This window comes from Silene latifolia, chromosome 11 (genome assembly GCF_048544455.1).
Source record: "Silene latifolia isolate original U9 population chromosome 11, ASM4854445v1, whole genome shotgun sequence".
In the NCBI taxonomy this organism is placed as follows: domain Eukaryota; kingdom Viridiplantae; phylum Streptophyta; class Magnoliopsida; order Caryophyllales; family Caryophyllaceae; genus Silene; species Silene latifolia.
Genome location: NC_133536.1, coordinates 190,559,384 through 190,631,472, shown reverse-complemented (window position 1 = coordinate 190,631,472; position 72,089 = coordinate 190,559,384). Strand labels below are relative to the sequence as shown.

The 72,089-nt window shown below is 42.7% G+C and overlaps 1 long non-coding RNA gene across 1 annotated transcript; it reads right to left on the bottom strand.

Moving 5' to 3' along the window:
- Positions 1 to 36,639: 36,639 nt before the first annotated feature.
- On the bottom strand, positions 36,640 to 39,296 carry LOC141615249 (uncharacterized). The gene is made up of 3 exons (XR_012529754.1): positions 39,210 to 39,296; positions 39,028 to 39,118; positions 36,640 to 36,844 (listed from the first exon to the last, which is right to left on the bottom strand). It is a non-coding gene; the product is annotated as an uncharacterized LOC141615249 (long non-coding RNA).
- Positions 39,297 to 72,089: the final 32,793 nt, after the last annotated feature.

The following is a 72,089-nucleotide window of genomic DNA, read 5'->3' as shown; positions in this document are numbered from 1 at the left end:
AGGTAATGGGAAGATGTTACCATCTCGGTTTCCCGAGGCGGTGAATCAGAGATATAATAAAGAATTATTTATTATACATGACAAATTTAGTGATTAGAAACTATTAACTAATGAATAAAATACAACTCATGACCACAATACTTATCTAACTAACTATACTCGTCTCGTGACTCATCAAGTTCGTCTCATCTCCCGCGTGCTATCCAAACAACCTGTACTTAACCTGCTTCCCATATGACCAAAGGATATCATATGGATCGACACAAACCACCTTAAAAGAGATATGTGACAATTACACAGACACACAAACGTCAGTTTTAATAAACAATTAAAAGGTGACACGACTCAAATGTGTGAACATGCAACATGACTACCAGCATGAATGACGTAACATCAAATGACTACCACCACGGTACCGGGACACGCCCAGGCATACCGACAACCACGCTGGTATCGGGACACGCCCAGACATACTGATAACCTCAAACAGGTACCGGGACACGCCCAGACGTACCGGGTCCGGAAGCCAACCAGATCCCCTATCAGACGTCGTGTCTCAATCACATAAGTCCTTCCATAACTCAAGCCATTAATGTGCACATCCCTCTTGGAGTGGGAAGCTCCAAGAGGCGACTTAAGCGTAAGACGGTCTCCCAACCGTCTTACGTCTCCACAACAACAACAAAAACATCAACAAATCCTCCAACATATATGATAATAACAAATACATGAACCACAACCAACATATCATAATCATTCTCTTAATGATGTGAGTATTACTAAACATGTTATAATGCAAATACCCTAATTATGTAAGACTAACTACAACATCAACATAAACAACATCACATTATTGAAACCGAGTAGGATTAACCTACCTTTTAGCATAATAAATAAGCTAGTCGAAATCACCAAGTATCCATCTCATAAAACCGTCTCATCTTACATAAATCATATAATAACTATCACAAATCACTCTATACTATAATACAACATAAAACCCCTTATTATTAGTCACTAACTACTCATATTACATATGCTAATTACTAATTAATTAACCCAAAAGAAAACCCCCAAAAGTTAGGGTTAAGACTAAAACAAGGATGAGTGGAAATCGACTTACAAGTGTGGATGTGAAGAACAAGGTGAGAGATTCCTTAAAGCAAGCTTGAATCCATGGTGGAAGAGGTTTATGGGGGTTTTAGAGAGAAGGGAGAGGATTTGGAGAGATAAAGAAGAAGATAGAAATGAAATAGGAGAAGAAAATCTTATCCTTATCCCGTGTTCTGATTCAGCATCACTCGATCGAGTGACGAGTCCACTCGGTCTAGTGTCACTCACTCGATCGAGTGCCGAGTCCACTCGGTCGAGTGAACCTCACTCGGTCGAGTGCGACGCAGCTCTCAGCAATGACCAGTTTTCCTAAACAGTCATATTTCAATCGTTTCTTGGTTATTTTGGGCGTGTGACCTACCGTTGGAATCGTAAGAGAACAAGCTATCACCTCCAAATTAGAATCACATTAATATCATGTCTAGATCTCAAGTTACGATAATTTTAATACGACTCTTCTATAGACGAACATTATAACAACTCCACTAAGTCTAGTATAGGTTATACTCGGTCCACTTTATTATCATAATTCACTACAGAGTGGTCTCTCGTCTAACATAAGGTCTTGTCACGCACCCCAAGGTTCTCTCGTCTAACATAAGCTCTATTGTCTCAATCCGTTCCCCTTCATGAGTATAGAGCCTACAAGAAGGATCCCACCTCAGATTCCTTTTTTCAAACTTACTTCCTACTATGAGGGACTTAGTATTGATCTTCAACACAAGAGCCTTCCAGGATTAAGGATCTAGAAGCCGCCATAGTTTAGTCCTTCAAAAACTTTTTCCTGTCGGGCTTAATCTTTTTCTTTGGCTTACTATCTCTTTTGATTTTACTTTGTTTTTGGGATTGTTGAGTTTACACTAGTGTTAAGCTATGCCTTCCTTTCCGTTTATTTCTTCCATTCCCGGTGCCAACTTTCTTGAATACTTTATATTTGTTTATGATAGTGAGAAGTTGTTGGATGATGAAGCTGAATTTTAGAATGTTCTTACCCAATTAGATTGTTCCCCTTTTTCAAAAACTCAATCTCTTAAAGATTTTAGTAATAACCTCTTTCGACAAAATCATTTTAATCAGGCGGGTGTTTGTTATGACAAAGCATGTCGTCTTTTGTGTTTAGCTCCAAAGATAAAATCAATCTTGATTTAAACTCAACCTTATCTCTCGCGTTTTTGTGTGCGTGTAAATTTAGTTGTGTGTGCCAATAAGCTCCAAGAATTTAAGGGGGCTTTGATCTTCTGCTCTATGGTCTTAAATTTCTCGCAACGCTAAAGCTCTCTTTCGTAAAGTTGTAGCCCTTGAAAAATTGAAAAGGTTTTCGGTGGAAAGTATTACCATGGAGGAGGCAAGTTTCATTGAACCTCATAATAAATATATTATTCATGAACTTGAGGAATGTTAGAAAGTCTCTTGTAATTGATCAAAATGGTAAGCGAGTTGTCGAAGACTCTTTGGATGCAACTGATGTTCGAGTAGGAAAAATGTTTGTTTATTATTCTCTCCAAAATCAAGGAGCTGGTTTGGTGGAGAATAAGGATGCGGTTGAATCGTTCTCAGGTCATATAGATTTGGGTAGCAGCAATGGTGTTAGTAGTGTAGCCTACTTCGACCCCGACATGAATGTCGACCCACCTCCTTGCTCCAATCAGAATCAAGGGGCTCAATTTCTTAAATTCAACAAGAAAGGCAGAGGTCATTCCCACTAAGGATTGATTCAAGCTCATATAAAACCTTCTTCAAGGTAAGGAAATTCATGTTCCCCAACATAAATGTTTAACCACAATGACAATTCACACAACCTTCCACGAAAGCAAACTCAGATAGGACTCCCCATGAAAAAATTTCAAAGGAAGCAGCAGTTCCCCATTTTAGTTCTTTGCATGAGGTGCGTAATCAGAATTCAGAGTGTGAATCATCGAAGAATATTGACTTGGTTGACGAAGAGGTTATTTGTCAAACTGATAAGAAGAAACGCCTAACGTTGTAATCTTCTACTGTTTGCAAGATTTCCGTGGATCAGTTCTGTTTTGATGCTGTTAGAGAGCAGACAAGAAGGAAATGTAGTCGCAGGATGGATCACTTAAAGGATCAGGGTCGAATGGCACGGGGTGCTGATAATTGGAAGGCCAAATACTTGGTTTCTGTCGAGCAATTTACATTTGTTTGCAATTTACATTTGTTTGCAGGTATACGAAACGCTTGCAGCGGCTAAGCGGATTAAAAGAAAGGACACCAATTTGATCCAATGCGAAGACCTTTATCATTCGCGATTCTAGAAACATCGGCTTTTATCCTTAGTTTGTTCATTTTCTAAGTTTACCGAGGTTCGTTGGTTATCAAGTAGTTTTGGGGTCTCTAGTACCCCATGTTTGTATTGTAGCTAGGTAATAGTATGTAATCGAATACTATGTAGCCTGATATTTTATTTATGAAAGTTCATCGTTGTTAAAAAAATAAAATAAAATATTGATAATAATAATTGTGTTGCATTAAACAGAGGTACAATAGGTATTTATAAAACCATAGACTAACCCTGAATCTAATAATATATCTAACTTATTCTATAAGATAATAATATATCATATTATATCTTTATTTCCTTCCTAATATTTTTACTTCTGACGAAAAGTCACTTATTGTGACTGTTCCGGGTGTAATTCCAGAGCAAGTATTGTTACCACCCGTGGCTTGTAGAATAATGTCTTGAGTTGAATCCTTCTTGCTTCTATCGTTCCTCTCGGCCTCCCCTACAACAATGAACGAACTGAGGGCTTGGCTTTGTGCCAAGCGTACTCACTCCGACGCTCAAGTCAGTAAACTTAAAGAATAAGTTGTGTTACTTGGCTAGGTATGTATTGTAGAGAGATAAGGAAGATATTACCAGATGAATAGTGTATTTAGGTTTTATTTGTGGATTCTCTCCTCAATGAAGATTGAGGAGTATTTATAGGCTTTCACCTTTTGTCACGTAGTGGCCAAGTGGCTAGCAGGTGGAAAGACTGATCTACCCCTCGGCCGAGGGACCTATGGAAGGCCGGCGGGCCATGTGACTCACCGCCGAGGGGTCTTGGATATGAGTACGCGGATATGTGTCCCGGCTGGCAGGTTGTCACGCCGAGACCCAGGCTTACAGGCCGATGGGCCGCATCGGCTAAGTTTGTCTAAGTCGTTGACTTGCTGTGGATATCTTTGACCTTTGTTCAATATGTTGACTTGGTCAGCGGTGCAGAATATGCCCCATCAATTTGCCCCCAGCGTAGTCTATGCCGTGGTATGGGCTCCGATGTACGTTTGAACGTATATTCTGCGCAAGTAATTTGTAATCAAAGTTCTGCATCGACTTCTTTTACCTCGGCCTGGTCTTCCCTAGGCCGTACCATATCCCCCCTCCACATGGATGCGTAAAGGGTATCCGATGTGGAAAAGAAGGTGATGCTGGCCGAGTCCAGGGTTGAGAGTGCCGGTTGTTTTGATTGCCCCCGGCCGGCGCTACCTAGCTTGGTTGATCGAGTGGCCGGCGGATAACAGATGCTTGGGAATTTGTTGAGGAAGGTGAATAGGCGGAAAAATATGAATGGGCGTGTTGAAGACGCTTGGTTACTGTTGCATTGATTGACGTCTAACTGTTGCAACGATTGACATCCCGTGGTTGCATGTCCGACACGTGTCTGCACGCTGATTGGATGACGCTTCATGGGCTGTTCGCTGATTGGTCCTTTTTTATGGGCTTTTCCCTATAAATAGGGCAGTTATTCCGCGATTTTGGCCATCCATTTCAGTTTCTCAAATTTTTCTCCAAAATCTTCGTCTTTCTTAAACTTTCAAGGTCTTTGATCCGGCGAGTGTTTTTCTTCGAGGTAAACCAACAAATTTTTCTTTTATCTCGCTAGTATTTTGTTGTGACTATGTCTTCTGCTGATGCTGGACCTAGTAAGCCTGCGTCGGAGGGTCCTAGGTCTCCTTCTTTTGAAGTTGATCCTCAAATTCTGGAGGAATGGGAGGATGATGATTCTTATGGTGATTTTGGTGATGATTTCGGTGATGATGCGGAAAGGTCTCGTCCTAGTGAGGGGAGACAGTACGTCATGGATCACGGCGATGCCTGTAAGGTTCGCCTTGACCGTGATTGGACCCATAAGCTGGCCAGTTGTTCTGGTGAGAAGTTTTTTGAGGGCCACTTTTTCTTTGGCAGGGGATACGAGATTGTCATCCCTGAGGAGGGTCAGGCCGTCTGTTGCCCTCCACCGGGCCATACCGGTGTATATATGCGACACTTGGAGTACGGGCTCCGGTTTCCGCTGAACGAGTACGTCATGGCTATCGTCAAAGCTATGAACGTCGCTGTGGCTCAACTGCACCCGTTGGCCATGAGGACGATTGTCGGCTTCGTGTGGCTTTGTCTCTTCAAGGGGGAGGCCCCGACGGTGAACTTATTCCGCCGGCTGCATTATCTCCAGCCGTCAATCTCTGGCCGCGTTGGTTGGTACAGTGTGCACATGGAGAAGGGTTATGTCTCTGTTGACAAACTTACTTCTTGCAAAGACTGGAGAGATCGGTGGGTGTACGTTAAGGTGCTTGGGATGACTATCCGCCGCCCGTCGCTTTCAAAGATCAAGTTAACTTGCGGTGTGAGACTAAGGCGGAACATGACAGATGGGTCTCCCGGAAAAAACTCAAGATGGATGCCAGCAGGGTCCCTCTTAAGGAGGATGAGAGGCTGGCGATGAGGCTCTTTGAGGCGGACAAGAGTGGGGTACCGAAAAGGTGGATTCCCCCAACGCAGATCATTCTTCAGGATGAGCCGCTCTGCCATGTCGGCCTCATACCGGCCTTAGCACAGGGTGAGTAGTGTCGGTATGAGGCCCATCACCGTTGTCAATGCTCCTGCTCTTCGAACTTCGATTTAATTCCTCTATTTAATTCTTGCTTTGTTCCCTTCGCAGACCACTTTGGACCGGATTTGTCTGAGGATATCCTCCGGAGAATGGGGCTGTTCAAAGACAAAACCGTTGCTAACTTGCATCCGAAGGCTCTGCCCCACGACCGCAGGACGTCGCCGACTGATCTTATGGACCAGCAGATGAAACGCTTGAATGTGGTGGAGGCCCAGGCGAAGGTTGTTAGTAAGATGCCGCGCCATACGCGAAAAACAAATCCTTCGGCATTGATTTCGTCGACATCGACTCCGCCTTCCAACCCCCTTGTTCAGAAGGAGACGGTGGAAATCGTTTATGTCTCCAATGGCGATGATTCTGGTGAGGAGGAGGGGTCTCCCCTTGTCCGTAAAAGAAAGCAGACAGCCTTTACCGCTGCCCGTTGCTTCTGCTGCTGACGAGGAAATACACCCTTCGGCCAAGAAGGCCAAGCACGGTATTGATCTATCCGGTTCGTCAGGCGCTGCCGATGACAGGCTTTTCGGCGTGTCTATGTATGCTGATACTGATGCTCCCCCCTTTTTTTTATTTTGCAGATCCACCGCTGTCGGCCACCGCTTTTGTTGAGCAGCAAACGGAGGAGAATCCCGCGCAGGCTGGTGATCGTAACGTCGCTACTGACTCTTCATCCCAGAAGGTTTCCCTTTCCCTTCCGCAAGCTGGTGATCATGACGTCGCCACTGGCTCTTCATCCCCGAAGGTTTCCCCCTCTCAGCTTGTGGCGGATGGCGCGAGGTTGATTAAGAGACTGGCGAGGTGGAACGAGCTGACCGGTGCTCGCATCATGGAGCAGGAGAAGGTCGCGGCTCAATCCGCTTTTGAGCTTAATGCCGCTAAGAAGGTGGCCACGAAGGCGAAGCTGGATCTTCTCAATGAGCAGCGGCTTCGGGGAGAGGTCGAGAAGGCGCTCTTGGCTGAGAGAAAGCTCAGGGAGGACGCTGAAAAGGAGGTCCTTGCTGAGAGAGCCAAGGCCGAGACTTCTGCGGTCGAGGTTGAAAAGCTGCTGGCGAAGTGTGACCTCGTTCAGAGGCATGCCGACCTCTATTTTCAGCAGAGGAATGAATTCAGGGATCGGTTTCAGATCCAGGGGAAGGTGATCCGGAGCAAGGAGGCCATCATCAGACAAAAGGAGGATGACATTGAGATGCTCCAAACAAAAATGCTCCCTGACATGTGCTCTGAATTCCGGGATCTGGCCGAAGCAGCTGCTAGGGAAGTAATTGAGGAGCTCTTCCCTCTTGAAGGTTCCTTTCCGTGGAGCAAATTCGACGAGCTGTTTGATGACAAGCTCGAAGCTAAGGAGAAGGCCGTGGAGGAGAGGGTCAAGGAGGCGGTGAAGGTGAAGATAGAGCAAGAGGCGGTCGAGGAGGCAGCAGCCCTTGCTGAGAGGGCGAAGACGGCTAATGAGGAGGCCAAGAGAATGAGGGAAGCTGAGGCTACCGAGGCGAAGGCTGAGGCTGCCAAGGAAGTCGCTGGGTTGCCCACCGAAGAAGACGCTGCCACCGCTGCTGGTGGCGAGCAGCGACAGACATAGGGAGATTGTGTCTACCATTTTGCCTTTCGTCTTTGTATTTTGCACAACTTTGGCAGGTTGTCCTTCGGCTGACCCTTATGGGGACGGCCGTCGTTTGTATTTTTTGTAATTTTGTTGAACATATTTAATAAGAGCTCGTTTCTTCTGCCTCCGACTTGGCCGAGGTTTTTACCTCATTTCCCTTTTCCTTGTGCTAATAGTTGAGCATCTCAATCTGTACTTAACGTTTTTACCTTATTCCCCCTTTTTTTGCCTCTGTTTCCGCCTTGGCTTGGCCGAGGCGGTCTTAGAGTGCGTTCCTCAAATGTGCAACGCTTCTAAGGCGTTTTGATCACTTTGCGAGTATCGGCTGCGCTAGTTGTGACCGTCGAGGTATTTTCCTGAGGGTGATTGTCATTCTTGCCGGTGTGACGGTGTCAGCCGGCGAGTGCTTCTTGTTACTGACTGCCGCTCTTGTCGGTGCGACAGTGTGAGCTGGCGTCTATTCTCTTGATAGCGTCTAAAGTGGCGTCTACCACTTGGGGTGACTGCGACGGCGCTGTATTTCTTCATAACGACAGCCGCTCTTGTCGGTATGACAGTGTGAGCCGGCGTCTGTTTCTTGATAGCGTGTTACGTGGCGTCTACCACTTGGAGTGATCGCCAAGCGTCTACTACTTGGGGTGATCGACGGGCGTACAGTATTTCTTCATAACGACAGCCGCTCTTGTCGGTATGACAAAGTGTGTGAGCGGGCATTTCTTGATAGCGTGTTACGTGGCGTCTACCACTTGGAGTGCTGCCGAAGCGTCTACTACTTGGGGTGACTGCGCGACGGTGTGTTGTATTTCTTCGTAACGGCCGCTCTTGTCGGTATGACAAAGGTGAGTGTGGCGGCGTCTGTTTCTTGATAGCGTGTTACGTGGCGTCTACCACTTGGAGGATGCCAAGCGTCTACTACTTGGGGTGGCTGCGGCGGCGCCTGTATTTTTCTTCATAACGACAGCCGCTCTTGTCGGTATGACGGTGTGAGCCGGCGTCATTTCTTGATAGCGTGTTACGTGGCGTCTACCACTTGGAGTGAGCGCCAAAGCGTCTACTACTTGGGGTGATCTGCGACGGCAACAGTATTTCTTCATAACGACGGCCGCTCTTGTCGGTATGACAAAGTGTGAGCGGCGTCATTTCTTGATAGCGTGTTACGTGGCGTCTACCACTTGGAGTGATCGCTGCCAAGCGTCTACTACTTGGGGTGACTGCGACGGCAATGTTGTATTTCTTCGTAACGACAGCCGCTCTTGTCGGTATGACAAAGTGTGAGCGGCGTCTGTTTCTTGATAGCGTGTTACGTGGCGTCTACCACTTGGAGTGACTGCCGAAGCGTCTACTACTTGGGGTGACTGCGACGGCGCTGTATTTCTTCATAACGACAGCCGCTCTTGTCGGTATGACAGTGTGAGCCGGCGTCTGTTTCTTGATAGCGTGTTACGTGGCGTCTACCACTTGGAGTGACTGCCGAAGCGTCTACTACTTGGGGTGACTGCGACGGCGCTGTATTTCTTCATAACGACAGCCGCTCTTGTCGGTATGACAGTGTGAGCGGCGTCTGTTTCTTGATAGCGTGTTACGTGGCGTGTACCACTTGGGAGGATCGCCAAGCGTCTACTACTTGGGGTGACTGCGACGGCAATGTTGTATTTCTTCATAACGACAGCCCGCTCTTGTCGGTATGACAGTGTGAGCCGGCGTCTGTTTCTTGATAACGTGTTACGTGGCATCTACCACTTGGAGGATTTGCCGAAGCGTCTACTACTTGGGGTGACTGCGGCGCCGTATTTCTTCATAACTACGGCCGCTCTTGTCGGTATGACAAAGTGTGAGCCGGCGTCTGTTTCTTGATAGCGTGTTACGTGGCGTCTACCACTTGGAGGATCGCCAAGCGTCTACTACTTGGGGTGACTGCGACGGCGCTGTATTTCTTCATAACGACAGCCGCTCTTGTCGGTATGACAGTGTGAGCCGGCGTCTGTTTCTTGATAGCGTGTTACGTGGCGTCTACCACTTGGAGGATCGCCAAGCGTCTACTACTTGGGGTGACTGCGACGGCGCTGTATTTCTTCATAACGACAGCCGCTCTTGTCGGTATGACAGTGTGAGCCGGCGTCTGTTTCTTGATAGATAACTGATGGAAAAATTTACACTTTGATGGGAGGCTTGGATGATTTTTTATTAGGTACAAACATGCGTCGGGGTGTCCACAGCTATTTTGGACACCTCCGCCGCTACATAGATTTTTACGAGATTACCAATGCCCTAACGGCTCATCGCAGGCACACCTTCCCAGTCAGCCACTAGTTGTCTCCATGAGGTCGCCTTCCTGCTGTAAGGACGGACTTTTTCCTTTTTCGGACTTCTTTGCCTCTTTGAGGGATTGCATGTTGCATCCTCGGGCAGCTATCTAGATGTTGATCACCTCATCCTTCTCGTCTTTGGAGACGAGCTTATGCGCTTCCCCCCGGTCCGAGACGTACATCAGTGTTAGGGCCCTGATGGACATCACTGCGTCGGCCTCGCTCAGGGTGACCCGGCCTATGAGAACGTTGTATGCGGACGAGCCGTCGATGACCACGAACTCAGCTAAGACGTTTTTAGCCGCCTTCTTTTCGCCGAACGTCACCGGTAGTCTGATTGATCCCAGTGGTACCAGGCCGGCTCCAGAGAAGCTGTATAGTGGGTTGGTGCAGGGGCTTAAGTCTTTTATTTTCAGGCCGAGGCCGAGGAAGCACTCCCTGAACATGATGTTCGTGTATGCGCCTGTGTCGATCAGGCACCTCTTGACCAGGTGGTTGGATATGTCCAAATTGACTACAAGTGGGTCGCTGTGAGGAGCGATGACTCCTTCATAATCCTTCCCTCCAATAGTCATGTCGGGGATGCTGGTAGAGGGGATCCCTGCGTTGGGCACAAAGTTGATGGCCTGATACAGCTCGTTCAGGTGTCGTTTGTGCCCGTGAGCGGACCCTCCGTTCTCGTTGCCCCCGATGACAACATGGATCACTCCTATCCGTTCGAAGACGGATTTCCTATCTGAACTGCCGGCGTCATTTTTTTGGCTTTTGGCAACGTACTTGCCGAGGCTCCCATTCCGGATCAGCTCTTCAATGGCATTCTTTAGATGCCGACAGTCGTTGGTTAGATGGCCGGTGTGGCCGTGGTATTCACAGTACTGGCTCGTGTCGCCGTCGCTTTTTGGCATGGGGGGTCTCTCCCACTTCTGGCCCTCGTTTTTGCTCAGGGAGAAGACCTCGGCGGCTGATACGACGAGAGGGGTTTTATCGCTATACCGCCTCTGGTGGTACGTTCCTGAATTCCACTCGGCGCCCGCCGAGTCCTGTTTCCGGGCGGATCTGTCCGACCGTGACCTATTATTCTCACGGCGTCTTTCATCCGGGTTGTCCTCCCGGAGGCTCTTCTTTTCTGAGTGCTCGGCCTCGCTGGGATCTACCCAGGTCTTGTGATAGTCCTCTACCTTGATGGCTTGGTCGGCCAACTTCCTGGCGGCGTTCAAGTCCAGGCCTCCGCTCTTGATGAGCTCATTTTTTAAGGCTCCCCTTGGGAGGCCTTTCATCAGCGCGAAGGCTGCCAGCTCAGGATTAATTTCTCGAATCTGCTGGACCTTTCCATCAAACCTCTTCACATAGCTCCGGAGAGACTCGCCTCCCTCCTGTCTGATAGTCAGGAGGTCAGATGTCTCCACGGCTCTCCTCTTGTTGCAGGAATACTGGGCTAGGAATGCGTCCTTTAGGTCGGCGTAATAGTACACCGAGCCGTCGGGAAGCCCCTTGTACCAGCTCTGAGCCTTCCCATGCAAAGTTGTTGGGAAAACTCGGCACCAGACCTCATCAGGCTGCTCCCATACCGACATGTAAGACTCGAAAGCCTCGGCGTGGTCGGCTGGATCACTATCTCCTTTATATGATATGGGTGGCAACTTGAGCTTAGTTGGCACCGGGACTTCTAGGACGTAGGCGCTGAGGGGCTGCCTGACCACGTGTCGAACGACACGCGGCGATCGGCTCCTCGCATCCCTAATCTGGCTCCCCCCTTCGTAGCGGGAGGGACTCCTTCTTCGACTCGGACCTCTTCTCCAGCTCTGCTGAGTCGGACTTCTCTGGCTTCTTCGGGGTAAGCCTCGTTCGTGTTGCGGGGACACTGTCCTCCCATGAGTATGGGAAGGACTTAGGTCCACCACGCCCACTTTGGGCTCCCCCGGCGACTTGACGTGGTCAGCTTCTTCCGTGCTCTCCGTCCAAGTTTCTGAGTCACATTTTGGGCCCGGTCTCCGGACGGTTTCGCCGCTCTTGTCGGCGTGACAGTGTGAGCCGGCGTACTCCCGATTAGATCCAGGAGCATCTTCAGTTTTACCACGTCAACCACATGTCCCATGATGGTGACCTGGTCGGCAGGCAGCGGAGCATCCGGTATTATTGGCATCCCGTACTCCGGTTGAATCATTTGACCGGCGGAGGGTTGCACAACTCCGGATTTGTTGAACGTATCATCTTGGTAGAAAGCGGTTTCGTCGGTCACGACTGTGTCTTGTTGTTTTGACATCTTTTTAGCTTTTTGGGTGGGTTTTTGTTATTTGGGAATGAATATGACTAGCTTCTAGTTCCTTTCCCACAGACGGCGCCAATTGTTCCGGGTGTAATTCCAGAGCAAGTATTGTTACCACCCGTGGCTTGTAGAATAATGTCTTGAGTTGAATCCTTCTTGCTTCTATCGTTCCTCTCGGCCTCCCCTGCAACAATGAACGAACTGAGGGCTTGGCTTTGTGCCAAGCGTACTCACTCCGACGCTCAAGTCAGTAAACTTAAAGAATAAGTTGTGTTACTTGGCTAGGTATGTATTGTAGAGAGATAAGGAAGATATTACCAGATGAATAGTGTATTTAGGTTTTATTTGTGGATCCTCTCCTCAATGAAGATTGAGGAGTATTTATAGGCTTTCACCTTTTGTCACGTAGTGGCCAAGTGGCCAAGTGGCTAGCAGGTGGAAAGACTGATCTACCCCTCGGCCGAGGGACCTATGGCAGGCCGGCGGGCCATGTGACTCACCGCCGAGGGGTCTTGGATATGAGTACGCGGATATGTGTCCCATTTGGCGGGTTGTCACGCCGAGACCCAGCTTACAGCCGATGGGTCGACGGCTAAATTTGTCTAAGTCGTTGACTTGCTGTGGATATCTTTGACCTTTGTTCAATATGTTGACTTGGTCAGCGGTGCAGAATATGCCCCATCAGTGACATTAGACACTAATAATCCACATTCCACATGGCCTAGGCTAGGTCATGTAATCCACATGACACGGCCATGGTCAGGTCGCGTGTTTCACATGACTGGACTAGGTAAAAACAATTTTTTCCTGTTGCGTTCGTCTCGTTGAGATAAGCGATTTGAAAGAAAAAAAATCATAAAAAAACGGACAACCGAGTGCAAAGTGATGGCCGTTATAAGTTTTTTCGTTCTTAATCGTCAATTTTTTTGTCTTAATTTTTATGATCGTTTTAAGTTTTATGTTTTTATCGCAAAAATTACCAAATTAAAATCGTTATTATATTATTATTGTTATTCATTGTCGTTTATAAATATGTAAAAGAAAAGTTAGTTCGTTAGTTCATTTTTCTTCAATATGATAAAACGATAATTAGTTGTTATAAAAACCGTCTCCGTAACACACATGTGATAAAACGATAATTAATTTTACTAAATTTATTTTGGATGCTCAAGGGAAAATTAGGAATAAGTGAAAAAATAGGGTGCGTAACAACTAACAAGTAGTGCGTGATATAAAAAATTTGAAAATTTATCCTAAATTTTATTGTTGATAAATAAGTCAGACGAACTGTTTTTTTCTTGTTGAATTTGACTCCTACCTCGTCAGTGAGTGCCAATTTCCACCTGTTAGCTCACATATTCACCCTGAATTGACTAGAGGCTATCATCAACAATCAACATTCTCGACCATTCACTTAGCTCACAAATTACTTCAACAATGGTGGAATGATAATGAGGAAAATCTTGTCAGAACCAGGCCATAGTTTCGTAACAACTGTAATACTAAGCTTAAAACCACGACGATTCCCACGCACCGGCCACTCCTCGAGTCGCCTTAAAAGCAGACAACGTCCACCCCTTCCCCGTAGCCTCTTGTGAAATACCACAAAAAGAGAGGAAGCTTTAACGGCATCGAACCTATAATGGTACCGACGACAAAGCACAAAACCAGTATCTTTATGTTTCCCATCATCAACCATTGAAATAAAACGATACTTTAGGCCCTCAACTTACCTATATTTCTGTACGGGCGGGATAAAGATGTAATTGAAAATAAGCTAGGGTAATCTCGCCTTTTAATCTGACGATATATATTAGTAATTTTCGAAAAAAGTCTTTTTATATCATAAGATCACGTAGTCATGTAATACCATAGTATCATGTGTATACCACAAGATAATGTACACCCTCTTATATTATAAAAACATACATAACGACGACTTTTATACAAGATCGCCCTCTTATTATGAAAACCTAGAAAATATGAAGTATTGTATTGTAGAATACTATGATAGACTAGGCATTCTGAACTTCAAGCATGTCACACATATAAGCGCACGGATAGTTAACTTGACATAAGTACTTTATAGACTATCACGTATATTCAATAATTTGTTCATAAATTAAACAGAGTACGGGTTGATTGTAAAAAGTTTCATGGTTGAGTGACTTGAGGAGAGGGCGGATTGTGAAGGCATGATCCTATCGTAGGAGGAGGGAAGCCCTCGTTAACTGGGGCAAAAGCGTCTCGGGGATTATCTTCAGGTGGATGGAAGCACTCGATCTTCAAGGCTCTCCTCGGTATGCTACCACTGCTCCCGCCATTGAAATATGTGGGATAAATAATGCTAGTGTGATGCTTAATGGCTTTCTTTACCGGAGCTAGGAAGTGAGGTCGTCCCGAAACCGGATTTGGAGTCATGACACTCATGAGCACAGAAATCATTAAGGCAAGCCAAAGAACTTGAGTGAGGTTATACATTTCGGAAGACTAGTTCCTTTTTTAAGTAACTACGGAGTACACCAATAAATATGGTGCAGGGTTTTATTTTTATTTTTGGGTTTAGGAGGAGGGTGAGGACTGAGGAGCTTGAGCTTCGGTTTAAGTAAACTATGAAAGTCAATGCGGCCAAGTCAAGGATTACATCTGTCTCTGTCCTAGGAAATAAAAAGGAAAGTTCAGGAGGGGCCCGGCTAACGTGTGAAACACTCCGCGTCGGGACAAATTTGTGAACTTCAAATCAATATTGCGTATGGTTTGGTTTCCGACTTTTCGTTCAAGATCTTTTAGTTAACCCCGTTTATTTAGTTAGATAACCGGTATGTCTAATCTCATTATTCAATCTTGGTTAACGGGTCTAAATATAATGGAACTGACTTAAATTTAACGGACTTGAAATGAGAATTGAAGTTAACCAAATTTACTACTCGTTTCAATAAATTTATTTTAACATAATACGAAGTAATATTTAACTTATCTTGAGTTAAGTTACTCAAACTCGTTTAGAAGTATCCGATATGGATGCGTGTCTAAGTGTCGGACTCGGCTAATTTTTTTTTGAAAAACATGCATATTTTGGTCTAAAATGAGGTGTTCGAGTGTCATACCCATGTACAAGTATCGGACATGGGTAAGCGAGGACATTAAAAGAGTCGGAGTAACATAGATCTTGCGAAACATAATTTATTTAACATTAGTTACATTATAAACTTTGGTTGACGTAGCTAAACTTAATTTAACTTAGCTACATTTCCGAAAAAACTACCGTTACACTCAGTGTATAAAATCTTCTATACACTACGAGTAACATAATGACACGTGGCAATGATGGAATATGAAATAAGATTTTTTTAACATTAATTTTATTACATATCTTAATTAATATATTTCCAAATATGTTATTGATTTTCCACCAAAATTATTTAGAATATGACAATATTTTATCATCTAATAATTTCTTTTTTTTCACTTTTTTTCTTTAACACTACGTTTTTCATTACTAACACCAATCTATACCCATCAACCCATACAACCACCCCGACTCTCCGCTAGGCACCACACACCAGCGCATCATCATCTCTTCACGCTGGCGAACACCCTCATCCCTCACCACAGCAACTCGCACAAAATAAGTTTCGTCCCACTCCGTCGCCTATACGCTGCCAAAAATCTGACGTTATTAATGAAATGTGTATTAGTAAAAAAACAATTACGCTATTAATCGTATCATACAAATCTTCATATTTCAAATCAAATCTTATAAACCTACTAGATTTCATATAAAAGCATTAAAAAATGTATATTTAAAATAAAAATGTACAACGAAAGTAAGTTATTAATTAAAACGTCCATATATAGAGCATTTGAATAATTAATAATAATGTACAAAAAATCAGAGTACTTCACAAGTTTTCACCTATGATCTGCCTTGCATGCATAGCTTAGCTATGGCCTATGTGTGAAGAACAAACGAGGTAAAGAGGGAATCAAAATGTTTAGTGTATTGAATTTTGTAAGATGACAAGATCAGGTAAATACAAAATATTATTTCAATTATGAAAACTATAATTGTTGTTCACAATTTCAAAATTAATAATTCCTAAAAATATTCAATTTTACAATTTTCCTTCCAAAGTGAAAAACTTCCTTCTATGACTAATATTTGATTTTTCCACATGTCAAAATCTTACTAGTGGTGTATAGAAGATTCTATACACCGAGTGTAACCGTAGCATCTTCCCCATATTTCATGGGCGGAAGCAGCACTTGGCTACTTGGGCTTAACTTTCCACCCAATACGCATAGGTTTGATTCGATTAAGCATTTAATCAGTGGTGGGGCCAGGGAGGGGCTAGCAGGGGCGGTCGCTCCCCGTTGGCGTTTGAAAATTTCGAAATTTTTAGTTACAATTTTCAAATTTTTTTGAGGCCCCCTTATAATATTACCGTTTCGCCTCCGCTGAAAATTTTCGTCCCGCTAACTTACATTCCAGGCTCTGCTACTGCACTGGGAGCAGAAGCAAGCAGACCTAGCTTGGCAACAAAAAAGGAATGTTGTGCTTCACCCAAAGCTTTGGTGAAGACATCAGCAGTTTGCATTGAAGATGAACCATAGGCTGTGGCAATAAAACCCTCTTCAATACGATCCCTTACATAATGGCAGTCCAGTTTGAGATGCTTGGTCCTTTCGTGGAACACTGGATTTACTGCAATATATTGGGCAACTTTGTTGTTACAAAATAAAGTGACTGGCTGAGGTATTTCAATCTGCAAATCTTTTAAAAGTTCAGCTATCCAGACCAATTCACTTGAAGTTTGACTCATGCTCCTATATCCAGCTTCTGCTGAACATTTGCTGACAGTGTTTTGCTTTTTAATCTTCCATGACACCAAAGCAGAACCTAGGAACACACAATAACCCGTGAGAGACCGGCCAGTGAAAGCACAAGTGCCCCAGTCAGCATCACGGTAGCTTTTAAGGACAAACTCTTGTGTAGCAGAGTAGAACAGTCCCAAATTTATGGTATGCTTGAGATATCTAACAAGATGGAGTGCTGCATTGTAATGAGGTGTCATGGGAGCACTCAGGAATTGGCTCAAATGCTGCACACTGTAGCTGATATCAGGTCTGGTCATATTTAGATAAAGCAGTCTTCCTACCAACCTTCTAAACAATTCAGGATACTCCATCAGTTCTCCCTCATCTGCAGAAAGATGTAAACCAGTAGGTAATGGAAATGAAGCAGGCATGCAGTCCTGCTTATGAGTATCCTTCAAAATATCTACAATATACTTTCTCTGGTTGAGGAGGATCCCAGCTGGTGACCTTGCAACCTCAATACCCAAGAAATATCTTAGGAGTCCTAAATCTTTGATGGTAAAAGCATCATCAAGCAAGATCTTGATTTGAGAAATTCCTTTACTATCACTGCCAGTAAGCAGAAGATCATCCATATAAACCACTATTGCAATGAATTTATCAGCAGAAGTAGTCTTGGTGAACAGAGAGTAGTCAGATTTGGATTTTTTTGAAACCATGCTTGATTAGGAATTTAGACAGCTCTAAGTTCCATTGTCTTGAGGCTTGCTTGAGACCATAGAGGGATCTTTTGAGAAGACAAACATCATTCTTATCTCCCATAGTATAACCTTCAGGTTTCCTCATATACACTTCCTCTTCGAGGAACCCATGAAGAAAAGCATTATTTATGTCCAGTTGATGAAGATGCCAGCCCTTGGCAGCAGCTATGGCAATGATACACCTCACAGTTGTAAACTTTGCAACTGGACTAAAGGTATGTTTATAGTCCTTACCTTCTATTTGTGTATATCCCTTTGCTACTAACCGTTCTTTATATCTTTCAACAGACCCATCTGGGTTAAATTTATCTTATATACCCATTTAGCTCGAATCACTTTCTTGCCAGGAGGTAACTTGGTCAAAATCCAAGTCTTGTTCTCCTCTAAAGCTGACAGCTCCTTTTGCATAGCCTCAACCCATTTAAGATCAGTGCTGGCTTGGGAATAACAGGAAGGCTCATAGTGAGTGAAGACATTATAACAGGATGCCTGATAGACTGAGGAGTAGCCTTGAAAATCAAGCTTGTCCAGAACAGCAGCAGACAATGTTGTTAGGATCGGGATCCTACTTTGGTCGATGAGCTTAATAGGATCGGATCGGTAGGATCGGATCGTAGAATCGTATGATCCTACAAATTAACTAAAATACATAATTTTGTTATCAAAATATGTTAAAATGTCGTGTTTAAATCTTAAAACACTATTATCTTAGCATGTGCCTATTGTAGATACCTCATTTCTGCACCTCCCGCAAACCACCCGGTGATGATTGGGCCGCATGTTTGATACGCGGAACGATTTGTGACAGTTCGTAAGATTATCGTCAAGTGATTGCTCAAATATTAATGTCGACCTCATAGTTGTCATCTACGTCCTGATACGGTCGTTTTGGCAGTAATTAGAGTACATTCGAAGTCCGGGTCAAAAACCGTCTCCATTTTCTGATAACTGTTAAATCCCGAGTCGGAATGTTCTGGAATGTTCCGGATATTTCTATTCCATATTTCACAAGTTTTATCTTTTGGCAAATAATATCCCGTAATATTCATATTAAATATTAAGGAAGATCGAATTATTTCCGTCCTACCATAACTCAAACGCGGAAATCTTTCTTCAGCAGGAGGAAACCTCCTGGGAATAGACGCAGCAGGTGCTGCGCCTCTTCCAAGAGACGCATGGGCGCGCGCCTCTTCCCAGTGCCCTTCTCTGCGTGTTTCACGTATCTTTTTCATATCTTTCCGAGATTCACTTCCAAAGAGTCTCCGAAATCCTAACTCCTTCACGTGATTAGTATAAATAGGAGCCTTCGCTCCTCATATTTCTCACGCGAGTGTCCGCCCTTCTCTTCTCCCTTTGCATTCTAGACTTTGTTCTTACTAATTGGCGCCTACGTGCTTGAACATTCGACCACGTAAGCTCGGATCCTTCCGGGTACCAGCCTCTCCGTTGCATGACCGACCAATTTGACCAACTACACAATAATCAATCTAATTAATCAATTAATCAATCGTTTTCCTCTTACGAGGGCACTCTCTTTGCATTCGCGTCGAGCATCACTAATCGATATCTTAGTCCTTCTCGTTTCGTCAACATGTAAGTCTGAGGGTGTATAATCCTTATTTATTTATTGTATTTTAATTATCGTATCACAGTTGTAAGGTTTATGTCGAAAATACCTCATTAAAACCGATTTCTAAAACCGTCTTCAAAACCTCTTTTTACGGATTTTCAGAAGACAGACGTCGAAAAAGGACGCAGCAACTGCTGCGCCTCTTCGTGAGGCTGCCGCAGTTCCTGCTTCTTTTCTTCTTCCTTCGTCCTCTGTAATTCGTCTTTATTATTTGCTTTCATTCGTTTTCTTTAATCCTCGTTCACATGATAGTTTAATAATCACATGTATATAATTCATCATTCATTAACATGTTTAGTTCATCCTTTAATCCAACCTTAAATCCCAAGTAATTCATATTTGCGGGTTTTCGTCATTTAATTCAATTCGGGGTTGCAGAGATTCAATTTGTTCATATTGAGTTTCTGGAATTCGTCGTTGATATAGTTTTCATCTGTTTGTCACCATCATATATCGTCATGTTTAGACTAGTTAATTGATTTCAATAGAGGACTCATTAATATTTTTCACTTCCGTAATTAATCCATCTTAATTCCGTCTCATCTATGTTTTACTGTTTTTATGACCCATTCATATGTTAAATAACCCATTAATCACTTTCATCCGAGTAAATAATTTAATTAATCATTAAATTCACCAAATTGTATTAACGGCTTGCAAATACGGCTTCACAGCCAGAACTGAGCCAAGAACAGACGCAGCGTCTGCTGCGCCTATTCCAAGGGACGCAGCTCTGCTGCGCTTGTTCCTAGCTGAGTTCTGTCCCTGAACTCCGTTTCTGCCTTGACATGGTTTAATTAGTCTACGTATTAATGAACTATTATCCGTAATATCACGCTAATTCCTGTTCGTTAACTTATTTGATTCTTTTAATTTATTCTTATTCCTTTTTCTCAAATTATCCGTTTTAAAGGTATTTTCGACATAAATCGCCTATTCCGTTGTAATTATTGTAATTTTCATTATTGTAATTTTCTTTTATTGTATTTATCCTATTGCTTGTATGCTTTCACATGTAAATAAGCATTAAATCCTACTTTGACATAATTGTATGCCTAATTAATTGTTCACCAACTTAGTCTAATTCTCACATGCTAGGATTAATCTATGGATGTTGCATTGCATGCATATAGCCGACGATATATCAAGTACGAATAACTTCCCTAATCATTAGTAGAGGCCGCTATCGAGGCGGGCGGGATTAGGTGTTCGATCAAAAGAGCTTCCTAATACGTACCCTCACCCCTTACTCCAGATCTCCGTGAGCACCCGTGTTCATTGGCATCCACGAGAGTCATTCTAGACATAGAATGCTAAGGGTAACGATTGCTTAGTGTTCATGTCACTACTTTGTGTCTTGACATGACACGAGGTATTCGAACGGTTCCAATTTCCCATAAAAATTGGTGGCGACTCCATACAAAATGCAAACGCTTGTTTCGTCTCTCACCAAGCGCCCCCGTGGGCGGCCCGCTGTCCACAGTTTGGCGACTCCGCTGGGGAATACACTTACGTGTAGCTAGGGTGAAACTCGAACAAGGTTAGGGAATAGTTTGTACAAGACAATTGTCGGTTTTCATAACTCGGTCTTCCTAGACCGTTTAATTCGGCCTTCCTAGGCCCAACCCAACCCATTCGACCAATCGTCCCGTCTAAACGGTCCTAATTCTTATTTGGGCCTAAGGATGGATAGCGATTGACGTCATCCGTACCATGATGCTTACTCTTGTTTATATCAAGGGCCTTCACTACTTGAGGAAATGGACTAGGAATCGGCCTTACTCTTGTTTGGCACGAGCCTCTCCACAGACTTCGGGTTTGATGGTTCGGTATGGCAACCTACCCTTTAAACCAAAACCCTTCTAAATGCACTCAAAGATCCGTTATAATGCTTGTATAAATGTGTAAACCTTACGTGATCACCACTTCTAAACAAAACCATGACGAATTTTCAAAAAATCAAAATCCCTTTTCAAACAAGAATTTCGAAATAGGGCCTTTAATTAGCGCAAAATCCGGTCAAAACTCCGTCCGTTTGTCGCGTCAAAATCCGGGCCACAAGCCCATTTCAAAACCTCACTTCGAGTCCACTCCTACAACTACACTACAGTTGACTAGGACACACATTTTCAAAGACCTTGTCTTTCTTCAAAACTCACTCAACACAAGTGGCACACACCCACTTCACGAGTCAAAACTTTTCTTCTTTTAGCAAGTGTGATAGAATGGTCGATCGTGTTTTGATTCGTCGCCGATCTCTTATCCAGTTTCCAAGATGCCCGGATCGAGTGATGAAACAAATCTCCGCCAAATTCAAGATGGTAATGATCGAATCCTAACCGCGCTAGCCCAAATCCAGGTCGCCCAAGACCAAACATACGATCGCCTTGAAACTATCGAAAGACGGATCTATTCCTTAGAAGGGAGACTTCCCCCTCACGAAGAGGAAGTACTAGGCAATTCCGATGATGAATCTAGAGACGGAAATCCTCTCATGGGGATGACTATAGCTGAGAAAAGACTCCAACATCTGGAGGAGCAATTGATGTACCTTAAGGGGAATGACATTTACATGGAGAACAATCGCAAGTATGAGGCCGTCAATGCCAAATTGCCAACTAACTTCAATATGACGGATATCCCTAAATTTAAGGGGCACGAGAACCCTTTGAACCACATCCGTGCTTTCAAAGATTACATGTCTATCAAAGGCATCAAACCCGGGATGTTCTTAAAGATCTTTCCTTCATCTCTTGACACTATTCCGAAACAATGGTTCTACTCTTTGGATCATAAGAAGGTCGCTACTTGGGAAGACGCCGCAATCGAGTTCTCTAAACAATATGCGGATAATGCCGAGATCCAAGTCAACATGCGTACTCTAGAGGTTCTTACCCAAAATGACAAAGAATGATTCACCGACTTCCTAAGTAGGTGGAGGAAGACTAGCACCTAACTAGTTGAACGCCCGGATGAGGCTACTCTCGTGGAAAAGTTTGTGGATAATCTCAAACCCATCTATGCCAACCATTTGAGATATCAAAACATCAAGACTTTCAAGGACTTACCTGTACTAGGGACGCGAATTGAAGATGACATCCGTAAAGGACTCTTGTCCAAAACGGTAGGTAGAGGATATCAAGGGTCCACGAGTCGTTCATACGGCTCTACTAGCAAGACCGATGAGGTTAACCTTCTCGAACCATCCAAGAAAACTACCCCACCAAGGAAATTCACAAACCTTGGGGATACTTACTCCAACGCTCTAAAAAGGCTAATGAAGCAAGGTAAACTCCAACCCATCGGACCTACTCCCGAACCCGAAAGGAAGTCCAAGTTCTGGGATGAAAATTCCTACTGTGAATACCATAGGGGCAAAGGGCACGACACAGAAAAATGCTACAAGTTGAAACACGTGCTTCAAGATATGATTGAAGATGGTCGACTCCCAATACCACCAGGAGGTAAACCCAACAACACTCAGAATCCTCTTGGAGTTCTAGTGATCACAAGTGATGAATCTACCTTAGATTGCTCACACCTCATTTCTCCCATCGAAAATGAAATCCGTGCAATCGAGAATGAAGGGAACTACTCCACCGTCTCTCCGAATATCACCATGAGCCTATTGTTTGGAGAAGACCGATTCTTTAGAGCCGCGTAGGATGAGATCATTACCATGATACTTCAAGACGATCGCTTCAACCCCACCGCGTTGATCACAGAAACCGACACAAAGCAGCAGAAAGGATGGAGAAAGTCAATCAAATGGACCAACAACCAAGGAAGACTCTTCAAGCTCACCACTGGAGAAGGAGAGATGTTCAAAGGAGAACCAGAAGACAACGAGTTCGAGTCGGAGTCGGACTCAGAGTCAGAGTCTAGAGAAGTCATTAGAGAGTCTACTCCTGTTGTCATCCCCACTCCCTTCGTTTCTCCTAGCTTAGCCTCGAGTAGTCACAGTAGTTCGGGAAATGCCCCAACCACTGTCCCTTTGCCGCCACTGACCATGGATCAGTTGGCTTCTTTGTTTCAACTTTACTCACATTTTAATATGAATAAATCAGGTTCTGCTTACTCTCTGTGTTCTTTCGAGTGCAATTCTGTTTATGATGATACTGAGGATGACCAAGACCCAGACTTGACCGAAATACCTCCCTACGTAGCCAAATAAATATTACAGGAAGGGGAAGGGGGACCAGTAATAGAGGACACCGAGCCCATCAACGTAGGAACCGAACTAGAACCCCAAGAACTTAGGATAGGGACTACCTTGAGCTCTACCGAAAGGGCCGACTTCATAGACCTCCTAAATGAATTCAAAGACGTTTTCGCTTGGTCCTACAAAGACATGCCAGGGATCGACAGGGATATTGCCGAACATAGGATTCCGATTAAGCCAGGTTTCAAACCTGTGAAACAGAAGCTTCGACGAATGAGAACAGAATGGGCTCTAAAGATTAAGGAAGAAGTTGATAAGCAATTCAAAGCCGGGTTCATCAAAGTTTCCGAGTATTCTGACTGGGTAGCTAACATAGTACCCGTACCAAAAAAGGATGGGAGAATCCGTGTTTGTGTTGACTTTAGGGACTTGAACAAAGAGAGTCCAAAAGATGACTTTCCTCTACCTTACATCGACATATTAGTGGACAATACTGCAGACCACGCATTACTATCCTTCATGGATGGATATGCGGGTTATAACCAAATCAAGATGGCCATGGAAGATATGCATAAGACCGCATTCGTCACCCAATGGGGAACCTATTGCTATACAGTAATGCCGTTTGGATTGATCAACGCCGGAGCTACATACCAACGCACCGCAACTACACTCCTACATGACATGATGCACAAAGAAGTTGAGGTATACGTAGATGACATGATCGTCAAATCCAAAGAAAGAGAGGGACATATTGCGAACCTTCGCAAATTCTTCGCAAGGCTACGAAAGTACAACATGAGGCTCAATCCTCAGAAATGCACATTTGGGGTAACATCTGGCAAACTCCTGGGATACGTGGTTAGTCAAAGAGGAATAGAAATAGATCCTTCCAAAATCAAAGCTCTGATCGAAGTGCCACAACCCCAAACAGAAAACGAAGTCAGAGGATTCCTGGGAAAAGTACAATACATAAGTCGATTCATATCGAAACTTACGATGATTTGTGAACCTATCTTCAAGAAACTCAAGAAAACAGACCACACCATGTGGGATGATGATTGTCAAAAGGCGTTTGACCGAATCAAGGAGATATTGGCTAAACCACCAGTGCTCATGCCACCACAACGAGATCAACCTCTTGGTTTATATCTCACAGTAACTTAAACCGCCATGGGTGCCATGCTGGCTCAAACTGTAGGAAGTGAAGAAAGAGCTATTTACTATCTAAGTAAGAAGTTCTTGGAATATGAGTGCAAATACTCACAACTCGAAAAGATATGCCTCGCTCTTGTGTGGGCAACGAAGAAGCTACGTCACTACATGCTTAGCTACTCCGTCAAGATATACTCCAAAATGGATCCAGTCAAGTACCTCTTCGAGAAGTCCGTCCTCAACGGACGTCTGGCAAGATGGACTCTGATGCTCTCAGAATTCGACCTTAAATATGTGCCACTGAAAGTCATAAAAGGTCGCGCCGTCGCCGAATTCTTCGCAGAAAATCCTATCAACGACGCACAAACCATAGATACTTGGTCATTTCCCGACGAGGATATACTTCAAATAGATGTAGACTTCTGGGATCTATACTTTGATGGAGCATCAAACTTAAGAGGGTTCGGAATAGGAGTGTTGCTCATTTCTCCTGAAGGTGAGCATACACCGATTGCTGTCAAACTCGACTTCGAGGTGACAAACAATGCTGCAGAGTATGAAGCTTGTCTCATTGGACTACAGGCGGCAGTAAGCTTAGGCATTAAAAACCTCCGAGTACATGGGGATTCATCACTGAACATCAACCAAGTTACGGGATCTTGGAAAATCCGAAGTGAAAGCCTCGCACCCTATCGGGCTAGGATAGACCAAGTGGCTCAATTCTTTGATCACGTAACCTACCTACACCTACCTCGGGAGGAAAATCAATTTGCAGACGCTCTTGCGAAACTTGCATCTTTGATAAATATGCCAGATCACATGATGGACACGCCTTTGTGCATCGAACGACGGTCAGAGCCGGCTTATGTCCACCAAATCACCGATGAAGAGGAAATCGCGCAGGAACCATGGTTCCAAGCAATCCTGAACTTTAAGCTTAATGGTACCTATCCACCAGATATGGACAAGAGGGGACAACGTGCTATACGCCTATTAGCTTCCCAATACATTCTAATGCAAGGAGAATTATACAAAAGAACACCTCTTGGTGTAGTCCTACGTTGCCTTGATCATTCACAGCCACGAAAGGTGATGGAAGAAGTCCACGACGGAGAATGCGGTCCCCACATAAGTGGGCCTATGATGGCAAAGAAGATAACGCGTTTGGGATATTATTGGACCACAATGGAATCTGATTGCATCAAATACGTGAGACATTGCCACAATTGTCAAATCTTCGGGAATGTACAACATGTCCCTCCTTCATTGCTCTATACAATGACATCTCCTTGGCCTTTTTCTGCATGGGGAATTGACATAATCGGAAAGATAACCCCAGCCGGAACAGGAGGTCACTGTTTCATTCTAATAGCAATCGACTACTTCACCAAATGGGTAGAAGCGGCTTCCTACACTGGTCTTCACGCTAAAAATGTGGCAAAGTTCATACAAAACAACATTATCTGTCAATATGGTTGCCCACATGAGATCATTAACGATAATGGGTCACACTTCCAAGCTGAAACCGAGCAATTGCTAGCCAAATACAAGATTAAGCATCACCACTCTTCGCCCTATAGACCACAGACTAACGGCGCGGTAGAGGCGGCAAACAAGAATGTTGTCACAATTCTCAAGAAAATGATTGACAACTATAGAGATTGGCCAAGCAAAATACCCTTTGCCTTATGGGGATACCGTACATCAGTTAGGACGCCCACTGGGGCTACTCCTTTCTATTTGACCTACGGCATGGAAGCTGTACAACCAGTCGAACTAGAAATACCATCCTTGCGTATTCTACTCGAAAGCCAAATCCCGGAAGCCGATTGGAAAAGGGATAGATATGAAGAACTCATCCTCCTGGATGAACGTAGGCTGCGCGCCTTACATAATGTCCAAACATATCAAGCACGTATCAAACGAGCTTTCAACAAAAGGGTTAGGCCAAGAAACATCAAAGAAGGAGACTTAGTACTCAAATCGGTTAGAGCTCTTTTACCTGTCGACCCAAGGGGAAAATTCAAACCTAATTGGGCCGGACCATTTCTAGTCAAAACCATACTCCCAGGGGGTGCGGTTAGAATCACAGGCCTAGATGGGAATGAGTTTTCAAACCCCACAAACCTTGACCAACTGAAACGATACTATGCCTAGAATAGGGCCAAACACGCGCCTCGCGTAAACCTATGTGTCGCTCTTGTGGCACTAAATAAACGGCCCCTGGCCAGGCTGAAATAAGCTAAGTGTCACTGTGCTCTTGCATTTTGACGAATTTGTCATCCTCATATCATCAAATAAACTAAATTCGCACCTTGAGAACAAGCAAAAGCTCATGCTTATTTTCTATGTTCATTACAAGCTCTTGCTTCGAATAATTATTCTTTTACATTTACTCGAACTACGCGCAAGGGTTTGATTTCGCTTTTTTTAAAGTGAATACGTAGGCAATCCTTCACAGGATTCAACCCATTATATCTCAAATGTAAATAGAAGGACATTTGCATTGCATTTGAAATTCGACAAGAATAATAAAAGAAAAATCACAACGGTTTCATAACCATTTAACCTTTTTTATTCCATTCGCTTTCTAATAATAATAGTACGTTACATAATAATAATAGAATAGGCTAGGATTCTAAAAACCCCACCTTCTTATTCTGACAATAATAATAATAATCAAATAAAAAATAAAGACTCGGGCTATTCTTCCATCTTCCCTTTGCCCTTGTCATTCTTGTCATACTTCTTGTCACGACCTCGAGCTGGGCGCTCTTGCACCACTTCAGACCTAATCACCAACGGTCTTTCTCGAGGCCTGACTCTTCCATTCTTGCCAACCACCATCTCTACAGCAGGAGTAGTCTTTGATTTCTTTGAAGGACGAATAACCTGAAACCCAACTTCTTCTTCTCCCTCTGTCAGATGCTTCTCCTTCTCTTTCTCTCCCTCGCGCACCTTGTAGTCAACAGGTTCGCGTTTCCTCAGTCTCTCGCGCTCTTCCGGAGTCGCAGCCTTTCTCCACCTCAGATAGGAATCCGACACCCATAAAGCATTGGCGGAGAAGTTCAAGAACCACATGTTTCTTTGGGCCCATTTAATAGCCCACTCTCATCGGCTCTCGGTAGTAAGCGCCATAGCAGTCTGCGGGACGGTGTCAAGCCTCGGGATCGTCTGCTTCAGCCCAACTTTCCTCATCAGTCTTTCCGGAAAGATGCACACCATGAACTCCAATCCCGGAATGCGCACAGACCTAGTGGGATCCAAAGAAGACACTCCAGTGACAAACTTGAGGTGCCACCACGGCACGACCCACCTAATCAACGGACCATCATCACTTTTCAGCTTGTTCTTCCAATAATCGCAGACCCGGGTGAAGTCCACCATGTACAACCGCGTCCTCATCGCAATCATACGGGAATGATAGAAAAGTGCATGAACTGGGGGCTCGATCAATCGGAGCCGTTCCATAAGCCAAACCTACCAAAAGCAGGTATTAGACATCAATCAAACAAAAAAAAAAAAAAAAAAAAAGACGAAAAAAAAGAAAAAAGAAAGAAAAGATGTCTTTTACCTGCAAAATGACGGGACTCCCCAAAAACGGCAGATCGCGGTTGGATTTCCTATTATCCAAGCCCAAAATAATCTCTCCTAAACATAAGCAAGCTGGGCTCCTGCGCAGCTCCATTTGCTCGATAAGGCACAAAAGACGAGGATCACCTCTCAAGTCTTCATCAACATGCCCTTGGAAGACATACACATGCAACAAACAAAAGCCAAATGCCCTCCTCCTAGCAACATGAGAGACAGTAGGGTCGGCCCTGTTGATGAATCGATCAATAAAGTCCAACATTCTCACGCCTTTCGGGGTAACTAGACGATCCACCTCAAGTCTGGTCAGTCCAAGCAAGTCTCTGAATTTGCTCTTATACCCTTGTGAAGTGGAAGGAATGGCGGGTAAATATTCAGGATCCCACCCACCAATAGCAGCTATTTCTTCAGGAAATGGGCAAATGTCACCCCCTGGAAACGCGAAAACATGATAATTCGGGTCCCAGTAGTCAAGGCAAGCATCCAAGAATGGTTTTACAATCTTAATGAGTTTCAAACTCAATAAAGACCCAAGGTTATAAGCACCCATGTCATGCTTCTCCATATTTGAAAATTTATTGGTCCATTCCTTCAAGCGGATCTCCAAAGTATTCATGATGATAATTTTCTTTTGAAAATATTGTCTTGAGAATTTTATGTGAATAGACGAGAAAAAGACGGAAGATTTATGTGAATTAAAACTCCATCGACGCTTCTATTTATACTAATTGCTGTTTCCAAAAATCCGCCAGAACGGACCGGCTTGGGAACAGGCGCAGCACCGGCTGCGCCTCTTCAAAGGGACGCAGCTCATGCTGCGCCTCTTCCCCAGTATCACCTCTGTGATTTCAGCATTGGATCTTTCCTAATTCTATAACGCATGATTTCCTATTTCTGCGGGTTAGTATTTTGGTAAATACGAGGAGATTATCATACTTCAAAGTTTCCTCAATTCGCGGGCACGCATTTCGAGGCGACATCGACACCTTCGCCATTTCATCACACTTAATTCCTTTTCCTTTTTAAGAAATAAATTTCATTTTCTTTTTTTTTTAGGAAAAAGATTTCATTTTCTTTTTTGGGAAATAATTTTCTTTTGTTTTCATCTTTAAATTTCAACATTTCATTTTTACACTTATAGATTTCTCTTTTTTTTTTTAGGGGGTAACCCTCTCTGCCGTCCGGTCATTTCCGGCAAAATTTTTGCACTTGTATTCTTTTGAGTCTTTTTTGCGCTAATTAGGGCCATATGTATAAAAATGTATGTTTTGCGTGATTTCCATGAAAATTTCGGCAGCATGACGGCGTAAACCGTTATCTACCAAACCTGTTCAAGAACTAACCTGCAGATACAAGCAACACAACCCAGCAGCAAAGGCACTCAGGCCGTCGTATATACACCAAACAGGGCAAATGTACAAGCAAACTGGGGGCTTGCGCCCCAAACAAAGGCCAAAAATGTTCAAAAACAGACATCCAAATGTACAAGTCTACAAAACTACACAAAACTACTGCTGGGCGCCCTCCAACTCGGCAACTCTCGCCACCAGAACGGCGATCTCGGCGTCCCGAACCTCGAGCTCCCTCAACAAGCGAGCTGTCTCCTCCCGAGACTGGGTCAACTCTCGCTCCAGCTCGCGGCCACCCTGTAAACAGAAGTAAATTGGCTCATGTCAATCAATTCAAGCAAAATTGGAAACCAAAAAATCAAGAGAAATCAAATGAGGTTCATACCTAACGACCTAGACCACCGACGAGTGCCTCGATGGCGGTAGCTCGTAGCCGGTTGGCCACCCTCCATAGTGCCACGAACCGAGACGGCGCGACCTGCATTTCAAAAGAAGTTCTCAGCAAATTAAACAAGCTTAATCAAATGTGTTCTTACACGAAAGGTATATAAGCTGGAGGCTCACCCTCCGAATCAGATGCTGCCAGTCGTCTAGGCCAGCATCCGCCACAACTACGTCAAAGTCACGCAGCTCGGAGATCGTCGTCCTCCCGGTCGCGTCAGTGTACTCAAGGGTCTCGGGGTACACTGGGGGCTCGACGCCCGCCGCCTCGACCTCCTGCAAAGACAAATAGCTCTCATTAATCGATGATCTTTCGTCGTAATTCTCAAAATCAAAATCAAGGAAAATTAAAAATACTCACCACTACCGGCCAGTACGCCAACCTCCCGTAAAGGAACGCCGAGTAATCCTCGCCAGGGAGAAGAAGGTCGTCGCCACTGGCACCAGCCAGGTCCGCCTCCCTCTCAGCATCAGAAGGCTCCCTAAACATCGTCCTGGGAGGATCAACAGGAACCGTCAACGCGTCCCGAGAGCACTAACGAGCCAAACGCTCGCCCAGATACCACATAGGACCCATCGACGTCCACAACAGCAGCCGACTCGGGCTCCTAGGTCGAAGGACCTCAGCGACAAAAGGAGGCGCTCCAGCGTACTCCGCCCAAGGTCTGGGCACCCACTGTGACAAGATAAGGCAAAGATCATTCCTATGATCAATTGAAAGACAACATGAGAAGTAAATGAGTACGAATGGGATACTCACGCTGCTCAGCTGAAGGGCGTTCACGTCCCGCCGATAGACGTTGTGAGAAGAACGCTTGCTCTTCGTCCGGCACATCACCCAATCCCTCACCACGGGATAGGCCTTCTCCAGCGGCTCCGTCCTCTTCGGCGCGAGACTCGGGAAGTAGGAGTACACCCACGCCTGTAAAGCAGAATAATCAATGACGATCTTTCGTAATTAAATAAAGAAAGGAGTTTGCTTTAGTCTAGAAAAGGAAGGTTCATACCTCCAAAGAAGAGTCCCGGTCCGACAAAGACGGAGAAGTCCCCTTCTCCATCGCCGGACGAACCATGGCCCTCATGAAGCGGATGAGGACCGCAAAACCAGCAGTTACCCAGTCCCAGCGCCCTAGGGAACTCAGGTCAGAAAGAAAGGGAAGAAGCTTCGTCGACAGCCTCTCGCCCTTGTCTCCGAGGTAAATCGAAGACAGAAACCACCACAACCACAAGCGAGCCCTCTGCTCAGCTATGCAGGGAGGAGGAGCCGTCTCCCTCCCCTCGATCGTCACCAGTGCCGGGGTCTTCCCCGCAAAGTAGTCTCGAACGTAAGTACTGGGTACCAAACCAAACCCAAGATCGCAACAGCCTTCGGCGATAAGTTCCAGCCGATCAATCTCCTCGCCTCGGCCGAATCCGCCCTCATGGCAGTCTCCGGCCACACCATCTCCTCGGTCCCACACGGCAGACCAGAAACCATGCCGTAATCCTCCAACGTGACTCCCACCTCACCGAAAGGCAGGTGAAATGTGGAAGTCGTATCTCAGAATCGGTCCAAGAAAGCGCGGACCAGGCTAAGGTTAGCCCGCAACTTCCTCTTCACGATATCCCTCCGCACTGAACGGAGGACCGAACGCTCCACGCTCGATCATGGCCCTCTCCTCCGCCGACAGCCGCTCGTAGTGCTCCATCGCTGTCGTGTAACCCGAGAACGACCTGATGTTCCCGGCCTCCTATTATGATTTGAAACAAAGCTATCTTTAGTTTTGGCTGAAATTTAAAGGAAATTTGGACAAAAAGAATGAAAAGGGGGATAGTGAGTGGTGAATTCCTATTTACCAAGCTCTTCACCGTCCTGTAGGACAGGTGACCCTCTGCAGCCCACACGAGGTGCCTACTCTCCCAGGTCTCGGCCCACGCAGGAGCTCCCCTCAGCTGACAACCCCCTCGCCCAACGTTGGCTCGTCTCGGGATCTCCTCCTCCTCGACGGCCTCCTCCTCGTGAAACTCAGCAGCCATCACCGCAGCGGTGAAGGCCTGCTCTAAAGCCTCCTCAACAGTAGTGGCATCTATCTCCATGGGAGTCCTCCAAGAAGTAGAAGCATCATCACCTGCAACGTTAAAGTAAATTCAGGCCGCGTCACATGACGACAAGCCTTTGTTAAGGAGCTTTCAAGCCTTCAAAGCCCTGAAAACACCCTTTCCTTGCCATCTTTGGCCATATTCCCACCAACCCAATCACTTATGTGATAAATTGGGTCAAGTCAAGTCCAAGTCAAAGCCTAGTTCCGGTTTCAAGTCGAAAATTCGGCAGCATTCCGCTATAACGGCGATTATGCCCTAGAAAGGTGTCCCGAAAAAGTTGTTACAAACCAAAATTCCGAGATGGTAGGAAGTTTACCCATCATCCAAGGATTCCAAATATCAAATTTCATCGCAAATGGGCATTCCTAAGGCTATTTTCGAAGCAATTTACGGTTTAGCTGTAAAACCGTCTCAAATTTCACTCAAGAGCTCAAAACTCGACAAAAATTCGAAGCAAACACATGGTTATGTTCCTAACATTGCCTACTATCCGTTTCTAACATCAATTTGGCATGGCAAATCCATTTGGGGGAAAAGCCCCAAATTTTCGATCAAAAGGGTCGAAAACCCTAAATCTCGCGGCTCAAAATTCAACAAATGTAGATGATTAATGCAAGATTGGGATACATACCTCGATTATTCATGTTTAATGCAAGCTTTTGGATCAAACCTCGACGGAAATGGTGAAGATTTGAGAGAGAAATTGCAAGAATTGTGTTTCGAAATAATGAACACAATCCCTTCTGATTTCGCGTTTTTACGCAGGAAAGCCAATTTGGGGAAAAGACGCAGCAGCATCGCGCTCTTCCAAGAGACGCAGCTCTTCTGCGCCTCTTCCTTTTATCCAGCAGCAAAGATTTTGCAAGTATTGCTCAAATCCTTTTATCCAGTAGAAGCAATATTTTGCAAAGATTGCTCAAATCCTTTTATCCAAATAAGAAGAAAGATTTTTGCGAGATTGCTCAAATCCTTTTATCCAATAAGCAGTTAAAGATTTTGCAAAGATTGCTCAATTCCTTATATCCAGCGCAGTAGTATTTTGCAGTACTGCTCACTCAAGATTTCTCCCATGATGATCAAGATGTTCCTAGTCGTCAATATATTCCCCAGCAGTTTCTACCGACGTCCTGCTGCTTTCAATATTTCTTGTTTCCCCGCGGAGTTCGACCAAGATAGTCCTCTTTCAATCCTTTAGAGAGAAGTATCCTTCAGCCTTCCCTTTAGAGAGAGTTGTCCTTCAGAGAGAGATAGCCTTCAGAGTTAGCCTTCAGAAAGTATTAAGAGATTCCGTCAGGTTCCCTGTGACCCCTAATGCCTTCAGACACCAAGTTATCTTCAGACCAAAGAGTTTTGCCGAAGCGTCTTCAGTCTCGTTTCACCCAGGGGTATCTCAGGTATGGTCTCTTCTTATGGCTGGCGAGCTTCCTTACGTAGTCTAATGGACTTTAAACGACCCTCCCCGATAGTCGACAGACTCTAAAATGTTCCCGACGACAGGTCCTTGGTTCAGACCCCTTGAGCCGCCTCGCGTCGCCATAGTCGTCAGGTTGTAATCTTCGATTGACCTGATGGCTATACTTTGACTTTCGCCTTGTCCAAGCCTCAGTCAAAGTGGGGGCTCTGTAGATACATCATTTCTTGCACCTTCCGCAAACCACCCGGTGATGATTGGGCCGCATGTTTGATACGCGGAACGATTTGTGACAGTTCGTAAGATTATCGTCAAGTGATTGCTCAAATATTAATGTCGACCTCATAGTTGTCATCTACGTCCTCTACGGTCGTTTTGGCAGTAATTAGAGTACATTCGGAGTCCGGGTCAAAAACCGTCTCCATTTTCTGATAACTGTTAAATCCCGAGTCGGAATGTTCTGGAATGTTCCGGATATTTCTATTCCATATTTCACAAGTTTTATCTTTTGGCAAATAATATCCCGTAATATTCATATTAAATATTAAGGAAGATCGAATTATTTCCGTCCTACCATAACTCAAACGCGGAAATCTTACTTCAGCAGGAGGAAACCTCCTGGGAATAGACGCAGCAGGTGCTGCGCCTCTTCCAAGAGACACAGTGGCTGCTGCGCCTCTTCCCAGGCCCTTCTCTGCGTGTTTCACGTATCTTTTTCATATCTTTCCGAGATTCACTTCCAAAGAGTCTCCGAAACCCTAACTCCTTCACGTGATTAGTATAAATAGGAGCCTTCGCTCCTCATATTTCTCACGCGAGTGTCCGCCCTTCTCTTCTCCCTTTGCATTCTAGACTTTGTTCTTACTAATTGGCGCCTACGTGCTTGAACATTCGACCACGTAAGCTCGGATCCTTCCGGGTACCAGCCTCTCCGTTGCATGACCGACCAATTTGACCAACTACACAATAATCAATCTAATTAATCAATTAATCAATCGTTTTCCTCTTACGAGGGCACTCTCTTTGCATTCGCGTCGAGCATCACTAATCGATATCTTAGTCCTTCTCGTTTCGTCAACATGTAAGTCTGAGGGTGTATAATCCATATTTATTTATTGTATTTTAATTATCGTATCACAATTGTAAGGTTTATGTCGAAAATACCTCATTAAAACCGATTTCTAAAACCGTCTTCAAAACCTTTTTTTACGGATTTTCAGAAGACAGACGTCGAAAAAGGACGCAGCAACTGCTGCGCCTCTTCGAAGGAGCGCAGTTCCTGCTGCGCCTCTTCGTGAGGCTGCCGCAGTTCCTGCTTCTTTTCTTCTTCCTTCGTCCTCTGTAATTCGTCTTTATTATTTGCTTTCATTCGTTTTCTTTAATCCTCGTTCACATGATAGTTTAATAATCACATGTATATAATTCATCATTCATTAACATGTTTAGTTCATCCTTTAATCCAACCTTAAATCCCAAGTAATTCATATTTGCGGGTTTTCGTCATTTAATTCAATTCGGGGTTGTAGAGATTCAATTTGTTCATATTGAGTTTCTGGAATTCGTCGTTGATATAGTTTTCATCTGTTTGTCACCATCATATATCGTCATGTTTAGACTAGTTAATTGATTTCAATAGAGGACTCATTAATATTTTTCACTTCCGTAATTAATACATCTTAATTCCGTCTCATCCATGTTTTACTGTTTTTATGACCCATTCATATGTTAAATAACCCATTAATCACTTTCATCCGAGTAAATAATTTAATTAATCATTAAATTCACCAAATTGTATTAACGGCTTGCAAATACGGCTTCACAGCCAGAACTGAGCCAAGAACAGACGCAGCGTCTGCTGCGCCTATTCCAAGGGACGCAGCTCTGCTGCGCCTGTTCCTGGCTGAGTTCTGTCCCTGAACTCCGTTTCTGCCTTGACATGGTTTAATTAGTCTACGTATTAATGAACTATTATCCGTAATATCACGCTAATTCCTGTTCGTTAACTTATTTGATTCTTTTAATTTATTCTTATTCCTTTTTCTCAAATTATCCGTTTTAAAGGTATTTTCGACATAAATCGCCTATTCCGTTGTAATTATTGTAATTTTCATTATTGTAATTTTCTTTTATTGTATTTATCCTATTGCTTGTATGCTTTCACATGTAAATAAGCATTAAATCCTACTTTGACATAATTGTATGCCTAATTAATTGTTCACCAACTTAGTCTAATTCTCACATGCTAGGATTAATCTATGGATGTTGCATTGCATGCATATAGCCGACGATATATCAAGTACGAATAACTTCCCTAATCATTAGTAGAGGCCGCTATCGAGGCGGGCGGGATTAGGTGTTCGATCAAAAGAGCTTCCTAATACGTACCCTCACCCCTTACTCCAGATCTCCGTGAGCACCCGTGTTCATTGGCATCCACGAGAGTCATTCTAGACATAGAATGCTAAGGGTAACGATTGCTTAGTGTTCATGTCACTACTTTGTGTCTTGACATGACACGAGGTATTCGAACGGTTCCAATTTCCCAAAAAAATTGGTGGCGACTCCATACAAAATGCAAACGCTTGTTTCGTCTCTCACCAAGCGCCCCCGTGGGCGGCCCGCTGTCCACACCTATAAATTTTTCTCATTTATGGTAATTTTTTATCTTAAAATTCGTTTATAAAATTTTAGTGACCGGAAAAATTTAAATGTTAATAATGTAGGATCAGGTCGTATAATCGTAGAATTGTAGGATCAGGTTAAGATTCTACTTTAAAAAAATTTGAGACAAGTTGAATCGTAAGATCCTACAAAATTAAGATCTTACCTAGGATCGGGATCGGTGACCACTTTTTGGATCGTAGAATCGTAAGATCCTACGATCCAGATCGGGAGTTTAACAACAATGGCAGCAGAAAGTGCCACAGAATTGGCAGCAGCAGTGCCTGTTGAATGCAAGGAAGGAGGGAGCCCTTTGCAGATGTAACCTTGTAATCTGCTAGTGTAACAACCCCTGATTTAATAATACACATAAACTAGATAAATATGGCATTTTATATTAATAAAAGTCCATGGTGGCGGAAACACCATGACGATAAATCCGGGTGCTACCAAAATAGATAAAGTAATAGTTAACTACGCATACAACTATTCTCGGGAATGAAAACCCGTCCAAAATAAAAAAAATAAGGTTCGATTACTAAACATCATAAATATTGTTTATTATCTCTCTCTCAAAATCCATCCATGACCAAGAAGCACATCAACCTGACAAAAATATCAACATCCACCGTCAGTGGGGAGTAACTAGGAGTCCTCCTAGCCATGACTTAAGAAAAATCAGGCAACAGTTATGAGCAAATAATAAGAGACAACATATAATCCATTTAAAATATGAAAACATGTGAACTTCATAGTAATTAAATATCAAAGTATATAATCACCAATGAGTGTGTAAAAACAAGCCATAAAAGTGATAACACATGATTATTTGAAATGTGTCACCAACTTACAAATTTCATGTTACTTAAATGATGATATGAAATACTGAGAGAAATGTGGTCATAATGAAAAAGAATAAAACCAACTTACCTGAATGACATATGAAATGAGTAATAAAAATATACGAGCAATATAAATGTATAAAACTTGGACCATAAATATATAGAATAATACGAGACAAGAACGAGCATCGTCTAGGGCCAATAACCTGAAACCCTAAACCTTGGTGTCAATAACCTGACACCAAAATAACCCTACGGCGGGACACATAACCGTGAACCCATGTCTAAGACTAGCCAGACTCTCGAGGGACATAATGTCTAGTTAAGGCGTAAATGTGCGGGCCCTTAACCAGTCAAGGCGTAAAAGTGTAGACCCTTGACCCCCAAATGACATATCCATAGACTCATAAGAGTATCCAAAATGGACGGTCAACCCATAGCAGGCCAATAACCCGGAACCATGCCAGGGTACTAAGTAGGCCAATAACCTGAAACCTACCCAGTTTGGTATTGCTCTTCTCAAGTAGACCAATAACTTGAAATCTACTCGATATCTTATACTCTAGCTAAACCATATATAAAATGGAACAAGGTCCAAGAGATAACAAATGTGCACCATGAATAACCTCATGTTAACATGCCAAAATGCTCATAGCTGAGCGATAAATAATATCAAATGAAATTCAATAATGGTCATGAAAGCTAGAGTATAAGTTCAACTTTTCCAATACAAAACAAGAGACACTCATATCAATATATAATTTACGAAAGGCGATATCACAAAAAAGCGTATACATGACATTTAGTATTGCAGAAGTAACAATCAATTCTTAACACATACATTATTTTAATCTCACATTATAAACATCGTTATAAAGAATATATTCACCAGACATGATAACATCAAATATGTTATTACTTATTTCCTTAACAAACATTTATTAAATCCGTTAATTAAACACCTATTAATTCTAAACAATTAAACAAAACTTATATTCTGCCCATGCAAAATTACTAGACATTTTAGGGAGCTATGAATTCAATAAAAATAGTACCTAATGAATTATTTAACCTCATTTCATATATTTAACTTAAAATAGCATTTAATAGGCGATTTCATGCATAAATAAGAAAATAATTAAGCAAGTTTCTTCACGGCCATTAATAATTTATTTTTCATAAGTATCGGACAGAATATGCATAAAAATAAATTTTAAATATTTTATTTATATTTATTTATTATCCAAACACAATTAAACCTTATTTATGAACTAATTAGTTATAAAATTCCCAAGTAATTATACAAATTACAAAATCGACATGAAAAAATTTAATACACTAAAATAAGTCATACCATGATAAAACATTCAATTTTCACATTTATTTATATATTTTACATATTTATTTGAGATTAATCGCATAAAAATACTAATATATATTAAATAAGACAATAATAATCATAAAAATTAAATAATCAATTTAAATACTATATAAATTATAATATATCAGAATAAAATTAAATAAATAAATTTTCAAAATTATTTTCATGTTTTATATATTATTAGATGACTATCACATAAAACCGTGAATAAATATCAAATAACAACAAATAAACATATAATAATTATAGAACTCTAATAATCACATGAAAAATCATAAATAATGATAATAATTCAGAATATAATCAAAAATATAATTTTCATAATCATCTATATATTTTACATATTGATTACATTGTTAAATCACGTAAAAATACAAATAAATCATAGAAAACATTAAATAAGTATATATTCATCACAAAATACTAAAAACTACTATTTTATTATATAAATCATAAATCTCATATATTTCCATAATTTTAAACATCATATATATTATCAATCTCATTATAACCTGATAAAAAGCACTTGAAATTCAAAAATCATAAAAAGGAGAAAACCTAGTTACCTTGATAGAGATTAATACTAGTAAGTAAGTAGGATAGTGTAATAAGATCAACCCAAATGATTCCCTTCAACCAAGGTCTCTTGCTCATCTTCTTGAACAAACATAAGAAGGAAAACAAATCAAAAACTAATCTAATAAAACTAGTAAAGAATGAGAAGTAAACAATCAAGCCCTACACTTACAAATAATAGGATGAAAGAGATGTGAGATTGAAAGAGACAAATGTAGAATATGAGTGTTGAATGCTACGGCTAAAATGAGGAAATTATAGAGGAAAATTTGTAGAATGATTATGTCTAACTTGTAGGTAATAGAAAGCTAATAAAGAGTGAGTGGTAGAAATTATTAAGGCTAGTCTTTAGGCTATTAATTAAGGTAAAGTAGTCACATGCCTATGAGGGTAGTCCTTGGGCTCCAAGGAAAAAATCAAGTTGTCAACTTGCCATGTGCCTAGATAATGAGGTAAATGATAAATCAAGGTGAAAAGAGGAATAACGAGTGTGGGTCTTGTTCGCGGATTTCTGCGACAGCCTTTTGTATTTTAGGAGTAATTTTCTCTACAGAACTCTGATTGAGGTGTTTTCAGTGGCGTTGGAAAGCTAAGAAAACGATCTACAACTTTCATTTTATGACCAAGAGCTAAATCAGTAATTAAAATATCATAAAATTAGGATCAACGACAAAGTAGTTATTCGATAGTTTGATGAGTGTAAGTTTAAGATGGGTATTTGGATATCATTGCCGAAAAATAATAGATTTTAAAGGATAAGTTTTTATTGTGAATCATTCTTATTATTTAAAATAGGAGTTTAATTATATAAGATGACGTGGAAATTACGGGGTGTTACAACCCTACCCCCTTAAGAAAAGTTTCGTCCTCGAAACTTGAAATAGAAGGATTATCCAAATCGAATAGTTGCGGATATTTATCCCGCATAGATGCTTTAGTTTTCCATGTAGCCTCTTCAAACTTTTGGCTGCGCCATAAAACCTTTACCGGTGAAACGACCTTATTCCTTGGGGTCTTGTTTTTCCTATCTAGGATACGTACGGTTGCTCCTCGTAAGTGAGGTTTGGTTCCACCTCGACAACATCAGACTGAAGTACGTGGGAGGGATCACTACTGATGGGGCATATTCTGCACCCGCTGACCGAGTCAACATATTGAGCAAGGTCAAAGCTAAAAGACAGCAAGTCAACATATTGACAACCTAACCGACGCAGCCTGTCGGCCTGCCACTTGGGTCTCGGCTAGGCAACTAGCCAGCCGAGAAGCATATCGACGTACTCATATCCAGTCCCCTCGGCATGGAGTCAACCAGGCCTGCCGGCCCGGCATGGGTCCCTCGGCCGAGGGTAAGATAGTCTTTCCACCTGCTCTGCCACTTGGCCACTTGGCCACTACGTGACAAAAGGTGAAAGTCTATAAATACTCATCACCTCTCATTGAGAAGATCATCTCATAATATCCGAAAACCATAATAATCCGGTATAAACTCCCTTATCTCTCTACAATATACTTTGCCAAGTAACACACAACTTATCTCTCTAAGTTTACTGACTTGAGCGTCGGAGTGAGTACGTTCGGCCCCAAGCCGAGCCCTTAGTTTGTTCATCTTAAACAGGAAAGAGTGAAAGGAAGAGACAAGCAACGACATCATTCAACAAGCTCACGTGGTCACCTACCTTAAAAAAAACCATTCAAAGAGCTAAGAAGATGTCAAAACAACAAGAAATTGTGAGTGTAGAAACTGAATTCTACCAGGATGACACGTTCCCTAATTCTGAGATCGGGCAGTCCCCCACCGGCCGAGTCACTGAGCCGGTGAAGTACGGGATGCCAAGAGAGCCAGAAACACCGCTGCCCGCCGACCAAGTCACTGTCATGGAACATGTGGTCGATGCAGCCAAACTGAAGCTATTCCTGAACCTGATGGGTAGCACGCCGATCACCCCTGTCACGACGGCGGTGACGGCAGAGCACCCAAAGGTGACCAAGGCCCATAGAGTGGCCCCGAAGAACTTGTCCGGAGCAATACAAGGAGCCGGGCAAGCTAGAACGCCGGCAGAGCCCGTGCTGCCAGTGGCAGACCAAAGTCCTTCCCCCACTCGCGGGAGGACAGCGTCGCCGCGACAACAACAAGGCCCGCCCAGAAGAAATGAAAGAAGTCCGACTCTCCAAAGTCGGACGACAAGAAGCCCTTCCCGCCACATGGAGAAAAGCCGGACTAAGGGTGCGAGGAGCCGATCGCCGCGTGTCATTCGACACGTGGTCAGACAGCCCCTCAGTGCCTGTGTCCTCGAAGTCCCTGTGCCGACTAAACTGAAGCTGCCGCCCATATCATACAAAGGGGATAGCGACCCAACCGACCATGCCGAGGCTTTCGAGTCGTACATGTCGGTGTGGGAGCAACCCGATGAGGTGTGGTGTCGAGTCTTCCCAACAACCCTACACGGGATGTCTCAGAGTTGGTACAAGGGGCTACCTAATGGCTCGGTATACTGTTATGCCGACCTGAGGGACAACTTCATAGCCCAGTATGCTTGCAACAAGCGAAGGGCCGTGGAGACATCAGATCTCCTAACTATCCGATAGGGGGAGGACGAGTCCCTGCGGAGCTACGTCAAGAGATTCGACGCTAAGGTTCAGCAGATCCGAGAGCTGAACACTGAACTGGCGGCCTTCGCGCTGATGAAAGGCCTACCGAAAGGCGATTTCAAAAACGAGCTCATCAAGTGCGAGGACCTCAACTTGGACTCCGCCAGAAAAATGGCCGACCGAGCCATAAAGGTGGAGGACTATCACAAGACCTGGGTAGGCCACAGTGAAGCTGGGCACCCAGAAAGGAGGAGCCGCCGGGACAACGTAGATGAAGGACGCCGTGACGTTAATAGGTCACGGCCCAAGAGATTCAATAGGAAACAGCACTCGGCGGGCGCTGGGGGGAGTTCGGGACCATACACCCTGAAGCGGTACAGCGGTCTCACCCCCCTGGTCAAATCACCGGCCGAGGTCTTTGCCCTGAGCAAGAATGAAGGGCAGAAATGGGAAAGGACCCCCAAGGCGAGGGGGGACGGTGACTTTAGCCAGTTTTGCGAGTACCACGGCCAAACCGGCCATAAGATCGACAACTGTCGGCATCTGAGGAACGCCATCGAGGAGCTGATCCGAAAGGGGGCCCTCACCAAGTATGTAGCTGGGGGCACAAAAACAAGCTCCGACGGGGCGAATAGAAAATCAGTATTCCAGCGGATGGGAGTGATCCAGGTTGTCATCGGAGGAAACGAGAACGGTGGGTCAGCTAATGGGCACAAACGGCACCTAAATGAGCTTTACCAAGCCATCAACTTTGTGCCCACCACAGCGATCCCCGCTTCCACCGTCCCCGATATAACCATCGGAAGGAAGGACTACGAAGGAGTCGTTGCCCCGCACAGCGACCCAATGGTAGTCCACCTGGACATAGCCAACCACTTGGTCAAGAGGTGCCTAATTGACACAGGCGCCTACACGAACATCATGTTCAGGGAATGCTTTCTCAATCTCGGTCTGAAGATTGGAGACCTGAGCCCTTGCACCAACCCGCTGTACAACTTTTCTGGGGCCGGCCTGGTACCCCTGGGGTCAATCAGACTGCCGGTGATGGTCGGCCAAGCCGATGCGGCTAAGAATGTTTTATCTGAGTTCGTGGTTATCGACGGTTCGTCTGCCTACAACGTTCTCATAAGCCGAGTCACTTTGAGCGAGGCCGATGCTGTGATGTCCATCCGGGCCCTGACATTGATGTACGTCTCGGACCGGGGGGAAGCACAAAAGCTCGTCTCAAAGGACGAAAGAGATGAAATCGTCAACATCGAAGTATCTGCCAGAGGGTGCAACATGCAATCCCTCAAAGTGGCGAAGAAGTCGGAGAAAGGAAAGAGCCCATCCTTACAGCAGGAGGGCGAGCGGATGGATACTAACGTCGGCATGGTCGAAGGAGCCGAGACCGAGGAAGTGGAAATTGACCCAGAGCGCACCGTGACTATCGGTGCCGACCTAGAGACAAAATTCAGAGCCGATCTCCTAGACCTGCTGAGGAAGAACAAAGATGTCTTCGCATACTCAGCAGCCGAGATGTCAGGCGTGAGCCGGGAGGTGATCGTTCACAAGCTGAACGTACTCTCCACCGCTCGCCCCGTCAAGCAGAAGATGAGGAACTCCTCCGCTGAGAAGGATGAGGCCATCAAAGCCGAATTAGACAAACTATTAGAGGCGGGCTTTATCATGCCTTGTACTTACCCTGAGTGGCTAGCAAATGTTGTAATGGTGAGGAAGTCATCAGGGGCGTGGAGGATGTGTGTTGATTTTAAAAATCTTAATAAAGCGTGCCCTAAAGATTGTTATCCCTTGCCTCGAATAGATAGTTTAATTGACGCAACGGCAGGCTACACTCTGCTGAGCCTGCTAGACGCCTTCTCAGGGTACCATCAGGTATTCATAGCCGAAGAAGACATGCCTAAGTGCGCATTCATCACCATACACGGCACATACATGTATAAAATGATGTCGTTCGGTTTGAAAAACGCTGGCGTAACTTACACTAGGCTGGTGGACAAAGTGTTTCAAGATCAAAAAGGGCGAAACATCGAGGCTTACGTCGACGATGCTATTGTAAAAAGCAAGTCTGACAGCGAGCACTTGGCCGATTTGAGCGAGACATTTTGTTCACTAAGGAAATATTCAATGAAGCTTAACCCAAAGAAATGCAGCTTCGGTGTCCGGGCAGGCAAGTTCCTCGGCGTGCTTGTCAGCGCCAGGGGAATTGATGCCAATCCAGAGAAAGTCCAAGCGATACTAGACCTGCCGGAGCCGAGAAATCGAAAAGAGGTTATGACAATGACCGGGAGGATGGCGGCTGTTGCCCGCTTTATCTCTCGGTCGGCCGACAAGAGCACTCCGTTCTTTACAGTGCTGAAGGGGAATAAAGACTTTAGCTGGGGGGAGCAACAGAGCACAGCTTTCAGGCAACTGAAAGCTCACCTTCTGACACTGCCGACCCAATCCAGGCCGATGCTGGGGGAGATGCTATATCTATATCTAGCAGTTACCTCGGCCACGGTCAGTGTCGTAATCGTCAGGGAAGAGAATAAGCAGCAACACCCAATTTACTTTATCAGCCATACACTGCTGGCCGCCGAAAGAAATTACCCACTGATTGAAAAAGCTGCCCTCGCCGTCGTCGTTGCCGCAAGGAAGTTAAAACCCTACTTCGACGCACATCCCGTGACGGTCTTAACCGACCGACCATTGGAGAAAGCCTTAGAAAAATTCGAAAAATCGGCAGACTTATCAAATGGGCAGTGGAGCTATCCGGCTTCGACATTCAGTACAAACCAAGGCCTTCGATAAAGGGGCAAGCGCTTGCAGACTTCCTGGCCGAGTGCACATATCAAGAAGAATCACATCCCGGTGTGTGGGAAGTGTATACCGACGGGTCCTCCACGGCTAACAGCTCAGGAGGCGGCATCCTTATCATCAGCCCAAACGGAGACGAGTTTGAGTACGCCTTGAAGTTTACCTTCTCGGCCTCAAACAACGAATCCGAATACGAGGCGGTGATAACTGGAGTCGAGTTAGCCAGAGCTGCCGGGGCGGAGCATGTTGTGGTGAAAACAGATTCACTCTTAGTGACCAATCAAATCAGAGGAGAGTATGAGACTTGAGACGATGGGATGATAAGGTACCTGGAAAGGGTAAAAGCTGACACCTCAAAATTAAAATCCTTCCAAATACAGTGCATCCCCAGGTCTGAGAACAACCGAGCCGACGCTCTCTCAAAACTTGCCAGTTCAAGCATCAAGAATGTCAGTCGAACCGTGCTAGTGGATATCAGGAATGCTAAAAGCATCACTGAGACCGTCGGCATGGTGGGCGACATCGAAGCCGAGACGACGTGGATGACTCCGATAATGAAATACAAACTGAAAAATGAGTTACCGGAGGACCGCAGTCTCTTGCAGAAGATAAGAAGGATTGCCGCAAGGTACTTGGTGTTCGAAGGAGAATTATACAGAAGGTCCGTGATAAGGCCACTCTTGAAATGTGTCGGCCCAGCCGACGCGGAGCTAATACTGACAGAGATTCACGAAGGCATCTGTGGACATCACATGGGGGCTAGAACGCTAGCCCACAAAGCTCTCCGAGCCGGCTACTTCTGGCCTACCATGCTTGAGGATTCCAAAGCAAAAACCAAGAAGTGCAAGAACTGTCAAATGCATGCTCCAGTGATACATGCTCCTTCCCGAGACCTGCCACCGGTGCTTAGTCACCTTCCTTTTGCACAGTGGGGGATGGATTTATTAGGGCCATTTCCGACGGCCTCCGGAGGAAGAAAGTACTTGATTGTCGTCGTTGACTACTTCACCAAATGGGTCGAGGCTGTCGCGGTGCCTGCCAAAACCACGGCGGCCGTAAGAAAGGTGATTTGGGAGAACATCATAACTCGTTTTGGGCTACCCCAAGTCATTGTATTTGACCACGGCCGAGAGTTTTGGAGCGACATGATGATAAATTGGTTGGAAGAGCTCGGTATCAAATTTGCATACTCCTCCGTCTGCCACCCTCAGAGCAACGGGCAGGCGGAAGCAGCCAATAAAACAATACTCAACGGGTTGAAAAAGAAGGTTGAAGATCTAAAAGGAAGGTGGGCTGATGAACTACCCGGCGTCCTGTGGTCCCTTCGAACCACGGAGAAAGAAGCAACAGGGTACAGTCCATTCCACCTAGTCTATGGGTCTGAGGCCGTCCTGCCAATTGAAGCAGCGGTGCCAACATTCAGAACGCAAACCTTTGACCCAGCCGAAAATGAGGAAGGCCTGAGAGCCTCCTTAGACCTGGTCGAAGAAAGTCGAGACACGGCACGGCTCAACTTGGAAGTGTATCAAAACCGAATGAGAAGAGCATACAACCGTAGGGTCCAAAAAAGGGACTTAAGAGTAGGAGATCTAGTCCTTAGAAAGTCGGCCACAACCAACAAAGGAAACATCCATGGAAAGATGACGGCCAACTGGGAGGGACCCTACAAAGTGGTTGAAGAAATGAGGTCGGGTACATACCGGCTGACAGACATGGAGGGTGTTCCTCTAATGAGCCATTGGAACACGGACAACCTAAGGAAATACTTCGTATAGCGGCGGAGGTGTCCGAGACCGTTGTGGGCACCCCAACGCATGATTATACCTTATGAAGAATGATCCAAGTTTTCCATCAAAATACTTGTCCCCTCCATAGTCATGCCAAAGTAGACGCCACGGCCAAAGCTGGGCAGTCACGCCAAATGCAGTTGATACTCGCAAAAGCGACCAACACGCTTAAGAACGTATAAGTACAGTTGAGACGCAAATCTAGTCGCCTCGGCCAACCAAAGGCCTGACAGAGGAAGCGATCAATATGTCTACAGATACGAACGCTGTCGGGCCGTAACCTCGATTGCCTCAGCCAAAGCCGGGAGTGACGGGGACACAACGACCGATACGCTAATAGGAACGTATAAGTACAGTTGAGACGCAATTCTAGTCGCCCCGGCCAGTCCGGGAGTGGCAGAGGAAGCGATCAATATGTCTACAGATACGAACGCTGTCGAGCCGTAACCTCGATTACCTTGGCCAAAGCCGGGAGCGACGGGGACACAACGACCGATACGATAACATGTTCACAACGGCGGTTGGGAAGCGCAAATCTGTCCGCCTCGGCTAAGACCGGGGGTGGAGGAGGAAGCGACCGACATGCCAACATGTTGAAAAACGTTTAAGTACAATTGAGATGCGCCTTCTAACTGCCTCGGCCAATCCGAAAGTAAAAACGAAAAAGCAATCAATATGTTGAAACGTAATAAAACAACTGAATGGAGGATCAAAGCCTCGGCCAAGCCGAGGGAAAATAAACAAACTTTATTGAAAAATGTTTACAGGTGAGGCAAAACAAAGTCGACGGCCGTCCCCATAGGGATAGCCTAAACACAACCTACCAAAGTTTAACAAAAACAAAAGGTACAACAAAAGATTACAACATAAGACTTGAAGCGCCAAAAGGATGGCAGGGAGGAAAGGCTCAAAAGTTGGCCCCCGAACAGCTGAAGCTGTCCGAAATGCCGGGTGAATCCGGTGACGACCGCCCGTCTCTCCCTATGCTCTGTTTTTACGCTCGCCACGCGCGCAGCAGAGCAAGCATCACCAACAGTGGGCGGCCCAGAAGCCGACTTGGCAGCTTCACCTGCCTTTGCCCTCTCAGCCTCCTCCCTGGCCTCCTTCACCTTGGCCGCCTTCGCCTCATCCGCAGCCTTGTCCTCCGCAGCAACCGCCTTCTCATCAAGAAGCCGGTCAAAATCTTTCCACGGGAAGGTACCTTCAGGAAGGAGCTCTTTGATCGCATCCCTGGCAGCATCTTCAGCTTGGTCCCGGTACCGGGCACACATGTCAGGGATGATGACGGTTTTCAGCGTCGTAATATCCTTCTCCCTCAGAGCAAGGATAGCCTTTGTGTTCTTATGCTCCTTCGCCTCGGTGCCATGCAGGTCCCTTAATTTCCCCCTCTGCTCAACCATGGTCTTATAGCCGCCCTCAAGCTTGTCCTTCTCCTCCCGCAGCTTAGCGGCATCAGCCAACGCAGCCTCAACCTTGGCCCTCTCAGCCAGGACCAGCTTCCCAGCTTCCTCCTTAAGCTTTCGCTCGGCGAGGAAGTCCTTCATGGCGGCCTGGAAGTCCTTCTTCGTCTTCGCGGCCTCCTTCTTTACAACGGCTAGCTCAAGCCTAAGCCGTTCAAGCTCAGGGGCACTCTGAGCCACGAGCTTTTCTTGCTCGATAAGCTGAGTGCCGGCTACTTCGGCCCACTTTATCAGCCTTTTGGCCAACTTTACGCCGTCCTCCCTCAGCTGGACACAGGAAGCCTTCTGGGATGAGGGGTCGACGGTGACATTTTTATCGCCCGTCTGCACAGGCCGCTTCTCCAATTGCCGTTCAGTGAGAACGACGGCCGGCAACGGCTGATCTATAAAAAACCCAGACAAAGCATCCATGTCAACATTCATTGACATATCAGAAAGCCTGTCATCAGGAATGCCTAAAGAACCTGCTAAATCCGAGCCATGGGTTAGATCCGTACCAGTCTTGACCTTATTGGATAGAGGGCCGGCTGAGTCCTTCTTTTCCCCTGCCTCGGTAACAGCGGCAGCAGGCGTTGTTTCTTTCCTCTTCTTTGAAGGAGGAGGACCCTCCACAACGGTGACCTCCTCTTCAACATCGACGACCACCACCTGCTCCTTTTGGACTACGGAGATTGAAGATTGAGTTGGAGTTGACGCCGTGGCCGCCGTAGACGTTGTCTTTGGTCTCCGGCGCGGCACGTTACCGCCAATCTCCGCCTGAGTCGCCGCCACATCCATAGCTTTCAACGCCTGCTCCATTAGTTCGTGAGGGACCTGCTTGCGATCACGCGGCTCAGCCTTAGGATGCAGCTCAACAACTTTCCCGTTCTGGTCAAGTCCCAACTTCTTGAGGATGGACACAGAGAGAGGGCCAAATCGGTCTGCAAGAAACAAAATCAACAGTTAAGCAAAAGAAGTAAAACAAAGCTCAAATACAGAAGCATAAAAAAAAGGTGGGCCTCATATCGACCCCACTCACCCTGGCCGAGGGCCGGTATGAGGCCGACGTGGCAAAGCGGCTCGTCCTGAAGAACGATCTGCGTCGGGGGCATCCATCCCTTCGGCGTGCCATCCTTCTCAGCCTCAAATAGCCTCATTGCCCGTGTTTCGTCCTCTTTAAGATAGACCTTCTGGGCGTCCATCTTAAGTTTATTACGGGAGACATACTTATCATGCTCCCCCCGACTCTCACACCGCAAATTGACGCGGCTCTGGAATGACCGAGGCAGTGGATAGTCCTCCGGAACCTCGACGTATACCCACCGCCCCTTCCAGTCCTTGCAAGATGACAACTTGGAAACGGTAACGTAACCCGGCTCCGTCTGCACGCTATATCACCCCGTGCCACCTAGGGTAGTCTGCCGCAGATGATGAAGCTGGCGGAACAGCTTAACCGTTGGGGCCTCCCCTTTAAAGAGACAAAGCCACACGAAGCCAACAATCGTCCTGATGGCCAACGGATGCAGTTGTGCCACGGCGACGTTCATGGCTTTAATTATGGCAGCAACGTGTACATTAAGAGGAAACCAGAGCCCATACTCCAGGTGTCTGATGTACACGCCGATACAGCCTTTGGGAGGGCAACAGACTGCCTGATCACCCTCAGGGAAAACAATTCTATACCCCCTGCCGAAGGAGTAATGGTCTTCAAAAAGATCAGGACCGGAACAACTAGCGAACTTATTCGTCCAAACGCGATCAGGATTGATCGAGCAGGCGTCACCGTGCTCAAGAGATGCGGTCTCTCCGAATCAGATTGGGTCGCCTCATCATCATCATCCTCGAAACCCTCGAGATATTTCTCATCAATTTCCGGAGAAGGCGACTTGGGACCCCCAAACCCTATCGGGGTGACAACCAGTGGCTCCTGTTCATCAGGATGCGACGGTTCGCCCCTTGGCGCAGATGTACTTGGTTGAGCATCAGCAGAAGACATGGTAGCAACAATTACTTAACAAATAAAAGATTGAGGAAAAAATTGTTTGTTTACCTTGGAAGAAAGTGTTACGCCGAGTAACGCTTCGAAAGTTAGAGAGAGAAAGAAACTCTTCGAAAGAAAACTAGAGAGAGAAAATTTTTTGAAGAAATGAAGTTTGATGGTCAAAATGAGGGGCACACTGCTCTATTTATAGAGCAAAGCCCATTCAATTGACCAATCAGAGCAAAGCCCATGAAGCGTCAACCAATCAATGCCAAGCCACGTGTCAAGCATGCAGCCACGGAATGTTAATCGACATAACAGTTACCAATCTTCTTTGACACGCTCCTTGGTATCTACTTGCCAACGGCCTGCTGATCAACCAAGCTTGGCGGCACCGGCCGGGGGCAATCAAAAGCACACGGCACTCTCAACCTTGGTCTCGGCCAGCGCCTATTTTTCTTTTCCACATTCGATGTCCATTACACAACAATGTGGAGGGGGGATATGGTACGGCCTGAACAGAACCAAGCCGAAAAAGAAGAAGCCGAAGGAGAAGTTCAACATGCGCAGAATATACGCCCAACACTCATCGAAGGTCCATACCACGGCATAGACTACGCTGGGGGCAAATTGATGGGGCATATTCTGCACCCGCTGACCGAGTCAACATATTGAGCAAGGTCAAAGCTAAAAGACAGAAAGTCAACATATTGACAACCTAACCGACGCAGCCTGTCGGCCTGCCACTTGGGTCTCGGCTAGGCAACTAGCCAGCCGAGAAGCATATCCACGTACTCACATCCAGTCCCCTCGGCATGGAGTCAACCAGGCCTGCCGGCCCGGCATGGGTCCCTCGGCCGAGGGTAAGATAGTCTTTCCACCTGCTCTGCCACTTGGCCACTACGTGACAAAAGGTGAAAGTCTATAAATACTCATCACCTCTCATTGAGAAGATCATCTCATAATATCCGAAAACCATAATAATCTGGTATAAACTCCCTTATCTCTCTACAATATACTTTGCCAAGTAACACACAACTTATCTCTCTAAGTTTACTGACTTGAGCGTCGGAGTGAGTACGTTCGGCCCCAAGCCGAGCCCTCAGTTTGTTCATCTTAAACAGGAAAGAGTGAAAGGAAGAGACAACCAATGACATCATTCAACAAGCTCACGTGGTCACAATAACTGCTCCGAAATTACACCCGGAACAACTACGATTTCTCCTTAATTGAGATACGTGAAATACATTATGAACCTTAGACAAATTTGTGGGTAACGCTAACTTATAAGCCACCTCTCCAATCCGCTCAAGTACCTCATAAGGTCCAACAAACTTGGGGCTCAACTTGCCCTTAATACCGAATCCCTTCACCCCTTTCATAGGTTACACCTTCAAGAATACCTTGTCTCCAACTTGGTACTCAATCGGCCTTCGACGCAAGTCGGCATACGACTTTTGTTGGTCCTGAGCCGCCTTCATCTTTTCCCGAATTAGCTTAACTTGCTCAATGGAATCTTGAATCATTTCGGGGTCCAAGAACCGCAGCTTCACTTATATCATCCCAACACAACGGGCTTCGGCATTGTCTCCCATATAAAGCCTCAAATGGCGCCATCTTAATAATGGAGTGAAAACTCTTATTGTAAGAGAACTCAACCAAGGGAAGACTTTTCTCCCAACTGGCTTGAAATTAAACTCTAATGCACAAGCTCGAAGCATATCCTCTAACGTTTGAATAGTACGCTCCGTCTGTCCATCTATAGCGGCATGAAATGCCGTACTCAACTTTAGCTTACTGCCCAAAGCCTCCTGAAGTTTCCTCCAAAAATGCGAACAAAATCGTGGGTCACGATCGGAAACTATATCTTTTTTTGGTATTGATGTATGCCATGATCTTGAGCCATTAAATTGTTAACTAATGTCTGTGTTTCTTACGATGAATTGGTCGTCAGTCGACAAATTCTCGATAATATTTTCATTTCGATCACCTGGAAGTAATTCCAGCTGCTTACATTTGAAACTCTTGCCGCACCCATAGGCCGGAAGTGTTGAGACATTAAGTCAATGACATTGAAAGATTGAATGTAATGCTTGCTTTCCATACAGGTGGAGTTAGCATATCAAACATGATTGGAAAGATTGAACGACACGAGTACATGGGATTCGAGAACCTTTGCAAATACAAGGTATAAACTTGATAATCCTGTGATTCAACGAGATTGCTCCGCGGATCAACAAGGCGGGATTAGGCCTTGTTACCTACCACTACGCGTCTACCCCCGTGGCTTTTGTGTATTATAGCCAATTCTTTCAGTTGAAACCTGTTAAATTTAAGAAGGTAAATAAAAGCCCTTTTGTTAGTAGCTATTCTGATGGCCTGGCATGTGTATCTGTGAGTTGCAATAGTGTGATCAGAAAATGAGTTCTTTGCAGCTCATCTCTTTTCAATCGTCTGATCTATTTCTTTAGCCTTCTTTTTTGGACAATACTTTATTCAAATTTTATTTTATGTTTGAATAAAGATTCGATTTTTTTTTCGGTTGATCGGTGAAGGATCAATCTTCATACATTACCCAAATTAAATGTCTAAATGTCTACAAAGTAATAGAAATAATTATAATAGTTGGGCCTCAACCATCACCTTAAGGTTTTGGTTGAGATGGTTATAGTTGGGCCTCAACCATCACCTTAAGGTTTTGGTTGAGATGGTTCATCTATCACAAAGTACTCTCCTATAAAATTTAAATTTGACTTAATATATCTGTCCAGACTTCCATTTTCTTCATCTCTTATTGTCATAATTTGTTTACTTTTAGGAAGGAAAAAAAAAAGGAACCATAACTCTCACATAGAACAAAAAAACAAGGAATTGACAGGGGGAGAATATCTGAGTTACTGACAATCATCTGGTTTATAAAAAGCTTGTTAATAGAATTTGTGGTGTGAATAATGATGAACTAGTTTTCTTACCCGTGCGTTGCACAGATATTAAAATAATGTGTGATATATTTCACAATATAATGGAATATAGACATATAGTACATCGTTCATGTCTAAGATTCTATGTATGCCGCATGACTAACAAATAATTCCCGTTAACATAATATTGACATAAGAATAAAAGAGTGTTTGATTAATAAAATACTTTTTTTAGGAAAATAAAATCAATATGAAGTTTATATACTCCGCTCCGTATATGATACTTGGACTGATAGTTTTTAGAATTTGTTCATTAATACCTGTTTGTTTTTCAATTGGTCAAGGAAAACAATAATATTTGTTTCGCATAATCAACTCAACGATGCAACAAATCTCCTTCTTTAGAATAACAACCATAATTTAATCAATGTTGGGTCAAATGGTAGTTACGTAAAAACATTTAGAGGTAGTTAAATTTTATATCTCCCGGTCAAACTATAGAGGTACCTTTGAATGTGAACCAAATTCCAACACAATACCACATGGTTGGGACTGCTTGTGACATCCCCCCTATAACAATAGTCTTGCCTCCCATCTTCTCATTTGAAACAAAATCCTTCACGCAGACCCCTATTTTTCTTTTCTATTCACACACATAATCTAAAACAATCTCATCCCTTGAAAGATCGATCCTTGTCTTCGAAACTTTTCTCAAATTTATCCAACTAATAAGTGAAAAACTAAACCCTTACTTTTAGAAAAATCCACAATCCAATGGAAACTAACCTTTGCTTTCGACAATGTTGTTAGAATTAAGATTTTACTTTAATTTGGATTGATGAGGTCAAGATTAAGTTTATCAGTATGATCTTTTGAGGTTTCTTGTTATTATTCATGTTACCTATGTGTTTTAAGCTGATAAAATAACCTTTTTTATTATCACTATCCTCGTTAAACTCATCACGTCCCTCCACAAATGCACCCTCCCTCCACCCCACTAATTTAATACCAAAATAAAACATCAGCCATTGTGATTAGTTCTTACTACTTGAAACAACCTCCAATCCACTATCATTATCACTACCTTTCTGCCACGTTTTACATCTAAGAAGTCATAAATCACATTCACTTCCATGAAACACCAATCTTTACTCCAGATGATATGGATCCTCGTCTCCCTTATTGAAGACAATTTATTTCTCCTTTAACAAAGAAAAGTTTAAGAAGCAATCTTCCCTCTTATCTCTCTCTCTCTTTCCCTTCCTAGTCTTTTTTTCGTCCCCTCCCCTACCTCCATTCCAGAAACTCAAACAAAGTGTTTGGGTACTATGTTTGTAAACTGAATAAGTTTGAATATTAGATATATACACGAGCTTTGCTATTTATTTCATTTTGCATAAATAAATCTTACTACCTCCATCTCATTTTTATTGTCCTTTTTCCTTCAAATTTTATTATCTCATACTTATTATCCCCTTTCTAGATCTAGTAAGGAAAAACTTTAGTCAACCAACTCATCGCAATCAACCCCATTCCTACTCGAAACAACCTTTAGCCCACTACTTAATCCCTTCGGTTCACACATAAAACGGTCTAAAATGCAAAGCTTTTCTCTCTCTCTCTTGAAAAGTCCATCTAACTAACAGAAAACTAACCGCTACTTTATGAACTTCATCATTTTTACATTCCGTAAAGATTAAGCCGAACATGACAAAAAAAAATGCAAAAACTTTGGTTTTGTTTGATAACGATAGATTGAGCATTTTTTTAGTATTTTGAGAGTTTTTACACCATTTAAATAACAATTGTGTTATTTTGAGTGTTGATTATCGGCATATTGAAATAGTAGATTGTGGTGTAATTTCATGTTTTACATTATGACCTTTAATTAGTATATTGTAAGAAAATAAAAGATTCAGTTTTTTTATCACTGAGGAAATTAAAGATCAAACTTTATCTTTATCATATTTATAATTAATATTCTTCACTTAAAATATATAAATTTAAGCAAGTTCAAATAAATTAGCTAAAAGTTATAAAACACAAATTGTACGAAGCAGTATAATCATTTTTTTTATTAATATGAAATATATGTCATAAATTTTATGAGAATATTAATGCGGTAGAGAACTATAGAAGAGTTGGCAAGTACGTGACCCCCTTTTAAGTTTAAATTTTTTTATTTATTTTTATATTTTTATTTAAAAGGTGGTTAAAGCATCATATTATGCATGACGAATATGTCTCACCCTTCCTCAATTCGTATATCTCCCGAAATTATAGTGATGATGTGCTCAGTTTACACAAAAAAAATATATAGTATCAACAATAATTAGTTTGCTCCATATAATTGAATAGTACCGTTTTTTATGCATGTAAATTTGTCAGAAGAAAAGCTTGAGAGAGACGGTCTTCATTATGTTAGGAAAAGACTACTCTTACCCTTTTATGTGTTTTTTATGACTTTTTGTTAATGTTGATCGTTGCTTGAATTAAATCTTAACCTTATACATATTTCTATAATAAGTGTATCTATTTTACCTTCAAGCCTCATTCAAATCTATTTTATTACTCGTAGTACCATTTTTACTTTAAATTGTAAAACAATCGCACAATAAAGTTTTTCAAAACATTTACTCATTTGTCATAATATGCAGAGGTGTCTAAGGCCACGGGCAACCACGGGCGTGAGAACTGGGCCTCCGCTTTTGGTCACCGTATTACAAGTTTTTATTAATGAAATTCAATACAAACTTCGAAGTATAATATATTTGTACATTCATAATTGGGGCCTCCTTTTTCCGTGTGGCACTGGGCCTCCATTTATTTTAAGACGCCCCTGATAATATGATATTTCGATTCGCAAATTAGCAGCAACTTTTTTATCTTTTAATACTCCTTGAAAATAGATATCAAATACTTTGTACTTATCAATAATTTGTGAATATCTTATTTAAATTTTGATTAATATACTTTTATATAATGACAAATGAATGTAAATAATATATAATAAATTATTAATAAAAGTTGAAGTGTATTGTGAGGGAAATAACTTTAAAATTGGTAGGAGAAATACATATGACATTTGAAAAATAAACTTCGTATTATGTATAATTAAATATGACATTAGTAATAACAAAAGACGTAGGGGCATATTTCAGAGTTCATTGTACTATTTTTTTTTTTTTTTCTTTGTGGAGATATAATCATAGAATTTACAATTGGTCTCCCTTGTGACGGGTTACCATTTGTGGCGGATATTTTGTGAGTTAAAATGGTAACAAAATGGGTTAGTGGAGAAAGGGGACCACATAAATAGTGTTGCAGAGAGAGAAAAAGTGGGTACTTTGTGAGGTAAAATGGTATCCGACACTGAAGAGTGGCGGATATGTGCCGTCACAAACAAGAATTTGGGTAGAATTTATTAGACCATGCCCAAACAAGGTCAATTGGTAGGTCATGACCTTGTTTGGTCATGCTAATGACATAATTAAGCAAGTATAATTGGTGACCTTTGATGGTTAATTTGTGACCTTTTGCATCAAAAGGTCAATTTGTGACCATTGTTGAGCAAATTGACCACCTTGGTGACCTTCTAGGTGGACACTTTTTATTGGTTGGACAATAAAAAAATAATAAATAAAAGTATATAATATGATAGTGGGGTATGATTGGGAATGTTGTGAAGTGGAAAATGATTGGATTAATGACCTAGGTCGCGACTTTCTGCTTGGGAGGGTGAAAATAGGTCAAGGTTAATAAGGTGAGATTAAGAGTAAAATCGGGTCGTGACCTAGTTAGCGTGACCACTGCTTGGGGATGGTCTTAAGGCGTGGTTGAAGAGAAAAGTGATGCAGATAAGTGGATTCGTACGTATTAACAGCAGCCACATGCAAATATCACATGTTAGATAAGTACTCACATAGTATCACTGGCAAGTGTGTCACCGTGTCAGCCGACAGTCATCTATACTTATCACCTGACCTATTCTAAATGGTTAATGCATTTTTTATTTTAAGATGATAAGCACTACATTTATTACGGAAAAAGAACCTCCTGGGCTCTGGCTATGAAAACAATTAGTTTCTGTTAGATTTTAGAGAAATATATTTCGTATATTTCATATGCTTTATTATTGATAATAATACTCCCTTTTATCCTTTTTTATTTTGGGTGTCTCAGTTAATTGTTGTCATTTTTTTGTTTAGAATTGTATTTGATGAATATTTTTTTTTTCTTTTTTCTGTTTTTATGACGAGGGGGTTGAATCCCCCCTGGGCCCATGCATTCCCGCACCACCACATGGACCATGTAAGCCACCCATTCGGGGGCTGCAGTGGCCAAGTGATCATCGCCCCAACTGGTAGTCGAACCCGGGACCTCTCAACTTCTGCATTTCTGCAAGCTTCAAGGTTTAACCCGGCTACCACTGGACATAACACCACTTGATGATCTAATTTTCTGTTTTCTAATAGCTTGCCTTTACCCTATGCTTTAATTTCTCGTTTTCTTCGTCTTACTTTTTTTTTTTGGCAACCGATAAAAAAGTTTACTACATTCTGGCCATACGGGCCAGACCATGAGCTCTCTTATTCAGACCCCTAGGTAGCTAGATAACTAAAGCATAAACAATGAAAATATGCAGACAAGAGAGAAATATCGTCAAGGATTCCTTTGATGAGATGATGCTTGCTATCCATTTCGGCCCACTTATTCAGCAGCTGGAGACAATCCGTGGAAATATGAAAATGTAAAATCTCCCTACTACACGCCCATTCCAGTAGTTTTCGCACCCTAGGTGTCACGGTCCGGTACTTTTGCCGGATCGTGGAGCGCACCCTTGCCCGGCTCACGGCAAGATGCAAGCGACAAGGATCTTCGTACTAGTGAAGGATCGCTCACTAGCACGATACTCAGGTCTCGGCAACCCTCGACAGGATTGCAACGAGAACGCGTCAAGCACTAGTGTTTGTCAAGCACTAGGCGTTCGTAATCGGTCTCGGGTGTGTGAGTCGGGATCCTAGTGTCGATCCCACAAACACGGCTTGTTAGAAAAGTGAAGGCAAAGAGTCGTTCACAACAAAGCAACAACATGCAACACGAAGGCACAAGGTAGGAAGCAAATTTTCATTCACTAGTACTCCCTAGAGAGGGAAATTTGATATTTACATCCTGGTAGCAGGAAACATTGAAAGTGTAGAATAGCGATATACCTATTTATGGAAAGAAAAGCTATTCTAAAACTATGCTAACCTATGAAAGTATTTACTAAAAATATACAAGGGAGAAATTACATAAGCATGAATAAATCTAAGGGTTTGAAGTGTGCGTATCGTCACACTCTCCCCCACCTAATCTGTTGCCGCCCTCGACAACACAAAAATATTGAATGGTTCTTCAGTGAGACATCCTCGGTGAGCTGTGGCCGTCCATGCTGCATTGAGGTTTGACTTTCTCTTGAGTCCGGCTTGTAGATACTTCTTGGTCCACACCATGATCGGATTCATCGTCCCTTCAAGAATAGAGTGTATTTTCTTGACGGTGAGACTCCCGAACATCATGTCCTCCAAGTTTATCACTTGCATGTGGTCATTCTAGGAAGTCCAAGTCCTCGTTGCTCGAGTGGAAACTTCACGAGATCGTTCCAGGTGCTGGCTCCAGCGCACCTTCACCTTGTCCATCACCACTTCAGTACCTGCATTCAAGGGTAAGTGAGTTCTCCAGGACGCCGAATCAGCACTTTGGCGCGGCCCCCTGATGGTACGAGGCCTTCTTGTTTGGGTCGACTGACCCTCAAACCAGGACGTCGATTCAGCACATCGACGCGGCCCCCTAATGTCACGAGGCCTTCTTCTTTGGGTCTCGCGACCCTTATTGTTTACTCCCCTTTGAGGTGGGAGACTCCCATTTTGTCTCTCGGGTCACTTAGCAGCGTAGTTAGCCCGAGTCTTGTTCACCCTCGGTTCCTCTGAACCATTGGGTACTCTCCAAGATTGCGTCCCCCGTCTCGGCGTCGGTATCACCCTCATTGCCGAGATCCGAGGGCTCCCATTGTCCTCGTCCCCATCCATGGTCTTCACTATGAAAGACCCCATCAGCAGCATCGAACCGTCACTTGGCTTTATCACTGCTAATGCTTTCTTAAAGAACTGCATCCCGAGTATTAACTTGAAGTCGTCTAACGGAGCGGTGGTGAATTCGAGCTCCCCTGCCCATTCACCCACCTGAACCGCGACCTTCTTAGCCACTCCTTGGATTCGCCTCATCTTCTCGTTAACTGGCTTGAGGTAGCTGTTCGTGTCGCTCAGAACTAGTCCCAATCGATCAGCTTCCTCTTTCGTCGCGAAGTTGTGGGATGCGCCCGAGTCGATCATGGCTCGTGCTTTCCTCCCATTCACCATCAAGTCCACGTACATGAGCCCGGTGGATTTCTTGGCGAGGGGTTCTTCCAACTTCCTCATCCCGCTTTTCCTATGTAGTGAGCTCATACGCTGCTGGTCTTCCTCATCACCCCTTGAGCTTGGCTCACCTGTGAGCGAAACCGACTGTTCCCAACCAAAATCGAACTTGATTGTGGCTTCCTTCCGTTGAACCCAATTTGAGGCGCACCCGTATTCTCCGGTGGCGCCACCTCTCGAGGTACCTCTCGCTCCCCGTGGATATCGAGAAGACGCTCCGCAGCCGATATGGCTGAAGACAGAGTCTTGGGGTTTTGTCTCATTACCTCCTGTTGATCTTACCTCTTCAATCCGTTGACAAACTCGAAGGTCCTGTCCGTCTCGGTCATTTCCGTAATCTCGAGCATGCACGCTGAGAATTCCCTCACATAATCCCGAATTGATTTGGTGTGATTTACTTCCTTCAGCTTCCTGCGAGCGACAAACTCGGTGTTCTCAGGGTAGAAGTGGTCCTTCAAAATCCTCTTGAAGTCGGTCCACGATGTTAGCGTGATCGTGCCCGCTTCGATCTCCTTGTACCTAGCCCGCCACCACATCTTGGCATCGTCCACCAAGTACATACTTGCTGTGTCGACTTTCCCTTCTTCGTCGAGCCCACTTACTAGGAAGTATTGCTCCATATCGAAGACGAAATTATCGACCGCTTTCAAATCTCTCGCCCCATCGTAGGTACGAGGTGGAGGTGCCTTCACCTTATGGCCCCTCACAGATTTCCCGTCATTGGCCACCGCTTTCACGAGCGTGGCGCAAGTGTTCTCTAACATCTCGACTTTTCGGTGGATATGATTGATCTCTTCCCCCCGATCATCGGGGATCGCATCACCGATCGCTTGGATGCGGGTGTTCATCCCGTCCACCTTCGTCTCGAGTTCACAAACCATTTTCTGCAACTCCTCGAGGCTCGCGGCTATCCGCATAACGACGCCCTCGAGTTTGGGAAGCTTGACGTCGATTGATTCCTCTAAGGCATCCACTCGATCCTCAATTTTTTCGCCCATTTTCTCGATCTCGATAAACAAACGCGGCGTGCAGAAACCCGTCTGAAGACCGGGCTCTGATACCAAATGTCACGGTCCGGTACTTTTGCCGGATCGTGGCGCGCACCCTTGCCCGGCTCAAGGCAAGATGCAAGCGACAAAGATCTTCGTACTAGTGAAGGATCGCTCATTAGCACGATATTCGGGTCTCGGCAACACTCGACAGGATTGCAATGAGAGCGTTAAGCACTAGTGTTTGTGAAGCACTAGGCGTTCGTAATCGGTCTCGGGTGTGTGAGTCGGGATCCTAGTGCCGATCCCACAAACACGGCTTGTTAGAAAAGTGAAGGCAAAGAGTCGTTCACAACAAAGCAACAACAAGCAACACGAAGGCACAAGGTAGGAAGCAGATTTTCATTCACTAGTACTCCCTAAAGAGGGAAATTTGATATTTACATCCTGGTAGCAGGAAACATTGAAAGTGTAGAATAGCGATATACCTATTTATGGAAAGAAAAGCTATTCTAAAACTATGCTAACCTATGAAAGTATTTACTAAAAATATACAAGGGAGAAATGACATAAGCATGAATAAATCTAAGGGTTCGAAGTGTGCGGATCGTCACACTAGGGCTTCAGCTTGCAAAGGAGACTCAGCCCTAATCTTGACACTCCCTTCAAACCAAACATCCTCCCCTTTCACTACAAGCAACCCAACCAATAGCTCCAGTGCACGAATTCTCCCAACTCGCATCCACCTTAACCCTCACAGCGAAAGGTCCAACACCACCAACCATATATATAGGACTGCTATCACGAATGAGACACATCTCATTCACACTCTCTTGGCTCCCCTGAAAACCAGTTATGTCACTTCCAGTCTTACCATTCCATTTGGAAGCAGCGCTAATCGATTACTGTTGCCACCGTCAGTGACCAACTTTTAAAAAACACATGGGGGACAAACCTGACTCCACGAAAAATAATATTATTGCGCATTGTCCAAATTCAATCTAAAGTCGCCAAGAACTGAAGAATACGAAGATGGCCATGTTCCAGGGTACCCATGTAATAAATCCAGTTAATAATCCTATCCCCCCATACTGATGCTCGTGGTGTGACTAGTGTTAATCCCCAAGGAAGAGCCGACCAGATCCTAGAAGTAACCCCACAGTCCCTAAATAGGTGCTCCATTGCCTCAATCCTTTCTCCTTCATGAGTACAGAGCCTATAAGAAGGATCCCACATCAAATTCCTTTTTTCAAACTCACTTCCTACTAGGAGGGACTTAGTAATGATCTTCCACACAAAAACCTTCCAGGATTAAGGATCTAGAAGCCGCCATAGTTTAGTCCTGCAAAAATGTTTCCCCGCCGGGCTTAATCTTTCCTTATCTCTTTCTTTGGCTTACTATCTCTTTTGATTTTACTTTGTTTTGGGGATTGTTGAGTTTACACTAGCTAGTGTTAAGCTATGCCTTCCTTTCCGTTTATTTCTTCCATTCCCGGTGCCGACTTTCTTGAATACTTTGTATTTGTTTATGGTAGTGAGAAGTTGTTGGATGATGACGCTGAATTTCAGAATGTTCTTACCCAATTAGATTATTCCCCTTTTTCAAAAACTCAAGCTCTTAAAGATTTTAGTAATAACCTCTTTCAACAAAATCATTTTAATCTGGCGGGTGTTTGCTATGATAAAGCATGTCGTCTTTTACGTTTAGTTCTCAAAGATAATATCAATCTTGATTTAAACTCAACCTTCTCTCTCGTTTTTTGTGTGTGTAAATTTAGTTGCGTGTGCCAATAATCTCCAAGAATTAAGGGGGCTTTGATCTTCTGCTCTATGGTCTTAAATTTCTCGTAATGCTAAAGCTCTCTTTCGTAAAGTTGTAGCCCTTAAAAAATTGAAAAGGTTTTCGGTGGCAAGTATTACCATGGAGGTGGCAAGTTTAATTGAACCTCATAATAAATATATTATTCATGAACTTTAGGAATGTTAGAAAGTCTCTTGTAATCGATCAAATTAAAATGGTAAACGAGTTGTCGAAGTCTCTTTGGATGCAACTGATGTTCGAGTAGGGAAAATGTTTGTTTATTCTCTCCAAAATCAAGGAGCTGGTTTGGTGGAGAATAAGGATGCGGTTGAATCGTTCGCAGGTCATATAGATTTGGGTAGCAGCAATGGTGTTAGTAGTGTGGCCTACTTCGACACCGACATGAATGTCGACCCACCTCTTTGCTCCTATCAGAAACAAGGGGCTCAATTTCTTAAATTCAACAAGAAAGGCAGAGGTCATTCCCACCTAAGGATTGATTCAAGCTCATATAAAAACCTTCTTTAAGGTAAGAAAATTCATGTTCCCCAACATAAATGTTTAACCACAATGACAATTCGCACAACCTTCCACGAAAGCAAACTCTGACGGGACTCCCCATGAAAAAAAATCAAAGGAAGCAACAGTTCCCCCTTTTAGTCATTTGCATGCGGTGCGTAATCAGAATTCAGAGTGTGAATCATCGAAGAATATTGACTTGCTTGACGAAGAGGTTATTTGTCAAATTGATAAGAAGAGACGCGTAACGTTGGAATCTTCTACTGTTTGCAAGATTTCCGTGGATCAATTATGTTTTGATGCTGTTATAGAGCAGACAAGAAGGAAATGTAGTCACAAGATAGATCACTTGAGAGATCAGGGTCGAATGGCGTGGAGTGCTGATAATTTGAAGGTCAAATATTTGGTTTCTGTCGAGCAATTTACATTTGTTTGCAAATATACGGAGACGGTTGCAGCGGCTAAGCGGATTAAAAGAAAGGACACCAACTTGATCCAATGCGAAGACCTTTATCATCCGCGATTCTAGAAACGTCGGCTTTCATCCTTAGTTTGTTCATTTTGTAAGTTTACCGAGGTTCATTGGTTATCAAGTAGCTTTGGGGTCTCTAGTACCCCCATGTTTGTATTGTAGCTAGTTAATAGTATGTAATCGTGTAACACCCCCGCACACCAGGATGCCTTACCAAGGACCATCCCCGTGTATGAAGGTGTTACCATCTCGGTCACCCGAGGTAGTAGATCAAATCGAGAATAAAAGAACACTTATAATTAATAACTTTAACACCTTACAACCACGGTACAAAAACTGAATACAAGAGATAACTATGACTTCTAAAGAACTCATGCGTCTGACACCTATGCCGGTAGCGTGGTGACTCGATTCCCTCCATGCCCAACAGCAATAACCAACTGAACCTGCTAAGCCAACTGCTCACCATCCCCGAATGGATCACCACAGTTTTGAAAACATAACACGGGTCGATTCATCGAGCAATTAAGATAAGATAAGTACGATAAATAACCAGCTGATCATCCACCAACCCCGGTCTCCCGATCTCACACAGTAACCGACTACACACCTAATTGTGTAGCCCTGCCAGATTATCCATCGCAACAGGTAATCCTCGCCACCAGTGGGTGACCGCAGCCCATCCCCACCTAGTCCAGCTCATCAACGAGCGACTAACAATCTCTGTCCCTTAATGTGCACATCCCCTCTCGTGACGGGTTCCACGGAGGGCGAACTATGGTGTGAAGCCACTCTCGCAAGTGACTCCACCACAAACAAACACACCACAGCAACACAGCTGTCACAACACCACAACCGTCACAACACAACCACATCACCACCGTCACCACAACACTCATACTCCGATGATCAACAGATAACAATAATTACAAACAAGCACAGTCTTAAATCAATTGACAGTAAACTGAGTAGGGAAACCCTACCTCATCGCAAATCGTGAAAGACATCCATACACAGCCAAACAAGACTCCAATATGCATCCTACAACAATAGCCATCCCCTATTATACAGCTATCCTCAAATCTATCAAAGAAGACACAAGGCAGATACTTACCTAATAACACGCATCGACGACGTAGACGACAACCACACACGCAAACTTCCTTAGTGAATCCTGTCTTTCCCATGGTGGAGGTGTAGGCTAACTTTATGAGAGTGTATAGAGGTGGGGGTGATAGAAGAGAGTGGTAGGCTAGGGTTAGCGAAAGAGGAACTGTCGAGAAAATGGGGAAATGAAATGAATCTCGTGAACTTGCGTTTTATATTAACGCGTCAACAGCAACTATACTCGGTCGAGTACTGGAGTACTCGGCCGAGTAGGCTCTACTCGGCCGAGTATAGACGATACTCGGCCGAGTAGCCTCCGTTAGGTCGAGTAACAACCTATAAGGCTCATGTAGCAAGCCTGATCCCTCACCCAATCCTCCCTAAGGTCTATCTTGGTCAACAGGGTCGGTCAACAGAGTCCTTAAATATCCTGGGCATTACAGTCTCCCCCCCTTAAAAAGAACTTTGTCCCTGAAGTTCAGCCCACACGTCACTCACCACAAGGTTACGCACTATGACACCATCCACATACATAAAGGCATACGAACTCTGGCCATCCTTGATACTACCACCACACCACATTATTCAAACAACAATCATACCATCACAACTGTTCTTCCATGTATTACCGGCCAATAACTATCACACACAAAACTTACGAGAAATAATCCCATCATAAATTCATAGCAAAATATGTTCCTATCCCATACCACATGTTTTTCATATGCACCCTCTTGTTAAAAGCAACACAACGACCAACAACAATACACAACCACAAAACAATACACCACCACAAAAGTACCCGTCCCGCACACCCATACAGAGTTGTTCAACGGACATTCATATCACTTAAATATAACATAGATACAACTTTAAGGAAACGTAAATGTAACTTCAATAACATGTAACATGAATGTAATTCCGAATACTAACATACATAACATACATGTGATTTCAAGTATTATAGACATAATTTCATCATTTGTTTCCGCGACATTACTCTTCCCTTCTTAAAGGAACTTCGTGTTGGAATATGTGTCCTCCGACAATAATGCGATCACAACTGTTGATCATGATGATCACATGTTTAAATCTCATTTTAAGAATACATGTGGGATGTAATAATTTTACAGTCAACTGGTCCACACATATCGGTAATGATTGGCTGACTAGAGTTTGACATTACTCTCGTGCGACGGTGGTGATCAGTTGATCCCCTTAGGTCATACCTAAAGGGTAACACTCTTAATTGATTATTTAATTGATCGTATAACGATACGGGTTAATTAAATTACTTAAAATTGACGGACGATTTTGGAAGTAATATTTACGTGTCTCATTGTAATTTGATTAAATAAGATACGGTCTAAGTAATCGAATTATTTTATTACTTAGATGAAATTATTGTTTACGGAAACAATTGAAACGGAATGAATTGATTATTATAAATACAGAATGTTGTAATTTATAACTCGAGAACCCATTACGGTACAAGTAATTATGAATACTAGGTTAACTTTATAAGTGACATATTTTATTAATATATTGATTTTTTAATTGTTAAAAATACACTTTATATATAAGATGTCATGTAATATGTCACATGTGACATATTGACAAAATCACAAATAAAATGGACTCATCCATTTTATGTGTAGGTACCGAGATGGAGGGAGTGTGAGGATTAATATTGTGTTTTTATTTTAAATAGGAACATGATCATTATCTCTGGGGACTAGCCTTGCATGCCTATATTCTTGGTTAGAGAATGAAGCCCATGTATAGGGCACCCATCCCACTACCCCACCGGTTTTCTAGAGCAACATAGAGGGCTTTTCCTCTATCAATTATTGATTCACAACTTGATAAATTTTTCTAGTGTAAGAAATAGAAAATACTCTCTACATCTTATGAAATTAGAGAGATAAAACTCCAAAAATCCTTCCTCTCTATACCGAAATAATAGAGTACAAAATAAATATTTTGGGTCAATTTTTAGTAAGATTATTATTATTCTAGATCTAATAATATTAATCTATTAAGGGGTTATCTTGGGTATATGCTTTTGGGAGAGGTTCTAATTTGAACCTTGTTCATCCAATATTTGGAAGCTCAAGAACAAGTGAGTAGGAGAACTCATTTGTGCCCATATATCCGAAAACTCAAAGTAAGGAAATTGATTTCTTCCTTATTCTTATTTTAGTTTGCATGCATAAGATTTGTAATTTATTTTATGACTAAATAAATTTGAAACATATATGAATATGTTGTGTATAATGAGATATATATTTCTAACAAGCGGTATCATGAGCCTTAGGTTGTTTGCATACAAATCGGTTATTGTTTTTCCGAGTTATATGATTAACAAACAAAACTTATAAGATTGTGTTTATTATGAAATATCACGAAATTTATTATGCATGTTAAAGTTTCTGGTCCTACAATGTTTTAGGATATTTTGGTTTAATTTATGGATTTTATTATTCATTTTATATTATAAAGGCATTAAAAATGTGATTCTATGATAAAAATGTCATTTTCGGACTAAAATTAGTTAAACTTCGAGTTTTCCAGTGGTTTTTGGATATGTTTTCAAATATATTATTTTTAGAAGACCTGTAAATTTTCATAATTTTTGGAGTTCTTATGCTCGAAATATGGATTTTTCATGATAAAAATCGAATTTAAGTGATAAATAGGTTAATATGAGAAATATTTCGAAACTGGTCATAGAAATTTAGTATGTTGTCACATGCAATTTTACAAGATGTGTGTAAAATAATAGGCTATAATGAAGTCTTTATGCATGATTTATGAATTTTTGATGAAAAATAGCACAAATAGTGACTTTAATTAGTGAATAATTGCTAAACCATACTTCATGACTAAGGAAAAACGTCACATGTTGCATTTTATTACCTATTTCAGATCTAAAATTGAAAAGTTGATAAATATAATTTTTCTCATGTTTTTATGATTATATTTGATAAATCCGATAAACCGCAACATTGTTTTTCCTCGATGAATTTCGGAATTTTAACCTAAGTTTTTGAACATTATGAGTGTCATGGTATTTTTCCAGAATGTGCATGAATTTAAATTTTGAATTTTGAATTTATTTGAAATTTTTATGATTTATTTGAAGTTTATGGCTTTTATTGTAATTTTAAGTCCTTTTATGAACAATATTAAGAGATATAAAGTTAATTATAGTCAATATGTTAGTGGAGACTAATTTTGAGTCCTAAGATGGTTAGGGTAATTAACTAATATATAAATGTGATTTTATGTAATTTATTGTGATTTTAAAAGGTTGAATCACGCAAATCCGTAAAAACCGTTTAATATATGATATTGGCTCCTTAAAGGCGATTTAGCATAAAAATTGGGCATGTTCATACATATTATAATGCTGCATTTTATTTATGATTGTCATAATTTTGAATTATGTAATTTTTACTTAGTATGGCCTTAGTTTTTAATTGGTATTACCCGAAATATATGGGAATATCGATTCGGTTGTAATTTATTGTGATCTCGTATCACCGTTTTGTAATTTAATAGATTTATTTTTATTTTAATTACAAATGTATAATAGGAAATTATGTAATTTGTTATGTAATTTATTTATTCCGGAGATCCTAGAAGACGATGCCACTCAAGAAAGCGAACCTTTAAAGACGGTGTTACCTCGAGATGCGTGCCAAAACCGAAGTTCAAGGGACCAATGGAATTGGTTTCCGAATATGTAATAGTTAATTAGATTTTCTATTTTAGGAAGGCCATACTAGGATTTAATTTATGCTTTGCATTTTATTTATATGTCGCATGCATCGCTAAATCGCCATAACTAAAACATGCATTATCATTAAATCGAGTTTTTCGACCGTGTCAATTACAATTATCGTAGTTCACCGCTTTAGTTCACTTAAAACGTGATAGATAATAAATTCACATGACCTCTTGCTAAAATAAACAATTGAGACTTAGCCTTACCAAAGAGTAGAAACCATGAAAACCTATTTCGTGAGGGAGTGCACTCGGCCACACCGGGGTACAAACCTTGTTACGTAGGGGAAGTGGGTGATAAATGTCTATCCACCGAATTCATGTTGATAAGGGATGAATCGCGGCTACACCGTGCCCAAGTTAATATGGATTTGAATCATGGACACATTTATTCGAAATTTGGGTTGAACTCAACAAAAGTATTGATAAGGGATGAATCGGCCACACCGTGCCCTTGTCGGATGTGTTTTGGGCTAAAGATAAATGTTAATGTAATTTTTTCGACCAAGAGTTCTAAAAGTAGAATCGATTAAAGAGTTAATCCACCGAGTTATATTGATAAGGGATGTATCGGCCACACCGTGCCCAAGTTAATATGAATTTGGATCTTGGAATCATTTATAATAGTTGGGTAGAGGTCACTATATAAATGTTCATATCTTGTTAAATTTATTCACAAGTATTATTATAACGATGAATATGTTGTTTTCATTATTCCGTTATCGTATTGTTCTATTTCTTTACCTCAAATTATACGATATCATTTCGATTTTTAGTTCAAATCTCCATTAAAACATTGTAACTAAAGACAAAATTTGAATTTTTCTTCTAAGAACCTCGTATTATCCATTGTAAGGATCTCTTGTGAAGAGTATAGATGAAAGTTATTCGTGATCAAAAGGGTTTTTGATTTTCGACTAACATATCTACTTACAATAAATGGTTTCTCATGTGCTTAATTGAGTTAAGTATTTTGAAACGTTAATCATTTTGGTGACTAGATTTGTTGGAAATCGTAATAGACCAAAATACCGCAACCACTTCAATGAAAGTTTTAAGACTAAACGAACGAATGAAGAGTAGTCTTCATGTAATTCAAGCTTGCTTCTCTAAGCAAAGACTCATTGAAATGAGTGGGAACATTCTCTTAAACCGTTAAGAAAAGGATAAGGTTCTAAGAAGTAAAATTAGAATGGAATTGATACAAGGTAATGTTAAAAGTAACGTTATTGAGAATAACGGTACTAAACCTATCAATCCCGACCGATAAAGTTTCCATTGTCTTAATTGTTGGACGCTAGAAAGGAAACTACCCCAAATTATTGAAGAATCAACAAGTTAGTTGTGGGACATCTAATGGGACCTTCTTCTTTAACCCAAAATTATTGAAGAATCAACAAGTTAGCTGTGGGACATCTAATGAGACATTCTTCTTTAAATGTTTATTTGATTGACATAAATTTTGCTAGCACTACTTCGTCAATATTAGAAACCGGTGGTGGTTTTCATCATTGCATTTGATACATAGGATGATTAGAATATGACGACTAACAACAATGATGTCGAGAGATAGAGTCATTGTGTACTCAATCTATTTTTGGGTTTGGAGTTGTACTTAATTGTGACTATTAAGTACATAAACTCTAAATAAGAATATAAACTTATTAAGATACAAAAGAGGTTTCACTTTTGTGACCCTATACACCATGATTTGATGTATGACTAGCCTATAATCAAGGTGATTATATTCTAAACCAAACTAGAATGATATATCATGAAGATGATGCAAGACTCAAATTGGTAACCCAAGATTAAACCTTAGATTCTGGAATGATGAACGCAAAGAGTTATCGATTACTCTTGAAACCATTAGATCTTATTGTATATGCATATCTTGTATTCAAAGCAAGATATCTCGTGTCTTTTGGTTGAAAAGGAGACCGAGGTTGTAAATCATTGATCCAAAATAGGTTGATCATTTTCTTTTACCAACGATTTAAGTTGACGCTAATGTGTTCACTTAATAAGGTAAATAGAGAAATCTTTGAAGAAGTTCAAAGAGTTCAAAGAATCACGATTTAGTCGTGATGGGATTATCAAAGTGAAGACTTTGATATAAGCCAAATGAAATGTGATATAGTATCACAAACTAATCTCTCTTAGCACGCATTATGGGATAATATGTGGTTGGATAAAGAAATAAAACGCTATTCGATATGGTTTGGACTTCAATCAAGTTACTTTGAGTTACTTGATCCTTTTGGAAATTTTATCATTTTGTCTAAATTATTTTTCCACTAAATCTAAAATAATTCATATGAGATATGAAATGGTAGGGTACCATGTTTGTAAGTTTTCACAAGAAATAAATGCTCATTTTTCCTTCCTATAATCACCAGTACAACGAGTTTGTGGCTCGTGAACCTGTCTTTTCTAGAATACAAGTTTATTTCTAAAAGACAGAGTGGGAGAAAATATTCAAGAGCCACAAAAGAATTGTGTCAAAAATTATATGTCGCAAGAAACTGGTCTTTCTTGGCTACATAAGACGTTTTGTGTAAGACGTTGTTTCTTCAAAACTTAGGAGATTAGAGTCATCACTTGTTAAAGATGATGAATTAGTGTTACTTTTAGAAAGTAAAAGAGCTTGCAACTTACAAAGAAATTGTTTGATTCAAGTTGATTACTTCTGGAAAGTAATGAACATATGACTTACATGAGAGTGTTTAAGTCACAACTCAATACAAGACTTAGAGCCATGAAAATCCGAAATAAATTCCAAGTGAATTGTTAGATATCAAAGCTTGATTGGTGGCAAAGGGTTTTGCACTAGTTGAAATGCTTAAGTCTATTTGGATCTTCTTAGGGATTATGTTTCATTATGAGAAATATATAGCGAGTGAATCTAAAACCCACTTCTTCAATTAGAAGGAATGTATTCAATACATGTCATGAGTTTTATAGATTCTTACAATCCTAAGATAATGTGCAACTTAAGAGATGGTCTTGAGTAGGACATCAATGAGTTGGAATCAATGATTTGATCATGGTATAAAAATTTTCCCGATAAGTCGAGAAGTTGTTTTTATACATGAAGTTTAGTGGGAGTTACGGAAATTTTAATTAGTCTTATATGTGGATGACATATTGATCATTGGGAATGATTTAAGACTTTTGGAGTAATACAATACATCTTTAATATCCAGATTTATGTGGATAAATCCACATGATATTAGCGTCAAATAAGAAGTCTTATGTTGATAAGATTCATGACTAGTTCAATCAAGTTGAACATATTTGATTGATTCCATTTGCTTCCGCTGCCGAATCAATTAAATAGGACATGATGTATAACACTTCATATACTTTGAGTATGATGAATTGTTTCAAATCGAATTTAAGTAATAGTTACCAAGAAGCCATATAGATTATTCTTAAGTGCTTGCAGAAGCATTAAGGATGTAATGCAAAGTGTTTTTGATGCAATTTTGTGTAAGGGTGTTACACAAGTGACAATTGACAATTGAGATTGCGCATGGTTTCCGACAAAACCATAATCAAAATACATTAGGAGGGTTAAGATACCATTGTGGCTATGTTATTTAAGAAATAGATTTTCTAGAATCGTTCTAGGCAATAAAGAACAATGAGAGATATTTACAACGGAAATTGAGTACACTTGCAATCATGGGATGTGCAAGAAAGATGAGTCCCGCACACTGTGAAAACAGTGGGAGCTATTCTAAGGCTAGAGGGCCTATGTCTTGATTGGATCTCGACACGTACTCAGAAAGTTTTGTAATGCAAATGTATACATTACAAAGGAAACCGAGTATGTAGTAAGGTTGAGTAAGGTACAAGAAGTTGATAAAACCTACTAACCAAAGCCTTCTCATAGGCTTAACATGATGAGTTATGTCATTTCAATTAAATTGAGATGAACAACTACATACAAGATCTAAATTGGATATGAAGTAGTAATCAAGTATTGACTACTCATATGATAATCACATTTGTCGTTCGAGTTTTTAAAATCTGAAAACTCCTTTTATACCTTGTTACATCCAAACGGGTTGTAGAGACAATATTGAACCCCGTTAAAGTGAACCCGGATTAACATGGTATTCGCCCATAGTCACTTGTATGAGGTGACGTCTCGAAGTGACTAGAGTGTGATGCGATTGATGGCAAGTTCAAGTGCCATAGAGTCATGTGAGATGACTAGTCGATCACATAAGCAGACTGTTATGAACACTATGTCGGGCCTTATGACCGCTTATAGAGTTCTGGCAAAATTTATATAGCCTGGTCGTGGCGAGAGCTACTATAGTATTCAAATGAGTCGATTCTTTTGACTAAAGACCATTCGCCTAAGATGGCACAGTTTCAGATTAACTTTGA